The 70,456-nt window shown below is 39.1% G+C and overlaps 2 protein-coding genes and 1 long non-coding RNA gene across 6 annotated transcripts; all 3 read right to left on the reverse strand.

The window, feature by feature from the left end:
* Window positions 1-2,794: 2,794 nt before the first annotated feature.
* LOC113068285 (E3 ubiquitin/ISG15 ligase TRIM25-like) lies at window positions 2,795-13,849 on the reverse strand. 4 transcript variants are annotated; one of them, XM_026240965.1, is made up of 7 exons: window positions 12,926-13,848; window positions 12,698-12,793; window positions 12,355-12,588; window positions 11,030-11,174; window positions 5,848-5,934; window positions 5,331-5,389; window positions 2,795-4,868 (listed from the first exon to the last, which is right to left on the reverse strand). In XM_026240965.1, the coding sequence occupies exons 1-7, from the start codon at window positions 13,496-13,498 to the stop codon at window positions 4,866-4,868; spliced, it is 1,197 nt and encodes a 398-aa protein (XP_026096750.1). In that variant the 5' UTR covers window positions 13,499-13,848; the 3' UTR covers window positions 2,795-4,865. The 4 variants fall into 4 exon arrangements, with proteins under 4 accessions (XP_026096750.1, XP_026096749.1, XP_026096748.1 ...); XM_026240964.1 differs by having other exon boundaries at window positions 2,796-4,868; window positions 5,331-5,392; window positions 12,926-13,847; XM_026240963.1 differs by lacking the exon at window positions 2,795-4,868 and adding an exon at window positions 5,029-5,231 and having other exon boundaries at window positions 12,926-13,849.
* Window positions 13,850-46,764: 32,915 nt separating this feature from the next.
* Window positions 46,765-47,884, reverse strand: LOC113068219 (uncharacterized). The gene is made up of 2 exons (XM_026240881.1): window positions 47,414-47,884; window positions 46,765-47,291 (listed from the first exon to the last, which is right to left on the reverse strand). The coding sequence occupies exons 1-2, from the start codon at window positions 47,861-47,863 to the stop codon at window positions 47,088-47,090; spliced, it is 654 nt and encodes a 217-aa protein (XP_026096666.1). The 5' UTR covers window positions 47,864-47,884; the 3' UTR covers window positions 46,765-47,087.
* A 4,425-nt stretch (window positions 47,885-52,309) lies between these two features.
* Window positions 52,310-54,145, reverse strand: LOC113068220 (uncharacterized). The gene is made up of 3 exons (XR_003279493.1): window positions 53,694-54,145; window positions 53,339-53,572; window positions 52,310-52,564 (listed from the first exon to the last, which is right to left on the reverse strand). It is a non-coding gene; the product is annotated as an uncharacterized LOC113068220 (long non-coding RNA).
* Window positions 54,146-70,456: the final 16,311 nt, after the last annotated feature.

Here is a 70,456-nt window from a genome sequence, read left to right on the forward strand (position 1 = left end):
TTCCCATCTGTGTGGCTCTTTAATTAAGCACTACACAACTGGAAAGGGAATTAATTATATATAACAATAAATATAAAAATATAGCCCTAATGAGTTATGAGTAGTTTAATAAACGAATATTAGCCTAACACTGAAATTACCTGAGATGATTTACTGTTCTAAAAAAAAAACATAATTCAATAACGTGCGTTCATTGCATGGTCGGGGAATGTGCTGTTAATGTTGAGTGTAAGAATTACTTATAACAATCGTCTCGACTGTATTATCCAGTGATGCAAACTATTCGGCTTTCTTTTATCTTCTATTCCCCCATTTTGAATTGAAGATTGGGCTATTAGGAGATATTAGGAATACATCTAAAAATTAATGGGTGCGTATTTTAAAATGGCTAAAAATATTACTTGCTGATCAATTTACGGAAAAATCTTATTATTAATTTAGTTAATTTACCATTGGTCTGCACTTAGTATTTTTCTCAAAGCAATAATGTAATGTTCTACATATGATTATGGCCTTGTATGGTATAAATAAAGTTATTTGAAAAAATCACCAGCGTAGAAACAATGAACCAGAGAAAGAGAACAAAGAGTTTTATTATTATTATTATTAGGCTATTATTCAATAAGGAAAAGTTTTTTGTTGTTGTGAAAGTGCATAATTGTGACAATTGTGTACCAGAGAGACACAGGGAGAGATAGGGATAGGGAGAGACACCCAGGGAAAGAGAGACTAGAAAGCGTGACAATGATATTCTAGGCAACCCATGAAAGCTTTTTATTCCCACATATAACAGTCTAGTTAAAATAGCAATATCTCAAAAAAAAAAAAAAGGATAACCTTTCTGTCCTGTGTCTTGTTCTAGGTGCTCTAGTGCTCTTAGGTCTTCTTTTGTCACATCTTCCTCTTTATGATGCACCAAATGTTTTCTATGGGTGAAAGATCTGGACTGCAGGCTGGCCATTTCAGTACCTGGATCCTTCTTCTACGCAGCCATGATGTTGTAATTGATGCAGTATTTAGTCTGGCATTGTCATGTTGGAAAATGCAAGGTCTTCGTTGAAAGAGACAACGTCTGGATGGGAGCATATGTTGTTCTAGAACTTGGATATAGCTTTCAGCATTGATGGTGCCTTTCCAGATGTGTAAGCTGCCCATGCCACATGCATTGTCCTCTTTAGGATGACATGGCATCCCAGTTTTCCAAAAAGAACTTCAAAATTTGATTTGTCTGACCACAGAACAGTTTTCCACTCTGCCACAGTCCATTTTAAATGAGCATTGGCTCAGAGAAAACGCCTGCGCTTCTGGATTATGTTGGGATATAGCTTCTTTTTTGACCTAGTTTTAGCCGGCGTCGGCGAATAGCACGGTGGATTGTGTTTACCGACAATGTTTTCTGGAAGTATTCCTGAGCCAATGTTGTGATTTCCATTACAGTATCATTCCTGTATGTGATGCAGTGCAGTCTAAGGGCACGAAGATCACGGGCATCCAGTATGGTTTTCCGGTCTTGACCCTTACGCACAGAGATTGTTCCAGATTCTCTTAATCTTTGGATGATATTATGCACTGTAGATGATGATAACTTCAAACTCTTTGCAATTTTTCTCTGAGAAACTCCTTTATGATATTGCTCCACAACAATGGGGGAATTGGTAATCCTCTGCTCATCTTGACTTCTGAGAGACACTGTCACTCTGAGAGGCTCGGTTTATGTCCAATCATGTTGCCAGTTGACCTAATAAGTTGCAAATGGGTCCTCCAGCTGTTCCTTATATGTAACTTTTCCAGCCTCTTGTTGCTACCTCTCCCAACTTTTTAGGAATGTGTAGCTCTCATGAAATCCAAAATGAGCCAATATTTGGCATGACATTTCAAAATGTCTCACTTTCAATAAGGGGTGGAATGATATACTGGTATGACGATATACCGTGATACAAACATGTACGGTTATCATACCGTGTACATTTGCTTATCTACGGTATTGAGAGAAAATAACAGACACAGTATCTCACTTGGTATTTACTGCACAAAAAAAATCATTTTTATCAGTGTGGGTGAACTAGCCCTTTAATGCTTTCAAGTCAAGTCACCTTAATTAAGTTAAGGCAAGAATGAAAAAATATAAAGTAAATTCAATGTTAGTACTTAATTTAAGCTTGTAGAAATCAGTTGGAAGTATGTTTTACTTGAAACCATTTGTAATGTTTACAAGGATTCTTTAAATAAATATCAAAGTTATGATGCCATATTTCCCATCATGCAATGGGGCATGAATAATTTAAAATGTTACATTTGTCATTTTTGAGTTGTATTTACACTGTTTTATGGTTGCTTTTGATATTAGGTTTAATAACATACTGTTTTGTGACACCTGTAGTTCATTTTCTACTCAAAATGACCCATTCATAATAAAACACTATTCACTGATTGTTAACATCATTGTGTATGGTGTACCAAGTATTGAGGTCTCTGTGTTCATTTGGCTAATCGTTTTATTGAATGGGCATATTATCTTAAAAGGATTACAGTCTGTCTACATACATACATGACTGCAAGCGAACCACATGCTTTAATAGCACGGTGCATGATTTTCCAGAGTTACCTTGTTAAAGAACATTTTATAAATTTACAGATTTTATTTAATTCAATGTTTAAGTTTTATTTAAAATATATGAGTGCAAAATTTGCAAAAGAAAGAAAAATGAAGTAAATCTTACTTATTTTGTTTTTACAGTGCCATAAATTATTGATATTAAACAACACACTTCTTAATTATTATTATTATTATTTTTTTATTTTTTTACAGTGATAAGCATTACATAATGTAAAATGTACAAACAAAGAGTCAACAAAATTACCTGGGAATTCCCAAGTAAACTTAACTTAAAAAATGTCTAATCAAACCTACTAATAATTGTGTTTAGGCTTTTCCTTGGCGAATGTTGGTAAATTAACTAGCCTTTTCTGAGTGAAAAACACTTTCCAAACTTTTTTCAAGTAAATTGAAATTGAATTTAAAGAAATATTTTTTCAGTGCAAAAAAAATCTAGATTCTGCCATTAATTGCTTATCCTCATGTCATGTCAACTGATGTCCTTACTATGTTTCTGTGTCTGATGGGAACATTTCAGTTGCATTGCTGTCTATGGAGGGTCAGAAAGCTCTTAACTTATGTTCTGAAGATGAAGAAATGTCTTACATGTTTGAAACAACATGAAGGGTGAGTAATTAATGACAATTTTAATTTCTGGGTGAACTAACCCTTTAAGATACATGGTTAACCTTCACAGTGAACTGTAACAAGCTAATACTCTATTAGAACTTTTTCACTTTGTGCCATGTTTGAATTACTTAAGTGTTTTCTTTTTCTTCAGCATGCACTGTTTGTTCTAACAGTTTACTATTTTGTTTACTAAGTCTACTGTGATAGTTAATATTTGATCAAATGACCACATTTAATAGTACCTTTATTAATGTCTTGCTGTTTTTCATCCAATTTGACAATACATTAAGTATTTTTGTTTGAATATGCTATTGGTTTATTAGTGTTTTTTATTCCATGTAATCAATTTATGTAAACTGTGCTCATGAATTTGTAAAGTTAATAACTCAATACAAAAGTACCAACTCTTTCTTTTTGCCTTTATTGTCAATGCCAGATGCAGTTTTAGAACTTTGCTTTTATATTCACACATTTGAACATGTCTACAGTACATACATGTAGAATTTAATAAAGCAAGTTAGGTTTACCCAACTTTGGTACCAGAGACATAATGAAATTGCTTTAGAGTTGCATAATATTTTAGATTAAGACTAGCATTAAGAAATCAATGAAATCACTTTAACACTACACAATGCATTTGTGTAATGACAATCAGGAACTACAAATAATGTCTTGAATCAACATGATTATTTTAAGGAGTCTTGATGTGAATGAAATATGTTGGTTTGGCAGGCAGTAAGTCTTTGAGAAAAATAGGAAAATCTTTTTTTTTTTTTTCAGTGTAGCTAGATTAAGTTAGCTTAAAACAGTTTAAATGTAAGATTAGATGTGCAGGTACTCTCCTGGGATTAGGGTTGGCATATAAATAGCATTAACATGCTATTAAAATGAAACAGGAGAGGTTTCTGTGAGGGTCTCAAGAGTCTCTTCCGAGATACAACACAACACCAACTGAGCTTCACCGGAGGTTTACGAGCTGGTTTATCTTAATGTGGACGTTCTAATGAACACTCCCGGCATTTAATCAATCACTAATCCTTCAGTTTGACTCACTGTGGTCTTTTCTCATCACCACAGAACCCCTTGCTCTTTCTGCTCTTGGATGACTTACTCTAACTAAATGCTCATCAAAAATGACTTTACTGACATAAATCCTACCAGCATATATTTTCTCAAAATGAATCCAAACACACAGGGTAATAAAACCAGTTTTTGCAAATTTGCAACATTCATATGTACAATTATCTCATTGGTTCCTGTGTATGTATTCTCCCTGTTTGGTTCTGTTCTTGGTCTGGTGTCGTATTAACCTTGTGAATGTTACCCCTGTTGTTCAGATTATCTTTATTAGATTATCTTGTTAAAGCCTGTTTCTCTGAATTCATTGGCTTCATGCAGTTATTATAGCACCTATTTGTGACAAGACTTGGATTTATTTTTATTTTTTTTAAGGTTCATGTAATGTAAGCTGATCTGGCTTTCAATCGCATTCATTTTGCACTTTCTTCAAAAGTAAAATTTGGTGCTAATCAGACAATAGGGTTCACCAGTGTAAAACTGCACATGGTGCCTGTGTTTGTTTTCCTTTCAGCCCAACACTCTTTCCTTCGGTCATATTCTGGGGTGATTTTAGTGCCTCTCACTGTGGAAACTAACAGAAATATTATGTGTAAATTAACTAAACATAATAAATTTAACTACAATCAGAGGCGCTGCACAAGATCCCGGGCCCTATGCATAGGCAGTCCTAATGCACCAATCACCCCCCCCCCCCCACCCCTGAAAATATATATTCCAGACTTTTCAAGGGTCCTCTCTTCCTTTGGGGCCCTGGTAATCAGTACTGGTTTTACCCCCAGTCCGACGCCCCTGACAACAATTATTAAAGCACTGTATTTTATGTCACTTTTCATGGTGCATCAATTTATCTGAAGAGAAAATTATTCTCATCCGACATATTTTTTCTCTTAAAATCTTCTTGTTGCCGAGTCTGACTCTCTCTAAGCTGCAATAAATTCAATAAAAATTTTAAAGCATTGAATTGTTCCATAATATTTCATAGTATGTTAATTAATTTCCCAGAGTACATTAGTCCTTAACATACCTTTTCTCTAGCGGCCTCCAAATTTCTCAGAAACCTTGGTTTCAGGATCTCTCTCTCTCCTGCTTCAATTATATAAATGACTATATTATAAAATGATATGCAGTTTTATATAAACACACAGTAGCACAGCATAGTGACTTTATAGTAATTCCATGATGAGTTATTAAACATTATAAAGCACATTAAACATAAACTTCATAAAAACAGAAAAATTTGTTTTTTAAAATAAATACATTAAGAAGTGTTGCTTAAAAAAAATTAGCAAAAATGAGTGCACCTTATATTACATACATATATTACATATAACAAATGTGTAATATGCCAGTTCCTAAAGAACAAGAAATAAACTAGAAGTGTGTATTGTGAGTTAGTAATGAAACTGATATGATCCTCCGATGTCTAAAAGACTGAACATCACAACAACTGTGGACTTGGAGCATAATTTTTATTTGTATTTTGCCAGTTCCAAGAAGACGCACTCATTATTGCAACACAACATTTTATCACTTTGTCTCACCTCTTTGATTTGTCTGTGCTCTGTGAAAATAAAGTCCCTCTCCCAAATCCAATCCTGCATTTTCTGTCTCAGGCCTCTCTGCTGCAACTGAAATGAATTCAGTAATAATAAATGAACAAATAAATTATTCAGCAATAATTTAAGCACGCTTAGTGCCCTTTGATTTCCGCAATACATAAAATGCAGACAGAATCATGGAATCGAGTTATAAAAATGTTATTGACTGTTTAACGCGGAACTTTGTCAAAGTTTGGGTGAATTCATCAAGGTCATTACACTTATATCAAATCATAATACGGACTAGTATCTGTAAATATTAAGCAACAAAAAATACTATTTAAATATGAATCCTGTATGTTCTGCGTGCCTTTAGACACTGTGCTAATGGTCTAAGAGCATGGTCTAAAGCAGGGGTGCCCAAACCTGCTCCTGGCGATCGACTGTCCTGCAAAGTTTAGCTCCAATCCAAATCAACCACACCTGAAGCAACTAATTAAGGTCTCTAGGCTCACTTAAAAATTAAAGGCAGGTGTGTTTGATTAGGGTTGGAGCCAAACTTTGCAGGACAGTCGACCGCGAGGAGCAGGGTTGGGCACCCCTTGGTCTAAAGCCCACGCCACAACTGCGTTTAGAGCGTGTCCGAATCCACTTTTGCTAGTTTTTTTGCTGCTTAAAGGGTTAGTTCACCCAAATATTTAAATTATTTAATTAATGACTCACCCTCATGTCGTTCAAAACCCGTAAGACCTCCGTTTATCTTCTGAACACATTTTAAGTTATTTTAGATTTAGTCCGAGAGCTCTCAGTCCCTCCATTGAAGCTGTGTGTACGGTCTACTGTCCATGTCCAGAAAGGTAAGAAAAACATCTTCAAAGTAGTCCATGTGACATCAGAGGGTCCGTTACAATTATTTGAAGCACCGGAAATACATTTTGGTCCAAAAATAGCAAAAACTACGACTTTATTCAGCATTGTCTTCTCTTCCGTGTCTGTTGTGAGAGAGAGTTCAAATCAAAGCATTTTGTGATATCCAGTTTGTGAACGAATCATTAGATGTAACCTGATCTTCTTGAACCAGTTCACCAAATCGAACTGAATCGTTTTAAACGGTTTGCATCTCTAATACGCAATAATCCACAAATGACTTAAGCTGTTAACTATTTTAATGACTCTGACACTCCCTCTGAGTTCAAACAAACCAATATCCCGGAGTAATTCACTGACTCAAACAGTACACTGACTGAACTGCTGTGAAGAGAGAACTGAAGATGAACACCGAGCCAGATAACGAACAAAACATTGACTCGTTCACGAGTTAAGAACCGTTTCTGTCAGACGCGTCCGATTCGAGAACCGAGGAGCTGATGATACTGCGCATGTGTGATTCAGCATGAAGCAGACCGACACACAGAGCATCTGAACCGAACTGATTCTTTTGGTGATTGATTCTGAACTGATTCTGTGCTAATGTTATGAGCGCGGGTAAATTGAAGGCTTGAATCAAGGGCAATCATCGCAAATGATGGCATTATGTAGAGCGCAAAAGAACCGGTGAACCGTTTTAACCGATTAATGCCTTTTGGAGACATGAACCATTTAAAGCGATTCAGTTCGATTTGGTGAACTGGTTCGCGAACCAGATTTCACAAACTGCAGTGAATGCACTCACAACAGACCGGAAGAGAAGACAATGCTTTTGTTATTTTAGGTCCAAAATATATTTTCGATGCTTCAAAATATTCTAACTGACCCTCTGATGTCACATGGACTGCTTTGATGATGTTTTTCTTACCTTTCTGGACATGGACAGTAGACCGTACACACAGCTTCAATGGAGGGACTGAGAGCTCTCAGACTAAATCTAAAATATCTTAAACTGTGTTCTGAAGATGAGGGTGAGTTATTAATGAACATTTTTATATTTGGGTGACTAAACCCCTTAAGGATGGAAAAAAAATATTCGGTCCCCACTGCATGGTCTAAAAGTGTTTTCCCTATTCTCTTAATGAGTAATGGGTGTGTTTTTACGGAAGCATATGGGTAGCAATATTCAATTTGGAATGTAATATGCAAAATGACAATGCCATATGTAAAAAGGCAATGCATTTCTGTATTTACATTTACATTTTCCAATACATTTGTGCAACGTTTGGTGGAAAATGAAAATGAAATTGCATAACTGTCATTTTTAGGGGTGCTCCGATCATGATCGGCCGATCGTTATGCGCATCTCGTCAGTAAAGCCGGTTCTCTAATTCCATCAGGTGCGTGATTTCACATAGAGCAGTTGTTATTACACAGAGCCGTTGTTAACTGAGAAGCTGTGCAAATCCACGTTCATTTTCAGCGTTTATTCGTTCATCTTCTCAGTTAACAACGGCTCTGTGTAGTAACTGCTTTGTGTGAAATCACGCACCTGATGGAATTAGAGAACCGGCTTTACTGACTGGATGCGCATTAACGAACGGCCGAAAGTGATCGCAGCACCCCTAGTCATTTGTCATTTCATACACTAGTTTTAATATCTAAAATTAATACTAATTTTAAAGCTTCATAGGTTGCAAAATTAAAATGATGTATTACAGAAATGATTAAATTATGTGTAAAATGTTCAAGCAAAAACTGTGGCAAAATTATCATTCAAATGTTATTTTTCTTAATTGCATTTACACTCACAGTCAACACACTTATGATTGCATTTTCATTCAATGTCCCGCAATAAATGTAGCAAAATTCAATGTGCACTTTGAAAATGCTTTCCGAGCCGATCACATCTCTGCCTGTATGGCATTATATGTGTGCCTCAATCCTGAACGAGTAATTGTAAGTTTTGAGCACAGGGAACTATATTGTGCAAGCACATTACATTATATTTTGAACAGAAATTAACAATCGAAAGAAAAAAAATTAGCTTGAGCAAAGAAAAAATTATTCCGTGCTCAATAAATGTATTTGCTTGTTTGCTATTATCCATATTAACGTGCAGTAATAACTCGCTCAACTCTTGACACAGGTTCGCTCAACTTACAACAGCTTACAAGTGTGCCACAAAATCAACCAATTGAAAAATAAAGGTCAATTGTGATTGACTGTTGGTCTCCTATCAAATCGCTAGTAGAACCAAAGCCCGTCTGGTCCGTGTATGTTTTGATCATTTCATTTCCTATTTAGAATTCAATAAGAAATTTTTCAAAAAAATAAAAATAAAAATTTTCAAAGCTCTTTACATTCATTGCATGTGATTTATCAACACCTAGTACATCTTAAAATATACAGCTCATGAAAAATAAAAGTTCCAGATGGACAAACATTAAATGCATAAACCAGTGTGAATAAACTATGTCTTAAAATAAATTTGGAGGTAGGTTGAAAAAGCCAGAATGGGAAGTTTTAAGTAAGTTGTACAGCTTGAAGTGTGAAGTTTATTTTTGTACACAGATATGGCATATTCATGGCAGTACACATGAAATTAATGTATATATTTGTCACTTAAACTATTGTAAGCATAAATCCTGTCGCCCCTCTAGTGGACATTAAGTGTTACGTCCTACATTGCTCAGATAACAAAAGTCACTAGGATTTTTGGGGAAGTTAAGTCTGACCAGTTATACAGCAACACGAGTCTGACGAGTCTGAAGATCTGAGCTGAATTTGGTGAAACATTAAAGTTCTAGACATTGTCAATTACTCTTATAATAAATAATAACAATGTTTAAATATATGTTGGCTCTCTCAAGCCCAACAAAGAATACTAAGAACAGAAACATCATTCAATTTAGTATGTAATAAAACAAAATTACTAATTTATTTCATAAATTTAGCTATATTAATTTTCAGAATTATTTATTAATGTCACACACACATTCCTAGTGCCTTTAGAATTAAAAGACGAAAGTAATACATGTTACAGACATTATTATGGAACTGTTCAGTCTATTATTGATTTTTATTTCCACCTCACTGTTATCCAAGGAGATAGAACTACTGTATTTGCACTTTATTTGCAGTGGGACAATATTCATACAATACTATAACCTAGAAATAATCTAAATGGGTCACTTGCAGGTCGCAGCAGCACGAATTATGTGCCCAGCTACATCTGATTCAAATATTATGCTAATTAAAAGTGAGCGGTGGTTTCAGACATTACAGTGCTTCACTCGCACTGACTCTTATTCTGTCTGAAAGAATGAAAAGACCGAGCTGAAAATGGAGCGATTCGACCAATTGGATGAAAGTGCGAAAATGCCCACAAGTGCGAATGAAATATTAAAGCCATAAACCTACTTGTAACGTGATCATTTTTATAACCAAAACGTACACGGACCATCTGTCTTGTCCATGTTCTCTCACTTAAATCCTCTTCTTGAGATTTGAGTCTCTGACTCTGCAAGTCCCTTGTTCACGCAGTGAGTGACATGACGCGAGGGGGTGGAGACGTGATCGGCTCAGAATGCATTTTCAAAGTGCACATTGAATTTTGCTACATTCATTGCGGGACATTATATGAAAATGCAAGCGTGTCTCGACTGTGAGTGTTAAAGCAATTAAGAAAAATAGCATTTAAATGATAATTTTGCCACAGTTTTTGCTTGAACATGTTACACATATCTAATAATTTCTGTAATACATTTTCATTTTAATTTTGCAACTTATAAAGCGTTAAAATTAGTTTTAATTTTACATATTAAAACTAGTGTATGAAATGGCAAATGAAAATTGTAATTTAATTTTCATTTTCATTTTGCACCAAACAATGCACAAATGTATTGGAAAATGTAACTGTAAATACAGAAATGCATTGTCATTTTACAAATTGCATTGTCCTTTTGCATATTACGTCCCAAATTGAATATTGCTACCCATATGCTTCCATATGTTTTGGGCATAGCGTGCAATAAACCAATCAGAGTCTCATCTCCCATTCTCTGCATACAGCATGTTTTATAAAGGAGACATAACACATAGTTCCAGCCAATCAAGTGCAAATGCTCTTCCGGGAGAAGTGCCCATACAAGGAATTTTGCCCTTTATGATGTCATACAGGGCCATGCTCAAAAAAAAAACCCTAACAGAAACTAATATGAACCCTGAAGGAGTATGTTTGGCACAGTGTCAATAGCTGCATGAAATAGCATGGATAAAATAGCATTAGCCCCCCCCCCTCCCATTTTAACTTTACCAGATATGTTTTCAGTCTCCCGTCTGCAAAAATCCTCAATTTTTTGTCTCAGCTTAGAGACTGATTGTCCAACATCATTATAGGAACTGAAAGTTATGCTGGGAACATCCGGACACCCAGGAGGGTCAGAGAGAGATGGAAAACTCTACACAGACACAAAGACAAACAACCAGAGAATTAATCTGGGGTAGAAGAAATGAAACACTGTTTACTAAAATAAGAATAAGCTCTCTGTAATGAAATGACTACAGGTCATGATGCTACTGTATGAAAATTTCGTAGGGGATAGTTACTTTACTAACTGTACACAATGATTATAAAACTTTGTTAAATTTTTAAATATGTTATTGTTATTATATATATATATATATATATATATATATATATATATATATATATATATATATATATATATATATATTGAAACACTTTATTTAAAGTACTATAAATATTTATTATTTATAAACTGTTTTCTTTGTGGGGCCTTACGAAATGGTCCCACAATGTCAAAAATTTTAAGTTTTACTGTCTTTGTGGGGGCATTTGCTCCTCACAATGTAGGTTGCCGAACGACCTACATAATGCCTTTGAAAGGCATTGAAAGGTTTATAATCTAATCATTTTCAACAGATTTCTTTCAAATAAAAATAACTCTTTATAGTTCTGGTCCTTGATTATGCTTGGTTGAGTTAAATTACTCAAGAAACACACACCTGTGACCTCATTACATCGGTAGTACTGCGCCATTAGTGGTGAGCGATACTGACAAAAAAATGCAATATCTTTGGTGATTTTTTTTTATTACAATAACTAAACAATATTTTGGTGACTGTGTTTTTGTGCTGGTACAGGCCTGTCATGGATAAATAAATGACATTAAAACAACCAGTTTGTGGCAGCAAGTCCCTGTCTTAATCAGTTACTCATCATTCATTCAATTGATTTGTTCAAAACGGCTGTTTCATTTACAAATGAAGCAAGTGACTGGTCTTGTCCAAAAACCCAGATACAAGGTCTTTGCACTTGACCACGTGTCAACTTACAAGATATATTTCCTGTATTTGGCCCAAGTGTTCAAGTGGGCATGAAAACCACAAGTGTGTGTAGAACTATTATCGATTATCTATGTAGAACAGACAACACAGTTTAGTGGGTTAAGGGCACTTTGCTTTTTTTTTAAGGGATGCTAAATTATCATTCGTAGAGAATTTTAATATTTCGTTTGCATACGTTTTACATAAAACAGAACATAATAAATCTAAAGGAGATGGAAAGTGGGAATAATGGTTTTAAAAAATGGTAAAAAAATTGAGCCCTGGTGCTACCTGAAGGAAATGGATGTGATCACGTGTGTCTGAAAGCTGCTCCAGCTCCGCGTTTCTCTTCCTCAGAACATCAATCTGCTGCTCCAGCCGCTCCATGAGTCCTTCAGCTCGACTCACTACAGTCTTTTCTCGATCTCTGATCATCTGTGTGACCTCAGAGCATCTCTTCTCAATGGAGCGGATGAGTTCAGTAAAGATCCTCTCACTTTTCTCCACTGCTGTCTGTGCAGAGCGCTGTAGGACACACATTACAATCAGCTCTTACTGCTGCGCACACAGTCTGCTAAAAACCACCCTCAATAACCAACTGAAGAAGAGTCTGCTCCTTCTTCTCAAAACTCACCTTGTGAGTCTCCACAGCCTCTTTCAGCTCCCGAAGCCTCTTCTCTCGCTCCTGGATTTGCTGCTGGAATTTTCTCTGTGTCTCATCTAATTGTCTCTGTATAGGACAAAACAACACATCATGGAAATATGAGTGAAACTGAAAGTACAAAATGTTTCTGAGTGACTCATCAGTGACTTTGTGTTTTCAGAGACCTGGACAATGTTGTCAGTGTCTCTCAGTCTGTACCTGTTTCTCGGTCCTCTCTGCTGCAGTTGAGACCGTCTCATGATTTCTGTGTTCATCCACCATACAGAGCAGACATATACAGCTCTGGTCAGTACGGCAGTAAATTTCCAGCAGTTTCTCATGTTTACGGCAGATCATCTCCTGAAGTCGTCCAGTGGCATCCATTAGATCGTGTCTCTTTCCTTTGAAGAGATTCTCATGTTGTTCAAGGTGATTTTGACAGAAAGAGTTCAGACACACCAGACAGGACTTGACGGCTCTCTGTTTTCTCCCAGTACAGACGTCACACTCCACATCTCCAGGTCCTACAGGAACAGCTGGTTGGAGTTCAGTCTTCTTCAGTTGCTCCACCACTTCAGCCAGCACGGTGCTTTTATTTAAAGCAGGTCTTGGACTGAAGGTCTGTCTGCATTGTGGACAGCTATAGACTCTCTTCTGATCCTCTTGGTCCCAGCAGTCTGTAATGCAGCTCATACAGTAACTGTGTCCACAGGGAATAGTCACTGGATCCTTCAGTAGATCCAGACACACTGGACAGCTGAATTTATCCTGAGAAAACGTGGCTTCAGCCATTTTACTGCATGCACACACAGAGACACAACACAGCTGACAGGCGCTTCAGTTTCATTTACCTTGAAGTGGAGAGTTGATGTAATTTCCTGGTTCTGTGTTAGAGACGTAAGCAAACTGGTGTGACTGTGAAGTGAATTAAACTTGCCCTCTCAATCATAATACAAAGCTCCACCAGATGGCAGTCTCCTAAAGAAATACAGATATGTAGTGAGCATAATGCTGCACTACACTGAACTTCAACACACAAAACCTTGAACTGTCCATGCATTTTATGTAGACTACTCTATGAGGAAGAGAAATGTTGCAGTGAATTGCTTGTGAAAAAATGTGACAGATGGACTTGTTCGATATTTTATATATAGGCCTACCTCACTTTTTATGATCAACATCAGTGGAAAATCTGTCAATATTTTAAATGGATGGGGTAAAGAGTTGATATATTTCTTTTTTTTTTTATTGGACTCAAGATTGGATTCAAGATTAACATATAATACATAATATATCAAAACCTACTGTATATGCTTATTTAAATCTGGTATTTTGATGATCATTTTTTCTTTACTGCTGTATCTTTTTATTGTAAAGTACTTTGTAACTTTGTTTTGAAAGGTGCCTTATAAATACAAATAAATAAACGAACAAACACACATTACCTTGATTTATTCCACGTTTTAAACATATTTACAGATGGTTAAAGCATCTGGAAGATGGAAGAAATTAAACCATGTGCTGTCTTATAATCTGCTTAGATTCATTTTCAGTCCTTACTAGTTCAGTGAGTGGAAAAATGGATTCCAGACAAGATATATTAATAGAAATATTACAATATTTATACAGAATTTGCCACTGAAACTTCAGTAATATTTTTATGGGTGCCAGCTCATGTTGGTGAGGAGGGTAACAAGGGTGTGGACAAAATAACTAAACAGGCTCTTAAGCATAATGACACTGACTTCGATATACCCTTGGGTAAATCTACAAAGGTTATAAAGCTCTTTTCATCTTTTTGAAAGCAACAGTTATAGGGGAGAGGAGGGTGAGTTGAGCCAGTTTTTAGCACAGTAATGGGTCCAGCTTAACCCTTGTGTGCTGCTCATTTTAGAGTCACTCATGGTCTCCACGGTCAAAAGTGACCAGACACCTGAACTGTAACTTTTTTTTTTTTCTTCAGTAAAATCAATCATATATGTTATTTGTTTTATTTTGTATTTTGAGAGAATTTCACGGTACTAATTAATATTTATGCAATAATTATGATATATTTTTCCCATTGAAAATACGAAAAAATAAAATAATAATAATAATAATAATAAAATGTTTCAATGAATCCATTATTTCAGATTTAAAAAGAGAAGAGGGCTTTAAAATCCAATGTTTGAAGGCAGAATAGCACCTCCACATGAGAGCAAAAAAAAGAACTAGATTCCTGTATAGGCGTGTATTGAGAGGCTTGTGAATTCCCTCGTTGTTTTTATACATAATTGTTTACTTTGATTAGGTTGTGGATTTAAATGTACATTAAGGCATTCTCAATGATGTGTGTAGGTTTTTTTTTTTTTGCATTTTTATTGCTACATTCAAACCTGAACACAGAAAGCACTTTGTTACACAAAACATAAAAAGTCTATAAAAATGTAGGAGAAATGAACAGGAATGCTTTATCAGAGCTTAATTCTTCTGGGTCTGATCTGGTTTTAACCTCTTATTTCAGTCTTCTGACTCATTTTGGCTATATGGTTTTAGCTTATCTGACCCGAACTTAAAGAGTCGATCAGGACTGTGGTTAAAACACGATCCAAATTCCTCAGAGAATGGCACAGAAACTGTCTTTTTAATGAACTCAAAAGGACTTATAAATGAATGTCAGTCCATCGCTTTACTTCATATTCAGTTATATGTAACCCACACATTTGACTATAATGTTTATAATCACTTATTGTGTATGTCTTTTAATAACTGTTGGATAGATTAAGTATACATATTCATGTCTAGTATATATGTGTTTGAATCTGTTAGCTTGAAACAGTCCTGACCATCAGTTATTTGTCAAATGTATCATATTCTTGTTTTAGGAATCATGTCCAAAATTATACCCTTCAAGAGCGGGAAAGTTTGGACCACGTTCTTGATAAGATAAAATATGATTTATGATACCCCCCAGTCCAAGACAATATCTGATTGGTCAAGACAACATTTGAGGTGTGGCCAACAGGCCAGTTTAAATACCTAGGACACCATGAAATCTCTCTTTTAGCTTTTTGCTTTTTAGCTTTTTCCATCAGTCATGCCAGCTTTTATCTTGTAGCTTAGCTTCCTAGCTTTAGCTTTTAGCCATGCTGTTAGTCATCACTGTTCTTTGAGTGCAGTTCCAGTGTGCTTCGGCCTGCACGCCTGCTGCTACTTAGCCACGATGAGAAGAAACACCACCTAGTCTCATCAAACTTTACTTCTTTTCTTTTCCGTTTGAGAGTTTCGTGTTCTGAGTTAAGTTTTGTAACACTGGTCTCCGAGTCTGACCTCGACTGCCCGTTCAACTTCAACCAGCGCACACAACTCTGCGTCTTCAGCCAACACCCAACAACCACGGGCTTCCCAAGACGTCACTTCAGCGACTACTGAACTTCAAGCCAATCAACAACATCGGGAAAACCCCCTTTCAACGACAACAAAGCAGTATCACATCAGAGAGTGCACCATAGACCCCCTGAGGAACAGTTCCACTCATTCTCTACTATAGGAGAGGAAGAATTGTATAAACTTATTAAATCATCTAAACCAACAACATGTATGTTAGATCCTATAGACGGACGTCACTTCCTGTTCGTTGTTGACGGCTGTACTGCGTTTGAGCTCCGTCACTATCGTCTTTTCATTGACTATTTTTAACTTTAAAATCAATTTTATACATCATCGTTTCCGTCTATATAACGTTTGAATATATCCTCTATTGTATTCTACAACAAAAACAATCAGAGCGCCTCGCTATCACTAGTTTTATTTTGATCTCCCGGGTCCGCTATTAGCTTTTAGCCAGTTAGCATCAGCAAGCGTGTTTGCTGCTAACTGCGCTTACATTGCTAATACTCTATTCACACACATTACCACTGCTGTACTCACTGTTACTTGCTTTAATGGCGGATGAATGTCTCCACTCTGTGCAGCTCGAGCTCGAGGCCGTGGAGAAGCAGATTCGTGACCTGGAGGAGAGGCAGGCCGAGCTGAGAGAGCGGAGAGCCGCGCTGGAATCATCCCGGGCTGACGCTCACAAGTCCGGGGTAAGTATACAGCGTGCTGTTAACAGTCCCACCACGTCTACTCCGTGTGTTTCTCTGCGCAGGCCCGGTGCACCCAGGACGCGATCTTCCCAGATGTCCTTCACTGCGACGCCGGGACACCACGGACCCTGGGTGCATCCACAGCGGAGGACGCGAGCTGGGTCCCGTGCGACGACTTCTCCCCCTTCTGCCTTCGAGATCTCCATCCAGAACCGCTTCGCTCCCCTCTGCGAGACAGGACGTGACGCTGTGATCATCGGAGACTCCATCGTCCGACACGTAAGTGCTACGTTAGCTGAAGGTAAAGTGCACACTCATTGTTTGCCTGGTGCTCGTGTTCTCGATGTTTCTGCGCAGATACCCGCGATCCTGAAGGACGACGAGAGCCCCAGAGCGGTCGTGCTTCACGCCGGGGTTAACGACACCACGCTGCAGCAGACGGAGACGCTGAAGAGGGACTTCAGCAGCCTGATCGAGACGGTTCGCAGCACGATGCCCACGGCGACGATCGTCGTGTCAGGACCACTGCCCACGTATCGACGAGGACACGAAAGGTTCAGTAGACTTTTTGCTATAAATGAATGGTTGTTGTCATGGTGTAAAGAACAGAAACTGCTATTTGTTAATAACTGGAATCTTTTCTGTGAGCGTCCTAGACTGTTTCGCGCTGATGGATTACACCCCAGCAGAATTGGAGCGGAGCTTCTCTCTGACAACATCTCCAGGACACTTCACTCCATGTGACTAGTAAGACAATTCTCAAATAACCATTATGATGAGTTTTGTTCCACCCGCTTATATGATAAAAGTACTTGTGCTGTAAAATCTATTAAGACCGTGTCTGTTCCCCGAATAGTGAGGTCAAAATATAAATATAAATATAATGTAGGATCTAGAAAAAATCTTATCATAATTAAACCAGAAAAATGTAAAGTAAATGAACAAAAACAATTTTTAAAGTTTGGGCTCATAAATATTAGATCACTCACACCAAAAGCAGTTATTGTAAATGAAATGATCACAGATAATAGTTTTGATGTACTCTGCTTGACTGAAACCTGGCTAAAACCAAATGATTATTTTGGTCTAAATGAGTCTACTCCACCAAACTACTGTTATAAGCATGAGCCCCGTCAGACTGGTCGTGGCGGGGGTGTTGCAACAATATATAGTGATGTTCTCAATGTTACCCAGAAAACAGGATACAGGTTTAACTCTTTTGAAATACTTCTGCTCAATGTTACACTGTCAGACATGCAAAAGAAATCTAATGTATCTCTTGCTCTGGCTACTGTGTACAGACCACCAGGGCCGTATACAGAATTCCTAAAAGAATTTGCAGATTTTCTCTCAGACCTTCTAGTTACAGTTGATAAGGCGCTAATCATGGGAGATTTTAATATATACGTTGATAATGCAAATGATACATTAGGACTTGCGTTTACTGACCTAATAAACTCCTTTGGAGTCAAGCAAAATGTCACCGGGCCCACTCATCGTTTTAATCATACACTAGATTTAATTATATCGCATGGAATCGATCTTACTGCTATAGATATTGTACCTCAAAGTGATGATATTACAGACCATTTTGTTGAAGCTGCCATCGTAACAAAGGGTAGAAAGCCGACTAAAACATGACGGAGGAATACATACACGTAGCCATCGGGTTTCGTTTGACTGGCGTGCACACTCACAGGGGCATGCAGTCATTTATTAAATTGCAACACCTGAACAGCATAATGAATGAACCACACCCCTTAGACTCACAGTCATAATAAGAGCACATTCAACTTCACCAATGTTCAACACATTTCCTTGCATCGTGCATGCTGCGTATAACTGATATTAACTATATGTCTCAGCGTTACCGTCTGGGCAGAACTATTGTTCCAGCCACCAAAGAAAGATTCGCAAATAACCTGCCTGATCTATCTCAACTGCTATTTGTACCCAAAAATACACATGAATTAGACGAAATTACTGACAACATGGGCACTATTTTCTCTAATACATTAGAAGCTGTTGCCCCAATCAAATTGAAAAAAGTTAGAGAAAAATGTACTGTGCCATGGTATAACAGTAATACTCACTCTCTCAAGAAAGTAACTCGTAGTCTTGAACGCAAATGGAGAAAAACTAACTTAGAAGTTTTTAGGATTGCATGGAAAAACAGTCCAGCTATAGACAGGCTCTAAAAACTGCTAGGGCAGAGCATATACAAAAACTCGTTGAAAATAACCAAAACAATCCAAGGTTTTTATTTAGCACAGTGGCTAGTTAACAAAGTTAACAAATTACCAGACGCCACCTGATTCAAATATTCCACCAACGTTAAATAGTAATGACTTTATGAATTTCTTCACTGATAAAATAGATAACATTAGAAATACAATAGCGAATGTAGATTCTACAGCATCTACAGTTTTATAATAAATTACATAAATTGGCTGATGAAATATACACATTTATACACACACACATACATTACATACATTTAATCTTTATATCTAAATAAAAATAGGCTCAGTATATATGACCCAAAGTAACTAGTAATTAACTACTTGAGTAGATTTTTTATCCGATACTCTTTTACTCTTACTCAAGTAACTATTCAAGACTAGTACTTTTACTTTTACTTGAGTAAATATTTCTAGAAGTACTTTTACTTTTACTTGAGTACAGTTTTTGGGTACTCTACCCATCTCTGAACACCACCCACTGATACAAGGAGAAAATTTTATGCTTGTAATGCTGTGACAAAGGATATTGTAAAGATTGCTTATGAGAGGATCTCAGTTATGGATGGAGACTTTGACAGTGAGAGAATAAGGGGGCGTCTTCGTGAACTGCTTGATCGAGATTATGCCCGCTCCATCTATGGTTCTACAGTGTCACATATCAGCTCAAAGTCGAGTACACCCATAAGTCAACCTTCAGTGAACTCCATCCTGATGGCTAAATGAATAGAGGCAGCAGCAGAGCTTGCAGCAAAGGAAGCAGAATATGCAACAATAATGGAGGAAAAGTAACAAAGAGAAAAAATACAACTTCTAGAAGAGAAGAAAAGGAAAGAAGTGGTATTAAATGATAAATCTGTGTATTCACCCTCAGTTAAGCCAACACTCAATGAAAGTGTCAGAACCAGGGCTCGAACTTGGGTCTCTGATGCCAGAGTCTTAATTTCTACCACTGAGTCACAGGAGGTAGTTGAACCCAATAGTCAGATGCCTTCTTAACTCAGAAGAGTTTATTTAACAAAAACAGCAACAGGGAACAAACTGTCCTTTGTTTAGAGTTAGGTTACAAAACAGAAAAATCTTCAGACCAGAAAGGGTCAAAATGTGTAAAATAGTCTCCAAAAACAAAAACTCAGAGAAAAACAGCAAAACTAATCACAGGAAAACAATTCAAAAAGACTTTCAAAGAATAGATCTTGGAACTAGAGCAGACTTATGGCAGCAACTTGCTTAGGAACAATAATAACCAAGCAAAGATGCAAAGGAAGTGATCAGCTTAAATAGACAGCCCAGAACGAGAAACATGTGAAAACAATAACACTGATTACGAAAGGCACAATGATGACCTGAGGGCACATTGGGGACCTCGAGTGGCCAAAATAACACACTGCAAAACAAAAGCTCTGACAGGACCCCTCCCTCTAGGAACGGCTCTTGACGTTCCCTCCAGGACAACTGGGCTTGCGAGTGTAAAAATCTTGCACTAGTTTGGGGTCTAAGATGTCCTTGGCAGGAACTCAGGAGCGCTCCTCAGGACCACAGCCTTCCCAGTCCACAAAATACTGCCGGGACCCACGTACTTGACGGACATCCAGTATTCTGTGGACTGTGTAAGCTGGCTGGCCCCCGATGATACGAGGAAGAGGAGGTCTACCTGTCACAAGAAAAGGAGAAGACAAAACAGGTTTTAACAGGAAGACATGAAAAGTGGGATTAATTTTCAAAGACTTAGGCAAGTACAATCGATAAGTAACTGGTTTCACTTTCCTGGCAATCTTGTAGGGGCTGATGAATCTCTGGGAAAGTTTGCGGGACTCCACCCGCAAGGGAATGTTCTTAGTGGAGAGCCAGACTCTTTGGCCAGGGCGCAGAGTCGGGGCAGGTCTGCGTCTGCGATTAGCCTGGCGCTGGTACTGCTGAGAGGCCCTAAGGAGCTAGAGTCTGGCTTTTTTCCATGTTGGCGGCAGCGTTTAACAAATTGATGAGCAGAGGGAACTGCAACCTCCACCTCTTGTTCAGGGAATAGTGGAGGGGTGTACCCCAACTGGCACTCGAAAGGGGACATGCCTTTAACAGAGGAGCGAAGGGTATTGTGTGTGTATTCTGCCCACATGATGAATGAAGACCAAGAGGAAGGATTGTTAGCTGCCATACATCTCAGTGTAGTCTCAAGGTCTTGTCCATTGGACTCTGGGTGAAACCCAGAACACAGGCTCACAGTAGCCCCCAGAGATTGACAAAAATCCCACCAGAATCGAGAGGAAAACTGGGGTCCTCGATCAGAGACGATGTCTTGTGGAATTCCAAAGACTCTAAACACACGGTTTATAACCAATTCAGCAGTTTCTTTAGCGGTGGGTAGTTTGGGCAGAAGAATAAATCTGGCGGCCTTGGAAAATCTATCTACTATGACCATGATAGTGGTGTTGCCTTGTGATAGCGGAAGACCAGTGATAAAATCTATGGAAAGATGGGACCAAGGTCTATGAGGTATGGAGAGAGGGTGCAATAGCCCTTGAGGAGGGCGGTGAGAGATTTTACTTTGGTTGCATGTGGGACATGCGTTCACGAATGTTGTCACATCCTCCTTGATAGTTGGTCTTTGGAGGAACTCAAGAGTGTGTGAGGTACCAAGTTGACAAGTGAGACCAGAGGAGTGTCCCCACTGAAGGATCTGAGAGCGGACAGCTTTAGGGACAAAAGCTAACTCTGCTTCAGGTCCCCAATAAAAGCTGGTTGTGTTACCCTTGGTGAGGGCAGATAAAGGAGCCGCCACAGTACTGAAGTTCCAGATGAATTTGCGATACAAATTGGCAAAGCCAAGGAAACGCTGTACCTCTTTTACCGATGAGGGGGAGGGCCAATCCACAACAGCTTGAACCTTTTGAGGATCCATTTGTATTTGGCCAGGCTTGATGATTAACACCAGGAACTGAACCTTGGTCACATGAAACTCACATTTCTCAGGTTTAACATAAAGATGGTTATCAAGAAGGCATCTCAGAACCTTACTGACGTGTTTAACATGCTCTTGGAGGGAACTCGAGAAGATATGGATATCATCTCAGTAGACAAACACAAATTGGTTTAGCATTTCTCTGAGAACATCATTGATGAGAGCTTGAAATACTGCAGGAGCATTAGTGAGGCCAAAGGGCATAACTAAATATTCATAGTGCCCAGTGGGCCTGTTGAAGGCAGTTTTCCACTCATCTCCTTGCCTAATGCGCACAAGATGGTAGGCGTTTCGCAAGTCAAGCTTAGTGAAGATGGAGGCTTCTTGCAGAATTTCAAATGCAGTTGTCATTAGTGGCAAGGGATAGCAGTTTCGAATGGTTATCTTATTAAGGCCCCTGTAATCAATACATGGTCGAAGTCCGCCATCCTTCTTCCCAACAAAAAAAAAAATCCAGCTCCAGCAGGGGAAGTGGATGGTTGGATGATGCCTGCCACAAGAGCTTCATTAATGTATTTGTCCATAGCAGTTTGTTCAGGGGGAGACAAAGAGAATAAACAACCTCTGGGGTGACAGGTACCTGGGAATAACTCAATGGCGCAGTCATAAGGCTGATGAGGTGGTAAGGAGGTGGCCTTCCTTTTACTGAACACTGCTTTGAGGTGGTGGTACTGAGCAAGGACTTGAGACAGATCTAGGGTTTCTTGGGACTCGAGAACAGGGTCAGGGGGGTTCTGGGCCAAGCATTTAGTCTGACAGGTGGGACCCCAACTGAGAACAGTGGCAGTGGACCAGTCAAAGTGTGGATTATGCTGGAGAAGCCATGGGTGACCGAGGATAACAGGGAATGGTGCTGGTGAGTGGTGAGACCAAGGAGAGAGGTGAGGTGGGTTACTTTCCTGGGAGACAATGGTCTTCCATCCAAGGCTGTCACAGTTAGGGGTGCAGGAAGAGAATAAGTAGGGATCTGGAGACTCTTGGTAAGAGAAACATCCATGAAATTCCCGGCAGTGCCAGAATCAATCAATGCCTCAAGTTGGTGTATTTGTTCTCTCCAAGTGAGTGTGATAGCAAGGAACAGCCCAGAGTTGGAAGGTCTTTTCCTTTCTTGCCTGTACAGGACTGGGCGTTTCCCGAAAGCTCGGGGCAGGTGGAGCGAAAATGACCATACAATCCACAATATAGACAACAGCGTTCTCTTATACGATGGACTCGTTCTGAGGGGGAAAGCCTAGCCCTACCCAATTGCATGGGTTCCGAAGAATCTTGGGGCACTGGTGGCATTTGAGCAAGAGCTGGACTAGCAGACAATGAGGAAACAGATGGGCGGTTCCGGCTCTCTCAGGCGATTATCCAGCCGGATTGCTTAATCCATAAGAGTTTCCAGATCAACAGCAGGTTCTCTGGTAGCCAGATCATACTTGATTGCCTCTGACAGACCATTCAGGAAACACACCATGAGGGCCTCATTGTTCCAACCACTCCTTGCTGCAACGGTCCGAAACTGAATGCCATATTCATCTGCACTGCCATTACCTTGACGGAGGGTGAGAAGTCTCTTTGAGGCTTGTCAGCCACTGAAGGGGTGATCGAAGACTCGCTTGAACTCCTTTTCGAATGCAGAATAACTTGTACAGAAGGGGGCCTGTGCCTTCCAGGCTGCGGTTGCCCAAGAAAGAGCTTTGGCAGAAAGGAGGGTGATAACATATGCGATCTTGCCCTAAACTGAGGGGAATGACGATGGTTGTAGTTCAAACGTGAGAGAGCATTGAGTCAGGAACCCATCACATGCACTGGGATCATCTGAGAAATGTTGTGGTGGAGGTAGGCGAGGTTCACTTAGAGGAGAGAGCACTCAAGAATCTGGAAGGGATACAGAGGCAGCAGTAGAAGCAGTAACTGAGGTATTCAGGTTCCCATTGACCCTCCAGAGTCAGGTCAAGTCACCGTTTACACTCCAGAGTCAGGTCAAGTCACAGTTTACACTCCAGAGTCAGGTCAAGTCACTATTAACACTCATGAGTTAAGCACTACCACAGTTAGACCTCAGGAGTCAAGTCAAGTCACAGTTGATCTTCATGGGCAAAGTCAAGTCACCAGTGTTCTTCATGAGCAAAGGCAAGTCACCGTTGATCTTCATAAGCGAAGGCAAGTCACCTATGAACTTCATGAGCAAGGGCAAGTCACCTATGATCTTCATGAGCAGAGTCAAGTCACCGTTGATCTTCCTGAATCCAGTCAAAACAACATGGGTCTACCAGAGTCTCTCCACATCTCTGCTGAACTACCAGAGCCTCTCCACGTCTCTTCTGAACTACCAGAGACCCTCCACGTCTCTGCTGAACTACCAGAGCCTCTCCTGTCTCGACCGCACGGCTGTGGTGGCCTTCTGTGCCACCCTGGTGGGCTTCGGTGTCGACCGCACGGCTGTGGTGGTCTTCTGTGACGCCCTAGTGGGCTTCTGTCTCAACCGCGCGGCTGTGGTGGTCTTCTGCGCCGCCCTGGTGGGCTTCTGTCTCGACCGCACGGCTGGGGTGGTCTTCTGCGCCGCCCTGGTGGGCTTCTGTCTCGACCGCATGGCTGTGGTGGTCTTCTACGCCGCCCTGGTGGACTTCTGTCTCGACCTCAGGGCTGTGGTGGTCTTCTGTGCCGCCCTGGTGGGCTTCTGTCTCGACCGCAAGGCTCCAGTTCCACCTTGCTCCACCCTGGATTTCTGCCCTGTCTGCTCGACCCTGGGCCCCTGAACTCTCTGTTCTCTCCTTGCCTTGTGTGTTGTTGTTGTTGTTTTTTTTTTTTTTCTCTCTGTTTCCCTCTGTGGACCTGGCCCTCCGTTCCTCCCCCTGGTCCTCCACCAGTCCACCTCCCTCCTGGTCTCCTTGTTGTTGTTTTGTTTTTGTTTTTTGCTCTTCCTGTCTCTGTTTCCCTCTGTGGACCTGGTCCTCCTTTCCTCACCCTTATCTTCCACCAGTCCACCCCCCTCCTGGTCTCTGTGTTCCTTGGTTTGCTCTTGTGTTCAGGTGGAGCATCTGGTAGATGCTCCGTAGAGGAGGGGGTAATGTCATGGTGTCTGGTCTGTGTTTTTTTTTTCTGGGTGTCCACTAGTGGTCTCCCTTCCCCATAGGCACTTCACCGCAGGCACTACATTTCCCACATAGCTTTGTCCCTTCATCACAGTTAATTGCACACTTGTTATTGCACTCAGCTGTCTCCACTTCCTTCTTTATCCTGTCTATAAATACCTGTCTTTCTCTTTCTGTTTTCATGCAGTCCTTATTTTCCGTCACCTGGTTTTCTCGCCTTCCCTTGTGTTCTCTATTTTCTAGTTCCCTGTTTGTTTTGTTTCTGGACTGATTTCATGGCCATGACCTCCTGCCTGTTTGGATACTGATTTTTGAATTACCCATTAAACACACTGCCCTTGGATCTCTCGTCTCCTGTAATCTATCGTTACACAGAGCCCACCATTTTTACTGGTGACCCAATTCACTTCATAGAGTAGAAAACTTCATTCCAATCACTCATCGACAAAAGACATATTTCCTCAGCAGATAAGTTATACTATTTGAAGAAGTATGTTGCTGGATCTGCTCTGAAAACCCTAGAAAGCATCTTTTACAGAAGCGATGACGAAGCTTACAAGGATGCATAGAAAAGACTTCAAGAATGCTATGGACAGCAATTCACTATTCAAAGATTATGCCGAGAGAAACTCACAAACTGGCCCAGAATCCAGCCAAAGGTCTTTGAAGGTCTCCAAAATTTCTAAGATTTCCTGACCACATGTAATGACACTATGCCTCATGTGAAGGGACTGGAAATACTGAATGACTGTGAAGAGAATAGGAAACTTGTGAGCAAACTTCCTGATTGGCCAGCTGCTCGCTGGAACCGCCAAGCCACACAAACACTGAGTGAGACACAAGATTTTCCATCTTTCCAAGATTTTGCACATTTCATGTCCATTGAAGACACCAGTCACTTCCTTTCATGTCCTTCACGTTTCTGAAGCTAATAAGCAGAAACATAATTTCAAGGTTAGTAGGAACAAAGCCAGCGTCTTCCATACGAAGATAGTCACACAGCATGAGAATCCAAAGCTTACTAGCAGGGCTTGATATTAACACCCACCAACCCTCCAAATGCAGGTGTATTTAGCTCGTGGTGGTTAAAACAGTGACTCCAACTAGCCACTTTGGCGGGTTGAATAATTGTAGTGTTTTTAAAAGTCATCTGAAGTAAGACATAATGCAGTGTGACACTACAACTCCCATAAGTATTATATGCACACAGTTAGGGTTGCCACCTTGAAAACAGAAAAATAAGGGATGCCCCTGGGGGGGGCATTGGGCTGACACCCCTCGGGGCCATGATGACCACAGGTCCGATGACGTGCCAGTGGTGGTAAATCACAACTTAAAGACAAACAGATTTTGGATAAAATATTTGTCATTGTTTGCAAACAGTAACACCATCCAAACAGTGAAACCACAAAATAAATAACCGATCTACAAACATTTCTAAATTCATGTAAAACACACATTTTTTAAATATATTTTATATAGTCTATTGTTAATTCTACACTATTGAATAATGTAATGATTTAAATGTTAAATTGTTTATTTGCTTCACATAGGCACTATATTTTTATTATTAAATATATCTATCTTATCTCTTATTAAAATAATGCTTATGTGTCTGACTGTACACCTTAACCGTAATAAACAAATCGATAACACTTTAAAATAAGGTTCATTAGTTAACTACATTAATTAACATTAACTAATAATGATCTGCACTTATACAGCAATTGTTCATCTTTGTTCATGTTAATTTCCACATTTAATAATACTTTATTGAAATCTTGTTAATATCAGTTAATGCACTGAACTAACATGAACAATGAACAGCTTTATTTCTATTAACTAACATTAACAAAGATGAATAAATACTGTAACAAATGTATTTCTTACTCATTGTTAGTTCATGTTAGTTAATACACTAATGCTTAATAAATGAACCTTATTGTAAAGTGTTTTGATGTCATTTATTAATTTAATATTTAAGTAAACAGTTTTTTTTTTAACAAATAGGGCAACTGATCCTCCGTTGAAAAAAAAAAAAAACCTGCGTGCAGCAGCTGTACATCTAATCACGACACAAACATTCTCCTAGAATTCACACTTTGCATTCAGTTAACGGATCCATACGAATCATGCATGAAATAAAAGATTATAAACTCAAACGATAGGTTTATGTGCTTTACAGATGAACTTGAAGTCTTTATTCATTCGAGATGTTCAATAATCTTTGGCTCGGTAATGCAAGTTCATGAAGAGATTATTTTTAGTCAATATTCTAAAATAATCATTTATTTCTATTAACTAACATTAAAAAAGATGACTAAATACTGTAACAAATGTATTTCTTACTCATTGTTAGTTCATGTTAGCTAATACACTAATGCTTAATAAATGAACCTTATTGTAAATGTTGTTCTCCCGAGGCATGCTGTCAAGCATCTGAAAAGAGAACACTCGCCGACAAATTGTGCATGATACTCATTTCCGCTTTTCCAGCCAAGTATTTGATTCTTCCCACTTTCATCGGTACTTTTGCATCTGCTTTCGTTTCTGCACTGAACGTGGTGGGGTGTCTGGAGAAGCATCCGCCATTCTTTCAAATCGACTCTCTGCCAAGAGACCCGCTCTCCTCTGACTCTGATTGGCTGTGAACCTGAAACAAACCAATCAATCCAACGATCGCAGCGAGTATTACCCAATCAGGGGCAGAATAGGACGAGTCTTCTTCACAGAATGCTGGTAGGATCTTTGCATGAGATGCTGCATTGAAGACAACTCCGAAAATACGGCACAAACCCCGTCCCGTATTGATTCAAAATGGGACGCACTATTTTATTCTCAAATACGGGACGATTCCGTATTTTAAGGGACCGGTGGCAACCCTACACACAGTGTTGCCTTGTGCTATCCATTTCTTGTCAACCCAACCCTCTACATTGCGAGTAAATCACTTGCATATGCGACTAAATCTTCATTCTGGCGACTAAATGATGTCTAATATTAGCCAATGGCTAATAAATTCTCAGATTTTACTCGCCAGTGTTTGAGTTGGAGGCTAAATATAAGTTTAGTACAAATATATTTTCACTCGCAAACACTCTGACTCTGACTGGGCGCTTCAGAGTTTCACTCTCCGTCAAGCGATCTGTGATATTTCTCAGTTCATCTCAATGGATACGCAGCGTACTAGTGTGAAGGCGCACAAATCGCGGTCACTTTCTCTCACACACACGCAGAGAGAGAGGGAATGAGTGAGTGAGTGAATTGACTCGCTACATTTAAACAATATTCTTTGTTGTATTTTCCTGTCAAAATAATGGCATTCCTATGGAAGTCTTCAGCTTTTAAAACAGCTGGGTTTTCCGGTAGTGGGTGAAGTTAATGCGCAAACAGCAATCCCATTGGCTGGCGATCACCTATTATTGCCCCTGTTTTGATTTCAGCAATCGAGGTTCCGAGACCGACCTACTTTCCATTGCAACTTGTAACAGAGAATTTCCCAGTGTGGTTCAATAAAGTAATTCTGAGTCTGAATCTGATATTTAAACAGACAGTGTTTCTAATGCTAAAGGTTTTTTTTAATCATCTACATCCATGCACCACTTTTATTATGGAATAAGAAGCTACTTTTTAAAGTCTTTAGCTTATTACATGGTTTTATTTAAAAAAGGAGCTTTACACACAAACTTATCAGAGCTAATGATAATGACCTGTAATGTTATACATTTATGTAGTCTTGATTTGGGTGTGTACAGCGGTTTTACATTTAAAAGGGTTGAAAATCTAGTTCAAGTAAATATTAGCATGCCATAGTCAACTTTTATCAGGTTATTTCACAACAACAAAAATGTGGCTAGTAAAAATGCTGTGTGGCTAGTAGCTTTGGAAAACCACTAGCCACATTGGCTAGTGAGAAAAAAAGTTAATGTCAAGCCCTGCTCACTAGTAAAATCAGTAAACCATGTCTGTTCTGTCAAGGTAGTGAACATCAAATTCATGATTGCTCTAAATTCGCTGCAAGATCTCTTGAAGAGCGAAGACAGTTCATAAAGGACACAAAGCTGTGCTATATTTGAGACTTGGCCACAATGCCAGAGGCTGTCACTCCAGACATAGCTGTAACACCTGTAAGAGAAGATATCCAACCTGTTTACATGATGACAGCTTCATTAGAAAGTTTTCCTCTCTTCAAGGCCCAGAGAATGCACACGAGAAAGTCACAACGTCTTTAAGTGTAGAATCTGGATGCACATCTGTTAACACCTCAATGATTGTGCCAGTGTGGTTGTCCTCACAAAACAACCCAGTCGCTAAGAAACTTGTCTACGCTCTGTTAGATACACAAAGTGACACTGTCTTCATTGAATATGCAGTAAGTCAAAGTCTAAAGGTCGACCCATGACCAGTCACACTTAAGCTCACCACTATGGTTGGGAAGGATTCGTTGATATTAAGTGAAAGAGTTTCTGGTCTTAGAGTTAGAGGCTTTAATTCCACATTAGTACTAGACCTTCCCCCTGCATATATTTCGTACGGATCTAGGATGGAGCATTGTAGGCCCTTCCTTGACACATCATGATTCACAAAACAGTCTTACTATGTTTCACAGAGTATCTATCAAGGAGATTCCTGATGTAACGCCAACTGATGTGATTAAAGTGCTGGAGTCAGATTTCAAAGATACTGAAGAAAAGACGAGTAGTGTCTCAAGAGGACATTATGTTCTTGAACAAACTGTGAGAAAATATCAGAATGAAAAAACACAGCCACTTGGAAATGCCTCTTCCATTCAAGAGAAGATCCTGTCTTCCAAATAATGAGCCTCTTGCGGTCACGTGACTTCAGCATCTAAAGCGGAATTTAATGAAGAACCAGGAGTACAGAGAGAATTATGTTAAGTTCATGGAGTGTATCACTTGAAGAAGCCAGGGAAATTGCATGTGGTTTTCGACTGCTCCGCCAGATTCAAGGGAACAAGCTTAAATCGATCTTATTCTTGCAGGCCCTGACTTTATGAACAGCCTGACTGGCATTCTTTTGTGGTTCAGACAGTTCCCTGTAGCCCTGATGTGTGATATTGAGAGGATGTTCCACCAGTTCCATTTTGGCAAAGCAGATTGTGATTACTTGCACTTTCTATGGTGGAAAAATGGAGATTTCAACTCACACGGTCAAACGTTCCACATGAGAGTACATCTGTTTGGTGCCTCCCCATCCCCTGGAAGTGCTAATTATGGAATAAAGCTTCTTCCAATAGAAGGTGAACATCTGTATCCCCTAGGTTCACAATTTATTATGCAGGATTTCTTCATGGATGATGGAGTCTCCAGTGTGGAAAGTGCAGAGAAGGCCATCAAGTTGGCTCGAGAAGCTTGCCAAATTTGTGCACTAGGAGGCTTAAGGTTGCATAAATTTGCATCCAATGACAAGGCAGTTTTGGAGACAATACTGCCCTCTGAGTGTGCTGTAGATGTTACATCTGTCAAACTCTCCCTCACTGACCAGTCCTTGGAAAGAGCCCTGGGCATTTACTTGCATCTTGAACATGATCATTGAAATTTTTAATAATAATGTAATAAACATTTATGTCTAAAATTTTAGAAAAAGTTGTGTCTGCTCAATTGAGCACCTTCCTGCATGAAAATGATATGTATGAAGAATTTCAGTCAGGTCTAAAAATTTTATAATAATGTAATAAACATTTATGTCTAAAATTTTAGAAAAAGTTGTGTCTGCTCAATTGAGCACCTTCCTGCATAAAAATGATATGTATGAAGAATTTCAGTCAGGTTTTAGGCCCCACCTGCGTTCGACACTATAGATCATGACATACTCATAGATCGATTACAAAACTATACAGGTATTCAAGGGCAGGCTCTAAGATGGTTTAGATCCTACCTGTCTGAACGCTACCATTTTGTTTACTTAAATGGGGTGTCATCTCATTTATCAACAGTAAAATATGGAGTGCCACAGGGATCCGTCCTAGGTCCCCTTCTATTTTCAATATACATGTTGCCCCTTGGTAATATTATTTGAAAATAATAAATTCGCATAAGACAGAGATATTAATTATTGGACCAAAAAACACTACACAGAATCTTGTAGATTACAATCTGCAACTAGACGGATGTACTGTTACTTCCTCTACAATCAGAAATCTGGGTTTTATATTAGACAGCAATTTGTCTTTTGAAAATCATATTTCCAATGTTACAAAAACTGCATTCTTCCATCTTAGAAACATTGCCAAGCTACGAAACATGTTATCTGTTTCTGATGCAGAAAAGCTAGTTCACGCATTTATCACCTCTAGACTGGACTATTGTAATGCACTTCTAGGTGGTTGTCCTGCTTCGTCAATAAACAAGCTACAGCTAGTCAAAAATGCAGCAGCTAGAGTCCTTACGAGGTCAAGAAAATATGATCATATTACCCCAATTTTACAGTCTCTGCACTGGCTACCTATTAAGTTCCGTATCAGTTAGAAATTATCATTACTTACCTATAAGGCCCTAAATGGTTTAGCTCCTGCGTACCTAACTAGCCTTCTACCACGCTACAACCCATCACGCACCCTAATGTCACAAAACGCTGGACTTTTGGTAGTTCCTAGGATAGCAAAGTCCACTAAAGGAGGTACAGCTTTCTCACATTTGGCTCCCAAACTCTGGAATAGCCTTCCTGTTAATGTTCGGGGTTCAGACACACTCTCTCTATTTAAATCTAGATTAAAAACACATCTCTTTTGCCAAGCATATGAATAATGTATCTTTTAAATTGTGAGTGTAGTTGCATCTGATCAAATCGTCGTTCATCGTCTAGCTGACTACGTCTTGTATTATTATTTTATTTTTTTATTTTTTCTAAAATCCTGTCAAAGTGCACAAACTACTAGCTACTACTAAATATTGTAGAAACATAATTTTCCATAAAGTTGCTTTGTAACGATTTGTATTGTAAAAAGCGCTATACAAATAAACTTGAATTGAATTGAATTGATCATTTCAAATTTCGTGTCATTATTAAATACCAGCCAGCATCCCGTAGAGGTATACTGTCTACTGTGGCCTAGTTATTTGACCCCTTAGGGTTTCTCGCACCATTCTTGCTCAAAGGAAAGACTGTTCTTCAAGAAAAAGCCTGGGACGATCCCTTACCTGATGGTTTGCAGTTCGGTTGGGAGCACTCGAAGACTGATTTTCTTAACTTGGAGAAGATTCAGGTGCCTCGTTGTATTGTGCCTGCTGGGTTTGGGACAATCATGATGAGAGAGATTCATCACTTCTCAGATGCCAGCATGTGAGGATATGGCCATTGCTCATACCTTAGGCTCAAGAATGAGCAAGGTGAAATTGTTCTTTGCTCATGGCTAAATCTAGAGTAGCCCCGCTTAAGGTCACCACATCCCTCAGTTAGAGTTTACTGCTGCGGTTGTGTCAGTTGCATTGAATGATATGTTAAAGGAAGAAATGAACCTTGGAGATGCAGAAGCATATTTCTGGACTGACTCTCAAGTAGTGTTAAGTTATATAAACAATGATGCTTGCCACTTCCACACATTTGTTGTGAATCAAGTTCAGAGAATTAATTGCAACACAACTCCTCAGCAGTGGCGATACATTCCATCGGATGAAAATCCAGCCGATTATGCATCACGAGGTCTGAGTGTTAATGATCTGGTCACTTCCAGCAGGTTCAGAGAACTGGACATTTTGTGGGCACAGCAAATACCTTCCCCCATGGATGTTAACACACAACTTCCAATCTGCGACCCAGAGGTAAAAAAGGCTCAATCACTTAACACGCAAACATTACAGTATTCCTGCTTATCCAACTGTCTCACAAAGATTTCCTCATGGTCCAAACTCATCCAAGCAGTTGCACGCTTGCAATGCAATGGCAATGGCTTGCCGGCAGCCATTTCACCCCGGAGCCCAAGACCGGTTTCCCACTGAGGCTAAGCAGGGCTGAGCCTGGTCAGTACCTGGATGGGAGACCTCCTGGGAAAACTAGGTTGCTGCTGGAAGAGGTGCTAGTGAGGCCAGGGGGTGCTCACCCTGTGGTCTGTGTGGGTCCTAGCGCCCCAGTGTAGTGATGGGGACACTATACTGTCAACAAGCACTGTCCTTCGGATGAGATGTTAAACCAAGGTCCTGACTCTCTGTGGTCATTAAAAATCCCAGGATGTCTTTCGAAAGAGTAGAGGTGTGACCTCGGCATCCTGGCTAAATTCGCCCATTGGCCTCCGATCGCTCCATCATGGCCTTCTAACAATCCCCATATCCAATGATTGGCTTCATCACTCTGTCTCCTCTCCACCAGTAAGCTGGTGTGTGGTGGGCGTTCTGGCGCAATATGGCTGCCGTCGCATCATCCGTGGATGCTGCACACTGGTGGTGGATGAGGAGATACCCCCTGACTATGTAAAGCGCTTTGAGTGCCTAGAAAAGCGCTATATAAAATGTATGTGCATCGTCATTAAGGACTTACAAAGTCAGATATATGCAGAAGAAATAGCCTTACTCCGAAAGGGCAAACAGCTCCCATGCAGCAGCAGGCTAAATAATCTAGATGCCTTTGTTGATCACAATGGATTGCTCAAGTGATAATTCCAAAGGAACATCATCTTACAAAACTTCTGATTGCTGATTGTCACGAAAAATGGCACATCAAGAAAAGGGCTTGACTATCAATGAGATCAGATCAAGAGGATTTTGGATAACAGGTGTAAACAGGACTGTAGCATCCTTTATACGACAGTGTGTGAGATTTCACAAGCTTCACAGACCCACTGAAGAGCAAAAAATGTCTAACCTTCTCTCAGAGCGCATAGATCCATCCCCTCCAGTCACATACAGTGGAACTGATGTTTTTGGTCCATTCCTCACCAGAGGTTGTAAATCGTACAAGAGGTATGGACTTCTCTTTACTTGTTTCTGTTGCAGAGTCATCCATATTGAGATGCCTGATGACATGTCCACAGATGCCTTCATCAATGGCCTGCGTTTTTTCATCACTATTAGAGTAGCATCAAATAAGGTGTGACCAAGGCACTAATTTCATTGGAGCCAAGAATGGCCATGGAAGAGATTGACACCAACCGTCTAGTAACGTTCTTAGCAGAAAAACAATGTGACTTTGTCTTCAACGCACCCCATTCAAGTCACACTGGCGGAGTTTGGGAGAGACAGATTAGAACTGTGAGAAGTGTTCTTCATTCCACTCTGTCCCAGTCATCTGGAAGACTAGATGATTCTTATCTGCGAACCTTTTTCTATGAGGCCATGGCCATTGTAAATAGCAGTCCACTCACTGTAGATAATTTAAGTGATCCCTGCAGTCCTGAGCCTCTAACCCCTAATCACCTCCTCACCCTCAAAACTACCCAAGCCTTACCACTACCTGACAGGTTTGTCAGAGAAGACATATATGCTCGCAAGAGATGGCGCCATGTCCAATACTTAGCTGAACAGTTTTGGGGACGTTGGCACAAGGAGTATGTGTCTAACATTGCAACAAGACAATGCTGGCTTTCACCAAGAAGGAATATGCAAGCCGGAGATGTAGTCTTGGAGAAAGCAGACGATCTGCCCAGGAATGAGTGGCGCTTGGCAGAAGTTATTGAGACTGTCGTTGACTAAGATGGTTTGGTGAGAAGAGTGAAGATATGTTTTGGAGACAGAAATCTGGGAAAGGATGGTAAACGTCTGAACAAACCATCATTTGTTGAACACCCAGTGCAGAAGCTGGTCCTGCTGCTGGAGGCAAACTGAACTTCCTGACATATCCTTTGATTTAAGCAGTTAATAATAGAACAAGTTTCAGTTTACTTTACATCTAGCCTTTAACATTGGTATTTTACTTTAGAAATCATTCGTGACTAAAGTTTTAAATTTATAGTCACTCATGATTGGAGGGAGTGTAATTAACCCTCAGTTATTTTAATTAGTTTCCAGGATTTATATATTATTCTTATATAATTTAATTCTATCCTTTCTTAATATTAGTTACGTGTTTGTTATATTTTGTAATTTTATTTTACACTCTATAAGTTATTTAACCGATAGAGACCTTTATTTTGAAAGGTGGCTTGACAGAAGTGCTCAGAGCCTGCTCATGCGCGGAGAGAGCGCAATATGGACAGAGAGAGAGCGCGCAACCTCGGTTTTGCATATTCTAAGCTAGCTACATATTCTGTCTGCTACATTCCCAGTGTTAGCAAAGGATAGCTAGTCTGTTAAAGGGATAGTTCGCCCAAAATGAAAATGATGTCATTAATGACTCACCCTCATGTTGTTCTAATCCCGTGAGACCTCCTTTTATCTTCGGAACACAATTTAAGATATTTTAGATTTAGTCCGAGAGCTTTCTGTTCCTCCATTGAAAGTGTGTGTACGGTATACTGTCCATGTCCAGAAAAGTAAGAAAAACATCATCAAAGTAGTCCATGTGACATCAGAGGGTCAGTTAGAATTTGTTGAAGCAACAAAAATACATTTTGGTTAAAAAATAACAAAAACATGTCTTTATTCAGCATTGTCTTCTCGTCCATGTCTGTTGTGAGCGAGTTCACTGCAGTGTAGTGATATCCGGTTTGCGAACGAATCACTCGATGTAACGGGATCTTCTTGAACCAGTTCACCAAATCGAACGTCTATAACTGGCTACTACTGTTATCACATGATAGGCTGCGCGCTGAACTGGATGTCGAAGCAAGGGAAATGCTCATATTTAAGCATTTAGGTTATGGTTTAAAGCCGGGCATACACTGTGCGATTTCTGTGCGATTTTGGAAATGTACCAAGTCACACTGTACGAGTAGATTGCATGCGATGTAAAGCCAAAGCTCACGATTTTTATGTGCTCACTGTACAGTCCGATTATTGAGTTGCGATTTGACTGCTCACACTATACATGGGGAATCAACATGTAGGATCTCTCAGAACCCGATGTTTGTGGCTGTTTCAGAAAAACATTTGGACAGGCTTCTGAGGCAGCAAAATTGTTTAATGATCTACAGCCAAATATAGAGAGTTTTGGTGATAACTTAGTGGATATTTTATTATTGCAATATTAATTTCTTGCTAGAAATGACATAAATAGTGGAAAACGTTGACCAGAAACAGCTTTCAGTTCAGCCGTGTCACCATGGTTTCGCGCATGCGCAGTGAGGGAAATGCGGAAAATTGGTTCGTAGCCCTGCTTCAATAGTGCGATACCTCATGAGGGCAACCAAAATTTCTGACATTTCAGAAACTCATCCGACCAACCAATTGCGAGAGGTTAATCGCTGGATCGTTAATAACATTCACATTTACATATTTAGCTGATGCTTTTATCCAAAGTGACTTACAATTGCTATATATGTCAGAGGTTGCATGCCTCTGGAGCAACTAGGGGTTAAGTGTCTTGCTCAGGGACACATTGAGCCCCTTTCACACTGCCATTCCGGCAAATACAGGGGTAAAGTGTTCCGGCAATTGTTCCTGGGTCGCTAGATTTTGCACTTTCACACTGCCAGTGATGACCTGGGATATGTGCGTGCTTTCACACACAACCTGTAAATCCCGTAACGACACGTGACATCAGGGCGTGACGTGTAATGTACGAGTCGAAAACATTAGGCACGTTATACTTTCACTGAAGCAAGCGAACAATCTCGGCGTCAGCGCGGAAAGTGAGGAACTAACTGATCTCTGCTTCATTACAGTTTGCACATATTTTTTGTCGCGAATGTTGATCTTCCTTCAAAACAGCCGGTAAAAGAGTCGCGCGATAACACGCATCTTCACTTTAACACGGAATTAGATCTGGCTTCTGTTCACACAGCGCTAGTCCCGGGTTGAATCCGTCAATGTTACTAGGTCCCCGACCCGTGTTCAATGCGGGAATCAATCCCGGGACGTGGTTGCTTTCACACAGAAGGCGACCCGGCAATGTTGCGGCAATATGCCGGGTCCGACGTGCAGTGTGAAAGGGGCTTTGGATTTGAACCTGGGTCTCTCACACCAAAGGCATGTGTCTTATCCACTGCACTAACACCACCCATAATAATCTCCGATCCAGCATTCTGGGCCCTGAATGATTCCGATGTCGTGGATCGGATCGGGACATCCCTACTCAATAAGACTGCACTAGACTCGAGTTTTTCCTCTCACAAATGTATCCGTGTGCTCTTCTGACAAAAAAAAAAAACAATATTTTGAATTATGACTTACCAAAAACCTTTATGTAGGTATGTAAAAAGACTTTATAAACCACACAAGCATCAAAAATCACCTCACTAAGGAAGCCTACGTCACTCGTTGTGCGTGCGCGCACTTTGAAATGGATCGTTTGTTCTTTTACACCTGTGGTCTATATTGTACATAATTTGTATGATTTACATGTCGATATGGACAACTGCAGGCGTTTACATTAGTGCAGAAAGTCATATTTACTTATTTGAACTAATTTGACTTAAATGTTAAATTCATCAGAAACGACTCTTTGCTTTATTTTCACGGATATTCACATATTTCAGCCTTCCGTCACTGTCTTAAACTTAATAAAACTATATTAATCTGTCATCTCAGATACCTTAACACGATTATGCAAGTACACATAGAATGGTCGTTTGAGGTAAACTGTTCATCATTTAACATAACTAATGTTGGCCTGTAGAAGTTTCACAGTATTGTGGCCGCAAAAAAAAGTTATAATTCTGCCATTTAAAATAATTATTAATGAAAAAATTAAATAAACTTACCTTAAAACAGTTGAAAGCTGTGGCCTTTACCCGTCGTTCTTTCAAAATGACAGTTACCTCAGCGATTTAAACATCTTCAAGGCGCGTTAACCCAGCGCTTGCCTGAAAACACCCAGCAGGTTTAACCCAACACCTGGTAAATTGAAACTACCCCAAAGTGTTCAAAAAGTAATAAATTAACCCAACAAAATGACCCAACAGACTCAGCCCAGCATTTTGGGTTAAAAAATAACCCAGACGTTTTTAGAGTGAATGTAATTATTTTTGCAATAATTTACATAAATGAACAGGAGAAAAAAAAAAGATTTTGTCAAAATAGATAATTGAGCATTATAAATGCACTTATAGACATTTTCATATCGGCATCATATTATGCCAAATACATCGACACCACTATTATTTTACATTAAGTCAAAATTAGCCTATAGCCTACACTGTACCAAGTCAATGCAAAAATGTAATATAATATAATGAACATTTTTTTGATACACCTTTTTTTATGATATTTGTTTGTCATAGTGTGTTTATGTTATAGATCAAAAAAGTTAAGATGGTGGTGGTGGGATGTTCAACCAACTCTTAGTTAAAACTTGAACTCTCAGTTGACCTGCTCTGTGATGGTAAACTCTGAGTTTTCGGCATTCAGCATTGTCTTCTCTTCAGTGTAGTGATATCCGGTTTGCGAACGAATCACTCGATGTAACTGGAACTTCTTGAACCAGTTCACCAAATCGAACTTCTATAACTGGCTACTACTGTTATCACATGATAGGCTGCGCGCTGAACTGGATGTCGAAGCAAGGGAAATGCTCATATTTAAGCATTTAGGTTATGGTTTAAAGCCGGGCATACACTGTGCGATTTCTGTGCGATTTTGGCAAGGTACTAAGTCACACTGTACGAGTAGATTGCATGCGATGTAAAGCCAAAGCTCACGATTTTTATGGGCTCAATGTACAGTCCGATTATTGAGTTGCTGTTTCCTATAGCCTACACTGTACCAAGTCAATGCAAAAATGTAATATAATATAATGAACTTTTTTTTTTGATACACCTTTTTTATGATATTTGTTTGTCATTAGTGTGTTTATGTTATAGATCAAAAAAGTTAAGATGGTGGTGGTGGGGGGGTCCTACATGTAAAAATTTATTTGGATATCAGGGACCTGTTTCAATAAGGATGTTCAACCAACTCTTAGTTAAAACTTGAACTCTCAGTTGACCTGCTCTGTGATGGTAAACTCTGAACCCGAGCTGAAATGGGTTAAGTTCAGTCAACTCTGAGTAGGTTGACTCTGAGCTCACCACATGTAAAATGACTACGAAAAGTCATGACCAATGGAGCTCCGAAATTATGTTTCACCATCCATGGCAACAACTCCAGCCAAAAAAGATGCCCGCATACTTAATTTTAACTTAATGTAATGAGTCAATACGTCACTTTAATTCTTAATCACTGTTGTAATATCAAAGGTAAAAACTGTCAGAATGTTAAATTATTTAAGTAATATAAATTTTCATGGTATCCTACAGGCAAAAAAAATAAATAATGAAAAGCAACTAAACATTAGTAATGAAAAAAAAAACATTTGACATATTCTCAGCCAGCAGCAAGAAGGCTTTCAACGGATGAAGATCAGGGATGTAGTGGAGGCTAAACGCACGTAAACGCCGTTTACGCACCTCCCAAAATTCGGAAATAGCGTTTACCCCACCTCCAAAGTGCGTTTATTCACCTCTAAATTGAGTTTATCCACCTCTAAATAGCCTACAGTTCCTATGACATTTTAAATGAAGCTTATGTCATTTAGTTTCATATTGTTAATTATTAGTTTCATAGGTTGTTTGTTGTTAAAGATGAAGTCTTTCGTATTGCGCTGTAACTTTTCAGTGTTGACCAATTGCTTGCGGTGTTGCCAGTAGTAGGGAAGTTCGGATCATTTTACTGACTCGAATCTTTGAGTCTCTATCAGCAAAATGAACGTCTTGGTTACGTATGTAACCCTGGTTCCCTGAAGGAGGGAACGGAGACATTACGAATGGGATCTCGCCCGAGATGACAGGGGCATCTTTGCCCACCATCGTCGCGTGGACACCCCGAAACCTGGGGGGACGCCGGGCGAACTGAATCGCGTAGCCGAGCCTGAGTGTCTAGATGAGCCAGCGGGAAGGCCTGGGGAGCTCTAGCCAGGCTCCCAGGAACCAAACCAGCGGGGTCAAGGGGACTACAGGCGTACCCACAGTGGGGCAGCCTGGTGGAGCAGACTGCCCCGGCATGGGAGGCATAGCGTCCCTTAGCGGGGGCGGAGTGCGGGCACTCGTCTGACTCCAAGTGGCAAAGAGGGCATGAGAAGGCGAAGCGTTCTTGAGCCGTCTTTGCTTGGAAACTGGCAAGGGGAGAGGAGAACGAGAGCGGCGAGGAAGCACGTCGCCAGCTGACGTTCGTGGCCTCTTGGGACCCGGAGGTAGAGGAAACAGCTCTTTAGTGAAGGTTTGGGTACTACTGGCCGCAGGGCCAGTGGCGGAACAAAACGAAAATGAGAACAAATGATTCTCCCCCGGCCCTCCTCCGGGGGAAGGAGTGGTCCTGCTACCATCTCCTGATGAGCTGACGTCTCCAACTCCGGGTCGCCCGTCTCAGGAACGCTGCTTGGACTGGCGTTTGGCAGGTTTAGGAGCAGAGACGGGTTGCGCCGCCCTTCTGCGGCCATCTCCTCGCTGCGGCCGGGGTGAAGGCTGCTGCTGTGGCCGAGCGGGAGTGGAGGAGGCAGCAGGGGGGCGCCCTCGGCGACGAGCAGGCTGAGGTTGCGCCGGCGGCGGGGTGGAAGCAGCAGTGGGCCGCCGGGGCAAGATGTGTCTAATGGCCTCAGACTGCTTCTGGGCGGCAGAGAACTGCTGGGCAAAGCTCTCAACCGCGTCGCCGAAGAGGCCATCCTGGGAGACCGGGGAGTTGAGGAGCTGAGCCCGATCAGACTCCCTCATGTCTGCCAGGTTCAGCCATAGGTGGCGCTTCTGGACCACCAAAGTGGACATCACCTGACCCAAGGAGTGCGCAGTGACCTTCGTCGCCCGGAGAGCGAGGTCGGTAGCAGTGCGCGCCTCCTGCAAAACCCCTGGGTCAGCACTGCCCTCGTGCAGCTGCCGGAGCAGCTTGGCCTGATAGACCTGAAGTGAGGCCATGGCATGCAGGGCAGAAGCGGCCTGGCCCGCAGCTCTGTAAGCCTTGGCCACAAGCGTGGATGAGAACTTACAGGCCTTGGAGGGCAGCTTGGGACCACCACGCCAAGTAGAGGCGCTCTGTGGACACAGTTGCATCGTAACAGAACGCTCTACCGGGGGAATCCCAGCATACCCTGTGGCCGCCCCGCCATCGAGGGCAGTGAAGGCGGAGGAAGAACCAGAACAGTTTCGGACAGTTAAAGGTGCCTTCCATAAACTAGTTACTTCCTGGTGCACTTCCGGGAAGAAAGGAACCAGAAGGGGGTGCTGGCGATCCGCATGAGCAGCCCCCAGGAACCAATCATCCAGCCTCGAGCGCTCGGGACAGGGTGGAGGATTCCACTCAAGCCCGATGCTCTCCGCTGCCCGGGAAACACGGCCGTCAGGTCGGGATCGGACTCGGACAACGCTGGCACTCCTGAGGGAGGCAACGCAGCCGAATCCTCATCTCCCGAAGACTAAAGCCCGCCTTGTGATGCGGCGATCGACATACGGTCCTCTTCGTGAGCCCCGAATGAGATGTCAGGAGCCTGAGAGGGTCCAGCAAACTCATCTGGGAACTCAACCGGCTGCGGCATATGTGAGGGGGGTGTGGCCCGAGGAGGTTCGCTCGTCGGGGAAGCCCACACGGTAACCCTCAGATCACCCTGGCCACCAGCCGAAGTAGCCCTCTTACGAGAAGAAGAGCTAGAACGAGGTGTGGCAGAGGGGACTCTATACCTTTTAAGGTAATCGAGTCTCGATCTCAATGCCGAGATGGTCATGTCCCCGCAATGAGAACATGAGAGATCCATGAACGCAGTCTCAGCGTGCTGGAAGCCCAGACACTTGACACAATGATCGTGACCGTCACGAGGAAACACACGGGCGAAATGACATCTTTAAAAAGACGCAAATCGGCCCGTATCTCTTTTGTGAGAGAAATTAGTCTCTTTTAGAGGTCTTGAAGCGCTCAGGGGAACGCGGGAGCTGTCGCAGGAAACCAAGACGAACCGCTGAATCGCGCCGTCACACCAACACCAGGTCTTGCTTGTAAACACTCCGGTGATTGCAGAAAGCGATGTGCTCGGCTCCGAAGCGAAAGCTTGAATGCGAGTTGCTCGCGTTGCTCCTTATATACCCGCTCTGCGGGGCGGAGCTCGTGATGCAAATTCCGCAAACCAAGGTACTTTGTGTACCATTGGCTCGTTTTGTACCACTCGAAGGAGATTGGGCTCTCGGGCGAGATCCCATTCGTAACGTCGAAAGTGACCGACTGAAAGGGAACTAGTCTTTTCTCTTCCTGTCTATGGGACTGACAGGAAGAATAAAAGACTCCTCACCTGTCGATTCAGAACCCATATGTTGTGTAATAATGCGCATGTGCGGTCAACACAAAACGAACGAATCACTCTCTGAGACAACTCGGTAGTCCTGAGTCATATTAAAGATTCGTTCAAAATGAACGACACGCAACAGTCTGCATCAAGATTCAAAAATGGATATCCGGCAATTAATAATAATAATAAAGTTAGTTATTTTGAATAGAAATCATCACTCATACAGCAGCCATTCATCTCATCTCCAGTTTATTTGTGTTCGTATACATACAATATCCACGATCCGCCAGGGCTATAGTCCAATGGTGCGCACATTTGAAGAGATAATAATTTTATGACATGTTTGTAAAACATTTCGTTATACAGAATATCATTTCTATTCATTTTACACTGATTAATGCGATCTGAAGAGCCCAAACAGCTAACAGAGCTAATGATTACTCTCCTCTTATTGATTCGCGTCAAGCTATGACATCAGTGCAATATCATTAGTTTGTAAAGCTGTCAATCATCTCACGTGAACCACATGACCAAAAGGATGTCCTTCTGCAATAAAGCTGTCTGTGTCATTGCAGTCTGTGTCATTGATAAAATATATGAAAGGCAAAAGAAAAAAAAAATTTGATTCCAGCTTGTTAAATGTGAATATGTTCTAGTGTCTTCTCTCCTCTGTGAAAGTAAACTGAATATCTTTGAGTTGTGGACAAAACTAGACATTTGAGGACCATTCCTGGGCTTTTGGGGAAACAATGATCCACATTTTTCTGACATATTATAGACCAAACAACTAACCGATTAATTGAGAAAATATTCAACAGATTAATCGACTATGAAAATAATCCCAAATCCCTAATCATTACGTACAAGTGCATTGCATTGGAACCACTGGATATAAGCCTCCCTCTCTATTCCTCTTTTAAAAAATAGTTCTCTCTGTTTTGTCATTTAGTAAACTTTATAGATTTCAACCTTATTATTCCTTCTTGAGTCTCTTTAACAAGAACTTAGATTAATGTATGAATTGAATAGTGATTGTGTGACCTATATGAGGGAAAACCAGTGATACCCTTGGTAGTAATAATAATAATAATAATAATTCCTTACATTTATATAGCCCTTTTCTAGGCTAGACATTTGAGGACCATTCCTGGGCTTTTGGGGAAACAATGATCCACATTTTTCTGACATATTATAGACCAAACAACTAACCGATTAATTGAGAAAATATTCAACAGATTAATCGACTATGAAAATAATCCCAAATCCCTAATCATTACGTACAAGTGCATTGCATTGGAACCACTGGATATAAGCCTCCCTCTCTATTCCTCTTTTAAAAAATAGTTCTCTCTGTTTTGTCATTTAGTAAACTTTATAGATTTCAACCTTATTATTCCTTCTTGAGTCTCTTTAACAAGAACTTAGATTAATGTATGAATTGAATAGTGATTGTGTGACCTATATGAGGGAAAACCAGTGATACCCTTGGTAGTAATAATAATAATAATAATAATTCCTTACATTTATATAGCCCTTTTCTAGGCACTCAAAGCGCTTTACATAGACAGGGGGTATCTCCTCATCCACCACCAGTGTGCAGCATCCACCTGGATGATGCGACGGCAGCCATATTGCGCCAGAACGCCCACCACACACCGGCTTACTGGTGAAGAGGAGACAGAGTGATGAAGCCAATCATTGGATATGGGGATTGTTAGGAGGCCATGATGGTCAGAGGCTAATGGGCGAATTTAGCCAGGATGCCGAGGTTACACCTCTACTCTTTTCGAAAGACATCCTGGGATTTTTAATGACCACAGAGAGTCCCGACCTCGGAATAACGTCTCATCCGAAGGACGGTGCTCGTTGACAGTATAGTGTCCCCATCAGTACACTGGGGCGCTAGGACCCACACAGACCACAGGGTGAGCACCCCCTGCTGGCCTCACTAGCACCTCTTCCAGCAGCAACCTAGTTTTCTCAGGAGGTCTCCCATCCAGGTACTGACCAGGCTCAGCCCTGCTTAGCTTCAGTGGGCAACCGGTCTTGGGCTCCAGGGTGATATGGCTGCCGGCTAAATCAAATGATAGCCTATAGCGATGTCATCAGGATACATATACACCGGTAGGCAGTGGCCCACCTTACCGTGACCACAATGTGGTCACCCAGAATTTATAGTTTACCCACCTCTTTTTTTACCACTACATCTGTGATGAAGATGAAGATGAAGAGGAGTTGGCATCAATACCCAGTATTGGAAGAATGTTGAAATCCAACAGGAGAAAGAACAGGCTAACTGTTGTTTTTGTATTTGTAGAGAACAAAGATGATAAATAAATTTAACAGCTGTGGTGCTGGTTATAGCATAGCCTCGAAATCTGGCATCCTTCCATTCCATTCAGTAATCAGCTTAATTTCCCATGGGTTTGTGATCAAGAAACTACACAAGTTTCTTGATCACAAGTTCCGCGCCCGATGTAAATGTAACTCCCTATGAATTAATGTAGCCTCATCATCTACACGATTCAGTATATGCATTTTTAGATAAGAAAAATGACAAGGTATTTAGTCTTTTAAGTGTATTTTTTATTATTTTGCAAATTATCTGCCAATTTGGTAAGAAAGAAAATTTAGTTTCCTTGTTTTAAGTAAAATGCACTTAGTTTAAATTCCAAAATAGCCTACTCACTAAGAAATGCATGTTTGCAGCCTGAATGAATGAATGATACCAAAATAAACTCTGGGTTTAACGAAGAAAACTTGATCCCGACCAGGGGCTCGTTTCATTAAGGAGGTTCAACCAACTCTGAGTTTAAACTTGAACTCTGAGTTGACTTACCCTGAGATGGGAAATTCTGAGTTTTCGGTTACAGAACAGCTGAAATGAGTTGGTTTAATCAACTCTAAATTGACTTACTCTGAGTTAAGTTTGTGCACCACAACTATAAAAAGCCATTATCAATTATCAATTAGGATTCACCATAGCAACAGCTCCCACCAAAAAACCATCTGCATACTTCAGACTCAATACATATGTAATTCTTCTCAGTGTTATAATATCACAGGTGAAAACTGGCAGAACGTTAAATTAATGAACTAATAGCTAATCATTTTATGGTATCTCATGGGAAAAAATATAAAAAAATAATAATAATATTAATAATAATATTGCATAAGTGCATTTTTCTTATTTTACAAATGATCTGCCAATAGAATAAGAAAAATACGGCAGTGGCTATTTACACTAAGTGGAATTAACATACTTTCTTAGCGATAGATCATATTCACAGTAGCTCTAGATGCTATTTACAGAAAAATATTATATAAAATGTGATATATTTTATTTACCATGTAAAAGTAGCAGTTCTTTGCAACAGGCTAAGTGTAAATAATAATTAGATGCTAGTTATACTTTATACTTTATTTTCTCATATAGAAAATGAATCTTTATTTTTATACATTTTTTTATATTTGTACTTGGGAAAAAAAGAAGAAGAAAAAAAAACACTTAGTAAGAAGAGCATTTTTCCAGTGTGCATCAATGAAGTTTTTAAAAAGGGGGAGGAGACCGAAAGAAACTCTGGGTTTATCGAAGAAAACCTGCTCCTGACCAGGTTAGGTTCATAGAGTAAGTTACCACAGTAAACCTCCCATTCTGAAACAGAAAACCTAGTGTTTCCCTCATTTCAGGGTTAACATACTCAGAGTTTTCACTTAACCTCCTTTGTGAAACAGGCCCCAGGTGTCCTTTTAAAGTTTTGGAGATTTACTGAAGACATATATTTAGCTGTAAAAAGCATTCAGAAAATGCAGTTTTGTCAGACTCCTACTCAAGCTTAAACCAGAACTTGGGAAAACTTTATTTCTAATATGTTTGTCAAACCTCTCAAATCCTAGTCATGATATTTCTAAAAATAAAGGAGGTACTCACTTTGACTAGTGGTTGCACTTTATTTTACATTACGTGCACTAACATGTACTTATAGTGTACTTACAGTGTATTTATCTAAGAAAGTTCTGTTACACAAGGTAACTACATGGGGTAGGGTTAGGTTTAGGGGTAGGTTCAGGGTTAGTACCTAATTATTACATAGTTATTGTATTTACTATAATAAGTATGTACATGAGGAACAGGACTGTAAAATAAAGTGCTACCTGACTAGTTAAGCTTCTCTTAAACTGTTCCTAAACTGTACTTATTATATTATCTTCGACTAGCAGTTGTGGGGTTGGTGGTGAAGTGGTTATGAAAAATCTTTTTCTCTTACTTGCTTGTAGATCAACCTTCTGCATTGAGGACACATTTATGTCTGTCTGCAGCTAAAAATCAGTAGATCAACATAAACTTAATGCTTAATTTTCACCCGATTACCTCACATACCTTAAAGAATAGCAACAAGTGACAGTAATCAGTTACAAAGTGCATTTTTCATTTTTTATTTTAAAAACTTCAAAGTAAATATACCAAGCTAAAAGCATATAAAAAAAAGAAGAAGAAAAAAAAAAACCTTAGCAAATGTGAGCAGCATGTTACTTAACACAGTGCACTGAATTACAGGATGTGTTTCCTTACTTTCAGTGATGCCAAGATGTCTGAGAAACAAATGCAAACAAAAGCAAAACTTTGTGGTGCAGCTGGATGAGAATGTGCTATAAATTTTGTTGTTTACCCTTTTTGTACCATGTTAAACATGAGGTTTGTGAACATTAAGTGATGCTTTGCGAGACCTCTGTTCAAAGCTTCTGTATTTACAGCTGTTCAGAAGACGCACTGCGTTCCTCCTCCATTAATGCAGATCCTTCAGGAGGGGCAGCAGAACTTTTACCAAGATCCTCCATTTCCACTTGTTCAGCTTCAGGTTCTTTGGTTGCTGCAGATTGGTGGCGACACCTTATACATCCAAATATATATAGTGCCACAGAGATCACAAGCATCAAGCCCAGTGCCACAGACTAAAGCGAAAAAGTGTTATTTAATTTAAAGCATATAACAAAATCTTTGGTACATTTAATTTGATGAATCTCATCTTCATCCACATCAGACATGAATAAAATTGTCCCATCGATTCACTCACCTGAGAAATATTTCGAAAGCTAAAAAATGCCATTTGCTTTTCAGTGATGTTGTTGGATTTGTTTAAAGGCTGACACCATGTTGTTGAAGCAGATATATCCGTCTTAACCGTCAGTCCTTCCCAGGAGGTTTTGGCACAGGCGTAGTACTGTCCATCAAAGAACAGCAGCATGACCCAAACACCAGCTGGAATGATGCAGGTTAAAGTGGAGAGCAGAGACTGTGTTTTGCATTGTGGGCTATGAATATAAAACATGAGTGCACTGGAGAACAGAGCAGGAACCACAAAATACGCTGCAGAAAACAGCCTGTTCCAGTTCGGATCACAAGGACATGCAAAGTCCATCTCCACAAGCTTCTCAAGTCCCACCATTAAAAAGCCAATAATTGCATTTGAATAAAAACTCTTCTTAAGCTGCTTTTTCAAGCATGCTGTCCATTCCTTGCTCATTGTCGATGTTGTTAAGGTCGAGAGGTGTGCAGACTAAAACTGGAAGTGATTGTTGGCTGACTTCTGTATCAGCATTCACATCTTTTACCTTTATCTGAGACTCTTCCTGACAAGCTTCCTGTTATGGAGAGACTTTCTGAAACAGTTTCAAGGCTGTGCACTAGTCACTGTAATGGCACTATATAAATGAGAGGCATAATATTACAATTTGAGTGACTAGAGACTGTCATGGAAATTGTAACATGCTAAATGTTACACATAAGGCCCTGTTAAAGTCAATATCAAATAATTTTATTGATAAGTTTTTCAACTGATTTTGAATTATGAATAGTTGGAGAGATTATGAAAATGAAAATTATGTTGTCATTTACTCACCGTAATGTCATCCTAAACCTGCATGACTTTTTCCTCTAGTGAACACAAAAGAAGATATTTTGAGGAAAAACTGGTATGTTTTTTCACTGGACAGTATATTTTATGTGTGTGTTCTGCAGAAGAAAGAAAGAAATGTAGCTTTGTAACAGCACAAGGTTGAGCCCGCCATCCGCTGATTGTTTTGCCGTCTATGCTTTGCTTATGCGAGCCGCAAAAAAAAAAAAAAAAGCCATTGTCTGTTCTGGAAAGGATGCAGCAAAAATATTTAATGCTAGAGTATGAGGCATAGGCCTACGCTGAGTTTCATTTACGATGAGATGTGCTCTAGTTCACAGTGCAGTGCAAGTGAACGCGGCGCGCTGGTGCTTCCATGTCACGGTTATCATTGTCTGCTATATTTGCTTTTTATTTATTAAAATACATGCAATTGGTTGATGAAACATCTATTAAAATTAAGATAAAATTTGTTCAAAACGAAATTCGTTTTTAAGAAAGGTTTTCTACAAAGCAAAATTTAATGAAGTGGTAAATATCATGTCTGACGATTTACAAAACTTCATTAAGTGGTAAAAACCATGTCTCCCGATATATTGCGCATCTGATGATCCTATCTAAAAAATGAAAATAATTTTTGATAAAAAATGTTTGTAAAAAATATTTTAATGACACGGTTTTGGCGGTTATAAAGTTCTAATGACGGTGTTCAACTACCGCCGGTCTCACGGTTACATACTAACCGTCACACCCCTAATGTTTAGTTATGAGTCTAATTGGAGATTGTATTTCTTTTCTTTAGTTTCACTCTGATCCATCGTAATGTTGTGAGATCAAGTTACAATAAATGCTGAAACTTCAACTTGCATTTATTGATTATAATGGATGGAGTTTAACTTTCTGTCAAACTTCGTAAAGATAATACATGAAGGGAGGACAGTATGAGTATAGAGCTTATAATATGACAAATTTGAATTTGAAGTGTCATTTAACAAAACTGAATTTTATGTGACATTTAACATAATTTTGAATTTAATTATTTTAACTTGAATTTTTAAGATTTAAAATTTAACAAAATTTATTATATACAATATATATATATATATATATATATATATATATATATATATATATATATATATATATATATATATATATATATATATATATATATATATATATATATATATATGTATTTTCAAACTGCAGAGTTTTTGTTCTGAATTGTTGGACTGCAAAAGAGAAATTCGGAACATCATTATTTTTCCTTTCATTCCATTTCTTTACATAACGTTCTGAGTAGTTTGCTGACATGCCAATAAATCTTTGATTATGGTACGACTAATGGGAATTTTTACTGGAAGTGCAGATTATGGTTGCATTTATTTCAGCTAATCAATAGACTATTGTATGCCTATAGTATATAAATCCGTGTAGTTTAATTTGTAAATGAAAACAATCATTTATCATCACATAGGTCTACCAGTGTAAATACAAGTCAAAACTTTATTGGCGTAGGCTAATTGTCGGGTGTGAACTGTATTTTGCTAAATATAATACTAGGATAATTATACAGACCTTTGATTAAGCAGTACACAACTGGAAAGGGAATTATTCATATATAACAATAAATATAAAAATATAGCCCTAATGAGTTATGAGGAGTTTAATAAACAAATATTAGCCTAACACTGAAATTACCTGAGATTATTTAATGTTCTAAAAATAACATAATTTTATCAGTTCACGAAAAAATCATATTATTTATTTAGTTCATTTGCCATTGGTCTGTGCTTAATATTTTCTTCAAAACAATAATGTAATGTTCTAGATATGATTATGGCCTTGTTTGGTATAAATAAAAAGTTATTTGAAATATCACCAGTGTAGAAACAATGAACAAAGAGTTTTATTATTATTATTATTATTATTATTATTATTATTATTATTATTATTATTATTATTATTATTAGGCTATTATTCAATAAGAAAAAGTTTTTTTGTTTATGTGAAAGTGCATGATATTCTAGGCCACCCATGAAAGCTTTTTATTCCCCCATATAACAGACTAGTTAAAATAGCAATATCTCAAAAGAAAAAAAAATGCTGGGTTATTTCAACCCAACTTTGGATAAAATTTGATTTAACCCAACTTTTGGGTTAGAAATTTAATGTATAAAATTTAACCCAACTGTTGGGTTAGTCCATATTTGACCCAAGGTTGGGTTGAAACAACACAGCATTTTTAGATGAAAATGATTTTGTGGTGAAGTAAACACTAGGATACATCAAAACAAATGTATGTAGCCGTTAGCGAAGGCATGCTCTCGCATGGGATGACTCTGGGAGTGGAAGAAAGAGGAGGAAAGAGGGGAATGGCGGGTATCGGGGTCTGCGCCAAGAGTGTTCGGAGGGATAGGGTGTAAGTAGCTTAAATCTTTGGTTCTTTAAATTGTGATGATTTTGGCTCACATTTAACAAAAACCCACCAAAGTTATAGGATAGCCTTTCTGTCCTGTGTCCCGCAGCCCTGCAAAGTGCACAATATGAAACAGTTATCTGTGGAAATGACTTTGCTTTCCATGTTGAAGAACTGTTGTTTCTATTTTAATGTAATTTTAATTTGTAAATTGTGAATGAATGATGATGCGTCTATATACCATCACCATCTCTCTCAGCCTCTCGCACATGTTGAGTGTGCATGAGCCACACGCTGCCCAAATCAGTTAACACTGACAGCTTTAATCGATTGCATCTCTAATCAACAATTAATCGATTAATTGTTGACATCCCTACAATATATTACAATAATACATACAATATATATATTACAAGGAATTATTTTATCATTTCTTAATTAGAATTTGCTATTAGAAAAAGTTGGGACACTACAAATTGTGAATAAAAACAGAATGTAATGATGTGGAAGTTTCAAATTTCAATATTTAAATACATATCAAATGTTTAAACTGAGAAAATGTATCATTTTAAGGGAAAAATAAGTTGATTTTAAAATTCATGGGATCAACACATCTCAAAAAAGTTGGGACAAGGCCATGTTTACCACTGCGTGGCATCCCCTCTTCTTTTTATAACAGTCTGCAAACGTCTGGGGACTGAGGAGACAAGTTGCTCAAGTTTAGGAATAGTAATGTTGTCCCATTCTTGTCTAATACAGGCTTCTAGTTGCTCAACTCTCTTAGGTCTTCTTTGTTGCATCTTTCTCTTTATGATGCACCAAATGTTTTCTATGGGTGGAAGACTGGAAAAATGTTGCCTGTTCTGATGAGTCTCCATTTCTGTTGATTCAGATGGTAGAGTAAGAATTTGTCGTAAACAGAATGAGAACATGGATCCATCATGTCTTGTTACCACTGTGCAGGCTGCTGGTGGTGGTGTAATGGTGTGGGGGATGTTTTCTTGGCACACTTTAGGGCCCTTAGTGCCATTTGGGCATTGTTTAAATGCCACGGCCCACCTGAGCATTGTTTCTGACCATGTCCATCCCTTTATGACCACCATGTACCCATCCTCTGATGGCTACTTCCAGCAGGATAATGCACCATGTCACAAAGCTCGAATCATTTCAAACTGGTTTCTTGAACATGACAATGAGTTCACTGAACTAAAATGGCCCCACAGTCACCAGATCTCAACCCAATAGAGCATCTTTGGGATGTGATGGAACGGGAGCTTCGTGCCCTGGATGTGCATCCCACAAATCTCCATCAACTGCAAGATGCTCTCCTATCAGTATGGGCCAACATTTCTAAAGAATGCTTTCAGCTCCTCGTTGAATCAATGCCACGTAGAATTAAAGCAGTTCTGAAGGTGAAAGGGGGCAAACACAGTATTAGTATGGTGCTCCTAATAATGCTTTAGGTGAGTGTGTACAGAAGCACAGCATAGTGACTTTATAGTAATTCCATGATGAGTTATTAAACATTATAATAACATAAACTTCATAAAAACAGAAAAATACATACATACAAAAAAATAAATACATAAATAAATGACACATAGTTTCAGCCAATTGAGTGCAAACGCTCTTCCGGGAGAAGTGCCATGCTCAAAAAAAAAAAAAAAAACTTTCAGAAACGTAAATAAATCCTGAAGGAGTATATTTGGCACAGTGTCAATAACTGCATGAAATAGCATTAGCTCCCCACCTCCCAAAGTTTTACCTTTACCAGATATCTTTTCAATCTCCTCTCTGCAAAAATCCTCCATTTTTTTGTCTCAGTTTAGAGACTGATTGTCCAACATCATCATAGGAACGGATATGCTGGGAACATCCGGACATCCAGGAGGGTCAGAGAGAGATGGAAAACTCTACAAAGACACAAAGACAAACAACCAGAGAATTAATCTGGGGTAGAAGAAATGAAACACTGTTTACTAAAATAAGAATGAGCTCTCTGTAATGAAATGACTACAAGTCATGATGCTACTGTATAAAAATTTCATAGGGGATGGTGGTCAAGTATTGCTTTTTTTTTTTACTTTACAAAACTTTTCTAATTTTAAAATACATTATTGTTATTATTACTATAATTTTTTTAAATTAATTATTATAATTTTTTTTTTTTTACAAAAACTTTATTTAAGGAACTATTATTTATAAGCTGTTTTCCTGTCAAAAATGGAAAGTTTTACTTACGAGATATATTTCCTGTATTTGGCCCAAGTGTTCAAGTGGGCATGAAAACCACAAGTGTGTGTAGAACTGTTCATTAAAGCTGCAAGTGCTTAGCTTTACTTTGATTTTCAACACTTTGCATTTTAAAGCTTCTAAATTTCTGTTCAATAGTCTCTAGAACAGAAGATACAATTTAGTTTGTGTTAAGGGCACTGCACTTTGCTGCTTTTAAGGGACTTACGTATAAGATTTATTAAAACAAATGTTAAATTATAAAACGTATTATTCTTAGAGAATTTAAATTAAAATTTCATTTGCATCATAAGTTTTACATAATACACAACATAATCTAAAGGAGATGATAAGGGGGGGATAATGGTTTTACAGAGGGGATGCTTTTTGTCTTTTTTTTTTCTTTTTAACAAGGGGGATGCCACCCCCCCCTTCAAATGGAGCCCTGTTGCTACCTGAAGGAAATGGATGTGATCACGTGTGTCTGAAAGCTGCTCCAGCTCCGCGTTTCTCTTCCTCAGAACATCAATCTCCTGCTCCAGCCGCTCCATGAGTCCTTCAGCTCGACTCTCTACAGTCTTTTCTCGATCTCTGATCATCTGTGTGACCTCAGAGCGTCTCTTCTCAATGGAGCGGATGAGTTCAGTAAAGATCCTCTCACTTTTCTCCACTGCTGTCTGTGCAGAGCGCTGTAGGACACACATTACAATGAGCTCTTACTGCTGCGCACACAGTCTGCTAAAAACCACCCTCAATAACCAACTGAAGAAGAGTCTGGAGCCGGTGCTGCTCCTTCTTCTCAAAACTCACCTTGTGAGTCTCCACAGCCTCTTTCAGCTCCCGAAGCCTCTTCTCTCGCTCCTGGATTTGCTGCTGGAATTCTCTCCGTGTCTCATCTAATTGTCTCTGTATAGGACAAAACAACAGTACATTGTTTTGTTTAAAGCAGGTCTTGGACTGAAGGTCTGTCTGCACTGAGGACAGCTGTAGACTCTCTTCTGATCCTCTTGGTCCCAGCAGTCTGTAATGCAGCTCATACAGTAACTGTGTCCACAGGAATAGTCACTGGATCCTTCAATAGATCCAGACACACTGGACAGCTGAATTTATCCTGAGAAAACGTGGCTTCAGCCATTTCACTGCATGCACACACAGAGACGTAACATAACTGACAGGCACTTTTTTCTTGAAGTGGAGAGTTGATGTAATTTCCTGGTTCTGTGTTAGAGATGTAAGCAAACCGGTGTGACTGTGAAGTGAATTAAACTTGCCCTCTCAATCATAATACAAAGCTCCACCAGATGGCAGTCTCCTAAAGAAATACAGATATGTAGTGAGCATAATGCTGCACTACACTGAACTTCAACACAAAACCTTGAACTGTCCATGCATTTTATGTAGACTCTCTATGAGGAAGAGAAATGTTGCAGTGAATTGCTTGTGAAAAAATGTGACAGATGGACTTGTTCGATATTTTATATATAGGCCTACCTCACTTTTTATGATCAACATCAGTGGAAAATCTGTGAATATTTTAAATGGATGGGGTAAAGAGTTGATATATTTCTTTTTTTTTTATTGGACTCAAGATTGGATTCAAGGTTAACATATAATACATAATATATCAAAACATACTGTATATGCTTATTTAAATCTGGTATTTTGATGATCATTTTTACTTTACTGCTGTATCTTTTTATTGTAAAGTACTTTGTAACTTTGTTTTGAAAGGTGCCTTATAAATACAAATAAATAAACAAACAAACACACATTACCTTGATTTTTCCCACTTTTTAAACATATTTACAGATGGTTAAAGCATCTGGAAGATGGAAGAAATTAAACCATGTGCTGTCTTATAATCTGCTTAGATTCATTTTCAGTCCTTACTAGTTCAGTGAGTGGAAAAATGGATTCCAGACAAGATATATTAATAGAAATATTACAATATTTATACAGAATTTGCCACTGAAACTTCAATAATATTTTTATGGGTGCCAGCTCATGTTGGTGAGGAGGGTAACAAGGGTGTGGACAAAATAACTAAACAGGCTCTTAAGCATAATGACACTGACTTCGATATACCCTTGGGTAAATCTACAAAGGTTATAAAGCTCTTTTCATCTTTTTGAAAGCAACAGTTATAGGGGAGAGGAGGGTGAGTTGAGCCAGTTTTTACTTACGCCATGCAAAGAGAGCACAGTGATGAGTCCAGCTTAACCCTTGTGTGCTGCTCATTTTAGAGTCACTCATGGTCTCCACGGTCAAAAGTGACCAGACACCTGAACTGTAACTTTTTTTTTTTCTTCAGTAAAATCAATCATATATGTTATTTGTTTTATTTTGTATTTTGAGAGAATTTCACGGTACTAATTAATATTTATGCAATAATTATGATATATTTTTCCCATTGAAAATACGAAAAAATAAAATAATAATAATAATAAAATGTTTCAATGAATCTATTATTTCAGATTAAAAAGAGAATAGGCCTTTAAAATCCAATGTTTGAAGGCAGAATAGCACCTCCACATGAGAGCAAAAAAAAAAAAAAAAAAAACAACAACTGTAATTTCATTGTGTAACTACTAGATTCCTGTATAGGCGTGTATTGAGAGGCTTGTGAATTCCCTCGTTGTTTTTATATACATAATTGTTTACTTTGATTAGGTTGTGGATTTAAATGTACATTAAGGCATTCTCAATGATGTGTGTAGGTTTTTTTTCTTGCATTTTTATTGCTACATTCAAACCTGAACACAGAAAGCACTTTGTTACACAAAACATAAAAAGTCTATATAACTGTAGCAGAAATGAACAGGAATGCTTTATCAGAGCTTAATTCTTCTGGGTCTGATCTGGTTTTAACCTCTTATTTCAGTCTTCTGACTCATTTTGGCTATATGGCTTTAGCTTCTCTGACCCGAACTTAAAGTGTCGATCAGGACAGTGGTTAAAACACGATCCAAATTCCTCAGAGAATGGCACAGAAACTGTCTTTTTAATGAACTCAAAAGGACTTATAAATGAATGTCAGTCCATCGCTTTACTTCATATTCAGTTATATGTAACCCACACATTTGACTATAATGTTTATAATCACTTATTGTGTATGTCTTTTAATAACTGTTGGATAGATTAAGTATACATATTCATGTCTAGTATATATGTGTTTGAATCTGTTAGCTTGAAACAGTCCTGACCATCAGTTATTTGTCAAATGTATCATATTCTTGTTTTAGGAATCATGTCCAAAATTATACCCTTCAAGAGCGGGAAAGTTTGGACCACGTTCTTGATAAGATAAAATATGATTTATGATACCCCCCAGTCCAAGACAATATCTGATTGGTCAAGACAACATTTGAGGTGTGGCCAACAGGCCAGTTTAAATACCTAGGACACCATGAAATCTCTCTTTTAGCTTTTTGCTTTTTAGCTTTTTCTATCAGTCATGCCAGCTTTTAGCTTGTAGCTATGCTTCCTAGCTTTAGCTTTTAGCCATGCTGTTAGTCATCACTGTTCTTTGAGTGCAGTTCCAGTGTGCTTAGGCCTGCACGCCTGCTGCTACTTAGCCACGATGAGAAGAAACACCACCTAGTCTCATCAAACTTTACTTCTTTTCTATACCGTTTGAGAGTTTCGTGTTCTGAGTTAAGTTTTGTAACACTGGTCTCCGAGTCTGACCTCGACTGCCCTTTCAACTTCAACCAGCGCACACAACTCTGCGTCTTCAGCCAACACCCAACAACCAAGGGCTTCCCAAGACGTCACTTCAGCGACTACTGAACTTCAAGCCAATCAACAACATCGGGAAAACCCCCTTTCAACGACAACAAAGGAAACCCTGTTACACAGGAGACGCAAGTAGTACCTCCAGACTGATCTGTACTGGTGTATCCAATATAATTTTAACCTCATTGAGGAACTCAATGCAAGGGCTAATTACGTGATTGATGGCTGTTCATGTTTATGCAATTTAACGTATTGCTGTAAACTTGGGATTCCATATTTCCATTCTCTTAAACTCATCTTTCCCTAATTTATCTTCCTGCAACTTGTGTGAGTGCATGCGTTTATGTGTTAGATTAGTTTATATGTCTTAGATTTATCTAATAAAGTCTTATTCATATTGAAAAGAGAAGTATCTTGTGTTTTGTGCTTACAAGTTAATGTCTTAAACTGCCGATCTTGTTACTGTGCTAAATTATAGTGTTTTCACTATAGTTTGGATATTAATATCCAGTGCAGATTTGATGTTAAATGGCTCGTTCAGTGAATCGAAAATTAAATTAACGAAAAATAAAGCCTCAACAAGTGTTGACATTTCCCAACACCACAACAGTAATGACTTTATGAACTACTTTACTTCTAAAATCGATACTATTAGAGATAAAATTGCAACCATTCAGCTGTCAGCTACAGTATCACATCAGACAGTGCACTATAGACCCCCTGAGGAACTGTTCCACTCATTCTCTACTATAGGAGAGGAAGAATTGTATAAACTTATTAAATCATCTAAACCAACAACATGTATGTTAGACCCTATAGACGGACGTCACTTTGAGCTTTGAGCTCCGTCACTATCTTCTTTTCATTGACTATTTTTAACTTAAAAATCAATTTTATACATCATCGTTTCCGTCTATATAACGTTTGAATATATCCTCTATTGTATTCTACAACAAAAACAATCAGAGCGCCTCGCTATCACTAGTTTTATTTTGATCTCCCGGGTCCGCTATTAGCTTTTAGCCAGTTAGCATCAGCAAGCGTGGTTGCTGCTAACTGCGCTTACATTGCTAATACTCTATTCACACACATTACCACTGCTGTACTCACTGTTACTTGCTTTAATGGCGGATGAATGTCTCCACTCTGTGCAGCTCGAGCTCGAGGCCGTGGGGAAGCAGATTCGCGACCTGGAACAGAGGCAGGCCCAGCTGAGAGAGCGGAGAGCCGCGCTGGAATCATCCCGGGCTGACGCTCACAAGTCCGGGGTAAGTATACAGCGTGCTGTTAACAGTCCCACCACATCTACTCCGTGTGTTTCTCTGCGCAGGCCCGGTGCACCCAGGACGCGATCTTCCCAGATGTCCTTCACTGCGACGCCGGGACACCACGGACCCTGGGTGCATCCACAGCGGAGGACGCGAGCTGGGTCCCGTGCGACGACTTCTCCCCCTTCTGCCTTCGAGATCTCCATCCAGAACCGCTTCGCTCCCCTCCGCGAGACAGGACACGACGCTGTGATCATCGGAGACTCCATCGTCCGGCACGTAAGTGCTACGTTAGCTGAAGGTAAAGTGCACACTCATTGTTTGCCTGGTGCTCGTGTTCTCAATGTTTCTGCGCAGATACCCACGATCCTGAAGGAAGACAAGAGCCCCAGAGCGGGCATGCTTCACGCCGGGGTTAAAAACACCACACTGCGGCAGACGGAGACGCTGAAGAGGGACTTCAGCAGCCTGATCGAGACGGTTCGCAGCACGATGCCCACGGCGACGATCGTCGTGTCAGGACCACTGCCCACGTATCGACGAGGACACGAAAGGTTCAGTAGACTTTTTGCTTTAAATGAATGGTTGTTGTCATGGTGTAAAGAACAGAAACTGCTATTTGTTAATAACTGGAATCTTTTCTGGGAGCGTCCTAGGCTGTTTCGCGCTGATGGATTACACCCCAGCAGAATTGGAGCGGAGCTTCTCTCTGACAACATCTCCAGGACACTTCACTCCATGTGACTAGTAAGACAATTCTCAAATAACCATTATGATGAGTTTTGTTCCATCCGCTTATATGATAAAAGTACTTGCGCTGTAAAATCTATTAAGACCGTGTCTGTTCCCCGAATAGTGAGCTCAAAATATAAATATAAATATAATGTAGGATCTAGAAAAAATCTTATCATAATTAAACCAGAAAAATGTAAAGTAAATGAACAAAAACAATTTTTAAAGTTTGGGCTCATAAATATTAGATCACTCACACCAAAAGCAGTTATTGTAAATGAAATGATCACAGATAATAGTTTTGATGTACTCTGCTTGACTGAAACCTGGCTAAAACCAAATGATTATTTTGGTCTAAATGAGTCTGCTCCACCAAACTACTGTTAAAAGCATGAGCCCCGTCAGACTGGTCGTGGCGGGGGTGTTGCAACAATATATAGTGATATTCTCAATGTTACCCAGAAAACAGGATACAGGTTTAACTCTTTTGAAATACTTCTGCTAAATGTTACTCTGTCAGACATGCAAAAGAAATCTAATGTATATCTTGCTCTGGCTACTGTGGATAGACCACCAGGACCGTATACAGAATTCCTAAAAGAATTTGCAGATTTTCTCTCAGACCTTCTAGTTACAGTTGATAAGGCGCTAATCATGGGAGATTTTAATATTTACGTTGATAATGCAAATGATACATTAGGACTTGCGTTTACTGACCTAATAAACTCCTTTGGAGTCAAGCAAAATGTCACCGGGCCCACTCATCGTTTTAATCATACACTAGATTTAATTATATCGCATGGAATCGATCTTACTGCTATAGATATTGTACCTCAAAGTGATGATATTACAGACCGTTTCCTTGTATCGTGCATGCTGCGTATAACTGATATTAACTATATGTCGCAGCGATACCGTCTGGGCTGAACTATTGTTCCAGCCACCAAAGAAAGATTTGCAAATAACCTGCCTGATCTATCTCAACTGCTATTTGTACCCAAAAATACACATGAATTAGACGAAATTACTGACAACATGGGCACTATTTTCTCTAATACATTAGAAGCTGTTGCCCCAATCAAATTGAAAAAAGTTAGAGAAAAACGTACTGTGCCATGGTATAACAGTAATACTCACTCTCTTAAGAAAGTAACTCGTAGTCTTGAACGCAAATGGAGAAAAACTAACTTAGAAGTTTTTAGGATTGCATGGAAAAACAGTATGTCCAGCTATAGACAGGCTCTAAAAACTGCTAGGGCAGAGCATATACAAAAACTCATTGAAAATAACCAAAACAATCCAAGGTTTTTATTTAGCACAGCGGCTAGTTAACAAAGTTAACAAATTACCAGACGCCACCTGATTCAAATATTCCACCAACGTTAAATAGTAATGGCTTTATGAATTTCTTCACTGATAAAATAGATAACATTAGAAATACAATAGCGAATGTAGATTCTACAGCATCTAACACTTCAGTTTCATCCATCGCACCCAAAGATAAACTGGAAGAGCTAAATAAACTTATCACTGTATCTAAACCAACAACATGTTTATTAGATCCTGTACCCACTAAATTACTGAAAGAGCTGTTACCTGTAGCCAAACAACCGCTTCTCAATATCATTAACTCGTCGTTATCTTTAGGACACGTCCCAAAACCATTCAAGCTGGCGGTTATCAAGCCTCTTATTAAGAAACCAAAACTAGATCCTAGTTTACTGGCAAATTATAGGCCCATTTATGTCTAAAATTTTAGAAAAAGTTGTGTCTGCTCAATTGAGCACCTTCCTACATAAAAATGATCTGTATGAAGAATTTCAGTCAGGTTTTAGGCCCCACCATAGCACAGAAACTGCACTTGTTAAAATTACAAATGACCTGCTCCTTGCTTCAGACCAAGGCTGCATCTCATTTCTAGTCTTACTTGATCTTAGTGCTGCGTTCGACACCATAGATCATGACATACTCATAGATCGATTACAAAACTATACAGGTATTCAAGGGCAGGCTCTAAGATGGTTTAGATCCTACCTGTCCGATCGCTACCATTTTGTTTACTTAAATGGGGAGTCATCTCATTTATTATCAGTAAAATATGGAGTGCCACAAGGATCTGTCCTAGGTCCCCTTCTATTTTCAATATACATGTTGCCCCTTGGTAATATTATTAGAAAATACGGAATTAGCTTCCACTGTTATGCTGATGATACTCAGCTATATATCTCAACGAGACCAGATGAAACTTCCCAATTATCTAAGCTAACAGAGTGTGTTAAAAATGTAAAAGATTGGATGACAAATAATTTTCGCCAATTAAATTCGGATAAGACAGAGATACTAATTATTGGACCAAAAAACACTACACAGAATCTTGTAGATTACAATCTGCAACTAGACGGATGTACTGTTACTTCCTCTACAGTCAGAAATCTGGGTGTTATATTAGACAGCAATTTGTCTTTTGAAAATCATATTGCCCATGTTACAAAAACTGCATTCTTCCATCTTAGAAACATTGCCAAGCTACGAAACATGTTATCTGTTTCTGATGCAGAAAAGCTAGTTCATGCATTCATGACCTCTAGACTGGACTATTGTAATGCACTTCTAGGTGGTTGTCCTGCTTCGTCAATAAACAAGCTACAGGTAGTCCAAAATGCAGCAGCTAGAGTCCTTACGAGGTCAAGAAAATATGATCATATTACCCCAATTTTATAGTCTCTGCACTGGCTACCTATTAGGTTCCGTATCAGTTACAAATTATCATTACTTACCTATAAGGCCCTAAATGGTTTAGCTCCAGCGTACCTAACTAGCCTTCTACCACGTTACAACCCATCATGCACCCTAAGGTCACAAAACGCTGGACTTTTGGTCGTTCCTAGGATAGCGAAGTCCTCTAAAGGAGGTAGAGCTTTCTCACATTTGGCTCCCAAAGTCTGGAATAGCCTTCCTGATAATGTTCGGGGTTCAGACACACTCTCTCTGTTTAAATCTAGATTAAAAACACATCTCTTTCGCTAAGCATTCGAATAATCTATCTTTTAAATTGTGAGTGTAGTTGCATCTGATCAAAGGTGCATTTTTATTCATTAGCTTGGGTTAAACTAATTTTACTTTGTTGGATCAGCAGCTATGCTAATGATGTCTGTATTTTGTTTCTATGTTTCGCCGTGGTAACTAGGATTTACACAAGCTCCAGTCTGGATCCAGAACACCTGAGAAGAGATGATGCTGACCCTCAGAGGACCTCAGCTAACCCTGAATCAACAAACAGAACTAACAATTATTGCTAAATGTGTGACTGAATCATATAATAACTTAATTAATAATATTGATAGTTCATCGTCTAGCTGACTTCGTCTTGTATTATTATTATTATTATTTTTATTTTTTCTAAAATCCTGTCAAATGTGTTTTTATTTTTTCTAAAATCCTGTCAAATGTGCACAAACTACTAGCTACTACTAAATATTGTAGAAAATTTTCTGTAAAGTTGCTTTGTAACGATTTGTTTTGTAAAAAGCGCTATACAAATAAACTTGAATTGAATTGAATTGAAATACCATTTAAGCTCTTAAAAGAGGTGCTTCCAGAAGTCATAGGTCCTCTTCTGACTATTATTAATTCCTCATTGTCATTAGGATATGTCCCCAAAACCTTCAAACTGGCTGTTATTAAGCCTCTCATAAAAAAAACACAACTTGACCCCAAAGAACTTGTTAATTATAGACCAATCTCGAATCTCCCTTTTCTGTCCAAGATACTAGAAAAGGTGGTATCCCTACAATTATATTCCTTGTTAGAGAAAAATGGTATATGTGAGGATTTCCAGTCAGGATTTAGACCATATAATAGTACTGAGACTGCTCTCCTTAGAGTTACAAATGATCTGCTCTTATCATCTGATCGTGGGTGTATCTCTATTAGTTTTATTGGATCTTAGTGCTGCGTATGACACAATTGACCACAGCATTCTTTTGCATAGACTTGAACACTTTGTTGGCATCAGTGGAAGTTCATTAGCATGCTTTAAATCGTACTTATATGACCGCCATCAGTTCGTAGCAGTGAATGAAGATGTGTCATATCGATCACAAGTGCAGTATGGAGTACCTCAAGGCTCAGTGCTAGGGCCGCTACTCTTCACACTTTATATGTTACCCTTGGGAGATATCATCAGGAAACATGGTGTTAGCTTTCACTGTTATGCTGATGATACTCAGCTCTATATTTCTTCACGGCCCGGTGAAACACACCAATTTGAAAAACTAATGGAATGCATAGTCGATATAAAAAATTGGATGACGAGTAATTTCTTACTGCTAAATTCAGAAAAAAAAGAGGTGTTAATTATAGGGCCTAAAAACTCTGCTTGTAATAACCTAGAACACTGTCTAAGACTTGATGGTTGCTCTGTCAATTCTTCGTCATCAGTTAGGAACCTAGGTGTGCTACTTGATCGCAATCTTTCCTTAGAAAGCCACGTTTCTAGCATTTGTAAAACTGCATTTTTCCATCTCAAAAATATATCTAAATTACGGCCTATGCTCTCATTGTCAAATGCAGAAATGTTAATCCATGCATTTATGACCTCAAGGTTAGATTATTGTAATGCTTTATTGGGTGGTTGTTCTGCACGCTTAGTAAACAAACTACAGCTAGTCCAAAATGCAGCAAGAGTTCTTACTAGCCTCTGGCTTGCTTAGTTGGGGTCACTTCATTTACAGTGATATCATCGACTTGATTGCAAATAAATGCACAGACACTATTTAACTGAACAGAGATGACATCACTAAATTCAATGAAGAACTGCCTTAACTATCATTTTGCATTATTGAGACACTGTTTTCCAAATGAATGTTGTTCAGTGCTTTGACGCAATGTATTTTGTTTAAAGCACTATATAAATAAAGATGATTGATTGATTGATTGAATCGCAGGGCGTCTCAGTGACCAGCCGTGAAACAGTGATTCTGTTCAAATTCCCTTTAAAATCTTAAATGATTCCCTTTGAGCTAAATTTACTTGTTTCCCTTATATGGTTATAGCCATACCAATTCATTATACATAATTCTGTGTGTCTGTGAGTGTGTGTGAGAGGATGTGTTCACTTTTTTTACTGCACTGTAGTCAAATTATTAATTTTATTTTACATACAGTAGTTGCAGTATTACAGTCACACCAGTTCATAGGTGTGTACATTATGTGTGTCTACAAATGTGTTGATTTTGCACTAGATGTTTTAAGAATTTCACCCCTTCGTTGCTGTGCTTTTTTTTTTTTGCATCATGTGGGATTTGTAGATTATACACATAAAAAATGTCAGCATTTTTAATTTTTTTTTCCCATTTCCCATTCATTTCTATGGTCATTCATTTTTGACCGAAGACCATGAGTTTTTATATTTTTCTTACGACCACTTAAAGCTTTTTCGAATCATGCCCTCAATTTTTTGTGTGTTTGTACCATTCTAGCGAAGATACGATAAAAAAAATTTGAAGACTGCACAAGGGTTAAATAACTAATTACAAAGTACATTTTAATATGTTGTGCATCCTTGGATATATTCAATTAAGAGCTAAAATAAACAGCTTTTAAAATACGGCTTTAAAAAAAACAACAACAAAAAACTTTTGGATAATGGTTTGGATAATGGAATGAATGGATGTAATTGACCTTACAGAACGAGGCTAATAGTACTGTTTTATAAAACTAGAAAATAGATCCAATAAATAAGATGCACTCTCCTAATCAATCGCTATTAAGAGGAATCCTGGAAAAGGAACCAGGTGATCTAAAAATTGACACGAGTGAATTAATTGTGCAAGGTTTACATAAGAAGCACAACAAAGAAGAAAGGAAAGCTACGAAGAAGAGCAAGAGGAAAAGAAGAAAGAACAGAACACATCCAAGAGGAGATCGTCTCTTAAGGAAAAAGGGTGATCAGATTATTTAGACAGCAAAAGAGAATAAATAAAAGATGAATGAAAATGGTAAAAGAGATGATTGTACTCGGGGGATTTTATCGAGTTGGAAACTTTGACTGGCGAGGTTGACGCTTTGAACTTGCAAAAGCCTCAGCGCCGTTTATTAATAAAAATAGAATATAGGAGCAACTGAAATCTTGTTAGTTTCACAAAATCGAGGCGAGAGGAGAGCGGGTGTCATTTGCTCCTACTTAATGTGTTATACTTGAGCGGCAAAGTGTGTAATGTGAAATTAGAGCAAAGGTCATGTTTCTCTCACTTTGCAATGAAAAGGTGTTAGAGATGCCACCAAAATGTATATTCTGCTTAGCAACAAAGCTTGCAACTTCTCACTTGTTATGTTGATTATATTCAGAATTTGTTTATTAAAGCGATGCCATTTTATGTGGTGATGCATTAATCATCTACAAACAAGTCTCAAGGTAAAAATTTTCCTCATTAACATATTATCTGATGCTGAACATTAATCTCATCCAGAATGAAGAGCATCCGGACCTTTCTGAGTTTGTCATGGACTCCCCCGTCAAATTTCTAACCAATGGGCACTTGTTCTTTTCCTAGGAGCATTGGCACCTTTCGACTGTCTCGTTAACTTTTGGCCTGCAGTGAACATGCAAGGCAGTCTACAATCAGTCTACAATCAGTCCACAGTCCGTACCGCAACAACACTCATTACACACCACTGCCATGTTTCATTTCTCACTGCTTCTGTTTAATGGCGGAGGAAACCAGCTTTAGTTACGGATTTTGCCACTTTCCTGGGATGGAGTGTGAGGCATGATTTGAGCCTGTCGGAAAGTTTAGCCACCCCTTGAACAAAATTGGTGATGTAACCACAATGAAGTGAAGTGTATATCCATTTTATTCACCCTGTGATTAATTTATTTTTCTTTTTTGCTGTTCACAGTGATTTTTGTATGTTCAAGGACAAATGCTTCTTGTGTTTGAACAATGAAATTAGTGGTAAATCGTTCGCAGATGAGTCGGCTCTATGAGTCGGCTCCTTTAAATGAGTAATGTGAGTCGTTTTCTAAGACTTTTTTTAACTTTCTCAATACAAAAGAAAGTAATGGGATGATTTTTGCCACACTGTTTGTTATATATTTATATATATATATATATTTCACCTTCAGTTATAGTGTGCATCTTCTCAGGTCCCAACTATAGAAAAAAAGTGGGAAAGTTGAACAGTAAAGATGGAACTCTATTTAGTGACAAGTTATTAACTGAAGAGGACACTTTATCTTGTTATATTAGTTTAAGTACACGGAAGTATCAGTTTCCATGAATTTGTAATTCAGTTAGTTTAGTTAGAGTCACTGAATGTTGTGGACAGGAGAACGTTTAGTTTAGTTTCCGACAATACAAAGTAGATGTGAATGTATCCACAATGTTTAGAGTTGCGTTGCAGGTTATAATCTATTAAAAAAAAAAAGTGCCAGGTGTCGGATTTATTGTTTGACAGTCTCAGTGGTACTGACCATGGGTTTAGCAGTGTATCCAGACCAGATGTTGGATCAGCACCTAGAAAGGACCTCTACATCCCTGAAAGACAGCGGATACCAGGACAACTAGAGCCCAGATACAGATCCCCTGTAAAGACCTTGTCTCAGAGGAGCACCAGGACAAGACCACAGGAAACAGATGATTCTTCTGAACAATCTGACTTTGCTGCAGCCTGGAATTGAACTACTGGTTTCGTCTGGTCAGAGGAGAACTGGCCCCCAACTGAGCCTGGTTTCTCCCAAGGTTTTTTTCTCCTATTTGTCACCGATGGAGTTTCGGTTCCTTGCCGCTGTCGCCTCTGGCTTGCTTAGTTGGGGTCACTTCATCTACAGCGATATCATTGACTTGATTGCAAATAAATGCACAGATACTATTTAAACTGAACAGAGATGACATCACTGAATTCAATGATGAACTGCCTTTAACTATCATTTTGCATTATTGACACACTGTTTTCCTCATGAATGTTGTTCAGTGCTTTGACAATCTTTTTGTTTAATGCGCTATATAAATAAAGGTGACTTGAGAATTCGTGCTCTGCATTTAACCCACCCAAAGAGCACACACACAGCAGTGAACACACACACACACACACTGTGAAAACATACCCAAAGACAGTGGGCAGCCATTTATGCAGCGGTGCCTGGAGAGCAGTTGGGGGTTGCTGGTATTGTCGGCCCGATACTCAAACCCACAACCCTAGTGGAGTCCAACATTTCTGTTGAAGTTATCATTAACTGAACTGAATTAGATATTTTCTTGTCGGTATCAAGAAGTAGTTTTACGGCAAGATGTTAGTGGCGTCATAAAGATCTGATTCACAATGTTTCTTATGACTTTCTCAGTCTGTGGTTGCTGTGCATTAGTTTGTGAATCTCGTCCAGCTGCAGTTCACACTTCAGGCAGCCTTCAAGCATCGTGCTGCGTGAAATTTAGCTATTTATAGTGATTTGAGTCTTGAAGAATTAAAACTAAGTGTCTTGTGGTTCTGAAGCTCTTGCTCCTGATTGTTCAATTTTTTTAATGACAAACCTTCTGGCTTTTTCCTTTCTAAACTGGGTCTGGGACAAAGGGGACGATGGAGAATGGCATTGCACTGCTAGCTGGAAGGTATGAGTTAATTCTGTTATGTTCTTTAGCCGTAAATATCCATTTAACCCTAAAATAAATTGCTTTACAATTCTAAATGTAGGGTACAATAGTTGCGCATTTACATTTAGGCAACCTTATAATAATAATAATATTAATATATTATTATAATTATATTAAGATGGCATTATAGTAACACAACCTCTCTGTAAAGTTTAAAAAAAAATGTTTTATAAGTGTATTAACTACTTTACACTGCAGATGTTTTAATATCTTCATTTGCACTTAAGTTTACAAAGCCCTGGACATGGCAGGAAAAAAGTATATATTGTAATTATTTTCCACTAATTAAGGATTTGTTTTAGTAAGCTGTGGAGAGAGTAAATTAATATGAAGGAACAAATTCTTAATTTGTGGCCATGTATTTGAAAATCATAAAAAATCACAGACAACATGCGTAGAGTATCTCCAGGATCCACTCCAGGTCTTTCCATGGCACAGTTGCTTGATTATGTACTATGCTTGCATGCTATTTGTCAAATGATTTTCCGGTTATTACCCTCAGCAAGTATGAAAACAAAGCCAAAACCTGAACATTTTTGAAGACCAGGATGTGTCAAAGAAAAGATATATGGTCACCCTACAGGGATGGGCAACTGGAGGGCATCTGTCCTGCAGAGTTCAGCACCAGTCCTAATCAAACACACCTGAGTGTAGCTCTCTAGTGATCTTAAAGACATTAGCTTGTTCAGGTGAGTTTGATTAGGGTTGAAGCCGAACTCTTGAGGACCGAACTCTTCAGGACCGAAGCTGCCATTCCCTGCACTACAGACATGAGTTAAGTTCTTATACAGAAAGTCTAAAAATAAACAAATAAAAAACATGTACATATTAAAGGAAGGGTCCAAGCCATTATGATGTACTTTGAACCTAGCAAGGAGTAGGACTGCGTGATACATTTTTGTGATGAGACATGATTTTAAAATCATGAAAGCTGTGATTTATTTAAATGAATGCAGTGCCATTTCAGAGTGTAACATGGCACTGTGTTCATATTCATGCCGGCAGCTCATGATTGGGTGTTTGTTTTCATGCTGCTTGTTTCATTTATTGTGAATTGAGCCTCTAAAATTCTGTATTATAAGGTGCACGTGTATAATTGAACATGGTGCCACAGCTCAATCTGCAGCACATTTCACGGTTCATTCCGTGGTTCATACCTGCAGCACACTTATTTATTTGTTTTAGCTGGCAAACCACCTAAATAAAAGCTTGCTTAATGTTTGAGAATAAAGAAGTTATTAATTTTACAGTACTAAGCCTATAGAATAAATTATATTTATTAAATACATATTTTTTATTCTATAGTATATTATTATTGTTTTTTGTGCATAAATCAAAATAAGTATTATTTCAAATGATCAAACTTAAAATATTAAGTATTATCGTTAAATTGAATGGTTCAAAAACAGTATGAATGTGGCCTATGAAGACTTAAGATAAAAAACTGTTTACTCTGTAAAAAAATAAAAAAATTAAAAACCAGAATAATTTTCAATTAAAAAAAAAAAAAACTCACCTGTTGAAGATTCCTGTATTTTTACATACCACTGGTGTCAAAAGTATTCACATTCATTATTCAGGTAGAAGTATAGATACTAGGGTTTAAAAAGACTTTTGTAGAAGTTGAAGTATCAACTCAAGCTTTTTACTCAAGTAAAATTGTAAAAGTACTGGTTTCAAAACTATTAAAGCGTTAAAGAAAAAGTAATGTAAGGGGGAAAAAATGCCATTAAGAACAAAAGCTTAGGCCGCGCCACAGGGGCCTATTGTGCACTACCCCACCTCCTCACATTTTTTTTCCCTAAAGGCTATAGGCCATTATGACTATAATGTTATGTTAAAATGTTCATGTTGAAAAATTTGGGATGCACTAGGCTACCGTTTCAGCCGCATATATGCCAATTGAAAATGAACGCATTTTAGTACAATGCAAATGCATTAAAGAACTAGAGATATGATGATATAGTTGCCTATAAATATTGTAATGGTGCAAAAAGTCAAAATTCAGAGGCATGTCATCAATAACCTTTAATGGAATGTAAATGTACATCCAAGCTTAGCTGCAGGAATCTGTGAGGGCAATGGAGAAGAAAATTGGTGTACCCAGGGCAGGCTTAGTAACAATTAACCTTGTATGGTTGTATATATAAAATAAACATTATAGTGCTGTCAAAAGGAATGATTAATCCAAGTGATTAATAAAAAAAGAAAAATGAAAAATAACTCATAATCATGATACTTTCTTGATGGATACCTTCCTGTATTTGCTACATACGTCTGCTATGTCCAGTGTTTCGCGTTGTCAATCGCAAACGCTAATTCAAACGTCTCACTACCGACCTACAGTAGCTTAATTTGAGGAGGAAGAAGAGAAAGCACCCATTTGATAAATGAGCCAGTAGTTGAGAAATAATAACTTAAGAAATGTATTTTTTGATAAACGAACCCCACACTGGCTATGTCCTTGAAGGAGTGTGATGTGATTTGTGTCGTGTGCAGGTGCGATAGATCGCATACAAACCAATAGGGTGTCGGAATGGTGTGTGTTTATAGTTCTCATCCAACCACAATCCAAAGCCCCTTTCACACTGTACGTCGGACCCGGCATATTGCCGGAAAATTGCCGGGTCGCCTTCTGTGTGAAAGCAACCATGTCCGGGGATTGATTCCCGCATTGAACCCGGGTCGGGGACCTAGTAACTTTGCCGAGTTCAACCCGGGACGAGCGCTGTGTGAACAAAAGCAAGATCTAATGCCGTGTCGAAGTGATGACGCGCGTTAAAAATATGTGCAAACTGTAATGAAGTAGAGATCAGTTTGTTCCTCACTTCATCTGGATGGTGCGATTTTTCTGGATTATTGTTATTTTTTTTTTTTATGATGACAAACCAGAATGATAACAAGCCGAAATGAAATAGCAGTAAAAGAAAAACCTATTTTAAAATGTAAGGAGTAGAAGTAAAAAGTCGGCTGAAAAATACTTACTCCAGTAAAGTATAGATACCCAAAATTTCTACTTAAAGGGGGATGAAATGCTCGTTTTCACTCAATATCCTGTTAATCTTGAGTACCTATAGAGTAGTACTGCATCCTTCATAACTCCAAAAAGTCTTTTGTTTTATTATATTCATAAGAGAAAGATAGTCTGTACCGATTTTTCCCGGAAAAACACGACCAGCTGGAGGCG

Source organism: Carassius auratus, linkage group LG44F, assembly GCF_003368295.1.
Source record: "Carassius auratus strain Wakin linkage group LG44F, ASM336829v1, whole genome shotgun sequence".
In the NCBI taxonomy this organism is placed as follows: Eukaryota; Metazoa; Chordata; class Actinopteri; order Cypriniformes; family Cyprinidae; genus Carassius; species Carassius auratus.

Bases quoted from the DNA above. Each gene is read 5' to 3' on its own strand.
- LOC113068285 (XM_026240962.1), bottom strand. From the start codon at position 13,498: ATGGCTGAAGCCACGTTTTCTCAGGATAAATTCAGCTGTCCAGTGTGT. The intron at 12,589-12,697 runs GTGAGTTTTGAG...TGTGTCCTACAG, and splicing joins AGGCTGTGGAGACTCACAAG to CGCTCTGCACAGACAGCAGT. The intron at 11,175-12,354 runs GTAGCACCAGGG...GTGTCTGTGTAG, and splicing joins ATCACATCCATTTCCTTCAG to AGTTTTCCATCTCTCTCTGA.
- LOC113068219 (XM_026240881.1), bottom strand. From the start codon at position 47,863: ATGAGCAAGGAATGGACAGCATGCTTGAAAAAGCAGCTTAAGAAGAGT. The intron at 47,292-47,413 runs GTGAGTGAATCG...TTTTCGCTTTAG, and splicing joins GCTTTCGAAATATTTCTCAG to TCTGTGGCACTGGGCTTGAT.